Genomic DNA, 71261 nt, shown 5'->3' with positions numbered 1-71261 from the left:
ACCAGGTCCAGGCTGACTATCACCCGCTCACCAGTGCCCACACATGGCGCTGAAAACGTCAGTGTGGGGACTTCCCTCGCGGTCCTCCAGGGGAGAATGCTGGAGTGGTTTGCCATTCCCTCTGATGCTGATGCTGAAGCTCCAATACTTGGGCCACCCGATGTGAAGGGCTCACTCCTTGGAAAAGACCCTGATGCTGGGAAAGACTGAAGGCGGGAGGAGAAGGGGACGACAGAGGGTGAGATGGTTGGATGGCATCACTCACTCAATGGACGTGAGATTGAGCAAGCTCCGGGAGATGGTGAGGGACAGGGAAGCCTGGCCCTCTGCAGTTCATGGGGTCACATAGAGTCAGACACGACTGAGCGACTGAACGACAGCAGTTAAGTGGTCCAGTGGCTAAGACTCCATGCTCCCAACGCAGGGGGCGCAGGTCGATGCCTGATCAGGCAACCAAGATCCTGCGTGTCTCAGGGCTCGGCCAGAAGAAATAAATGTGGTGTTTTTTTTAAATAATTTTAGAAAAAGAAAATGTCAGGTTTGTTTTTCTCTCCCATTTGTATTTTCAGTTTGTTTGTTTTTTTTTATCTTACTTCCCCGTCACCCAGCCTCTGCCCTAGTGGTCAGAACAGACAGGATATTCAGCTACTGCTTCTTGCTTGACAAATAGGATAAAACAGCAAAGTGCCTACATGGTACCTGACGCATAATAGATGCTCAGTAAATCACAGCTCCCATCAGAAGGACACGCGAGGCGGAATAACGGGACGAACGCTGCTCCCAAGAACAGAGCCGGGAGGATGCCTCCAGCTTAAGCCCAAGGCCACTGCTGCAAGTTACAGGGCTGCGTGCTTCTGTGGGGAGCTGAGGCTCCTCACCTCCAGATCGGCAAGCTGCATCTGTGAGCCGTTTTCCAGCAGACAGCAATCTGGAAACCCCTAGTGGTCCTCCATGGGAGGACTCTTCCCAGCTGTGTGTGGGGAACGGGAGCAGAGAGCAGAGTCTCGTTTATTCCTAGATTTTGGTGAAACGGAGCAGGACTCCACTGTCCTTGCCCCACCCCCAGCCCCCTCAGGTCCTCTGCCTGTCTTTTGTGGAAGAATTTAGTCAGTAAGCTTAATCAGAGAAAGGCAGAAGCAAAGGGAAACAGTCAAAGGAGACTAAATAATAACAATGTAGTCATTAGGCAAAGTCAAGGACTTTAGTTCTTTCTCAGGGAGAAGGCAATGGCACCCCACTCCAGTGCTCTTGCCTGGAAAATCCCATGGACGGAGGAGCCTGGTAGGCTGCAGTCCATGGGGTCGCTAAGAGTCGGACACGACTGAGCGACTTCACTTTCCGTTTTCACTTTCATGCATTGGAGAAGGACATGGCAACCCACTCCAGGGTTCTTGCCTGGAGAAGCCCAGGGATGGGGGAGCCTGGTGGGCTGCCGTCTATGGGGTCGCACAGAGTCGGACACGACTGAAGCGACTTAGCAGCGGCAGCAAGGCCTACAGACCATATTCTGAGCCACATCCTGTGAGCTGTCTTATCGACACTGAAACGCCAGGTGGAGAAGTTAACTGCACAATGACTGGGCTGTACCCAGGGAAGTTCCGCGAACTGGCCTCAGAGAAACGGGAACAGATGGACCTTGGAGCTGACTGTGTTGGGCTGTGCTCAGTCGCTCAGTCGTGTCCGACTCTGCCACCCCATGGACTGTAGCCAGTCTCTTCCGCCCATGGAATTCTTCAGGCACGAATACTACAGTGGGTTGCCGTGCCCTCCTCCAGGAATCTTCCTGACCCAGAGATCGAACCGGGGTCTCCTGCATGGCAGGCAGATTCTTTACCACTGAGCCACCGGGGAAGACCAGAACTGAATATTAACTGTGCGTCAAACAGACAAGGTCTGACACTGGTCAGGCCCCCAATGACCGATCTGAAGATGCCTGTCAGAGCTGACTGTGCTGCTTCTGCACGTAGCCCCCTCCTTCTGCCCGTAAAAGCTCTGACCCACTGCTTGCCAATGGGGGGAGAGTCAACCCTCAGACAGATGTCCACCCCCCCCACCCCCGCCAGCTGCTGGCATCTGAAATAAAGCCAACTTTCCTTCCCATCAACCCGGCCTGTTGATTGGCTTTTGAGTGACGAGCAGCCGGACCTCACCACACTCTTTTGGTAACACTAGTGCTACATTTAATACTGAAGGATACAGCCAAAGCTGGCTCCAGAGCCCAAGCATTTTCAGCTCTGGCAACCCCATCATCTATCTGAACCCTGGCCCTCTGCTGCCTTAAAGCCTCTGTTACCACTGAGTCCCCCTTAGAGCCATTTAGATCATTGTAAGCGTACACATTTCATGTTCCCCAGCTAGACAGTAAATTCTCTGAGGGCAGGGAGTTTGCCTTTCACAGCTGGGGTTTGGAATCAGGGCTCCATGAAATCTGGTGGGAAAGTTACGAGATCAGTTCAATTCAGTTCAGTCGTTCAGTCGTGTCCTACTCTTTGGGACCCCACGGACTGCAGCACGGCAGTCCATCACAAACTACTGGAGCTTACTCAAACTCATGTTCATAAAGTTGGTGATGCCATCCAACCATCTCATCCTCTATTGTCCCCTTCTCCTCCTGCCTTCAATCTTTCCCAGCATCAGGGTCTTTTCCAATGAGTCAGCTTTTCAAATCAGGTGGCCACAGTATTGGAGTTTCAGCTTCAGCATCAGTCCTTCCAGTCAATGTTCAGGACTGATTTCCTTTAGGGTGGACTGGTTGGACCTTGTCCAAGTTACAGAATGGAACTGTCCAAGCCCTAGCAGCACTGCTCCCCACTGCAGACCCTGGAGAGCTCTAAGAAATCCAGAGGCAAATTCACAGTTTTCTTCTCTGTAAGAAAACCCTGCCTCTTGTAGGGAGAGGTCTCTACCTGAGGCTCGGATCCTGTGAGTCACGCCCAAGAAGGAGAGCTTCTTCTCCTTTCACCAGGATGAGTTCAGACAGGCTCGGAGTGCAGGGGAAGGGCCGTGAGTCACTGAGGAGGAAGAAAGCGCCAGGGACAGTAGCGCTGAAACACACACACTGCCGTCTGTAAAATAAACAGCCAGTGGGGATGCGCCGCATGACGCGGGGAGCTCAGCTCCGTGCTCTGTGACTTCCTAGAGGTGTGGGGTGGAGAGGGAGGTGGGGAGGAGGCTGAAGAGGGAGGGGACGTATTATTCCTACGGCTGATTCATGTTGATGTCTGGCAGAGGCCAACACAGCATTGTAAAGCAATTACCCTCTGATTAAAAATAAATAAATTCTGCAAAAAAAGAAAGAGCCAGGCAATGGGGGAGGGTGGGGCCGGCTCCCTGCTGTGTCAGGGTCCGCAGCCTCTCTTCCTGCCCCTGGTCCTCGGATATCCACGGCCTTTCCTAGGCAGGTGAGGGTCTCACAGCCTTCACGCTGTCAACACTTGGGGCAGGATGATTCTTTGTTGGGGGGCGGGGAGGGCTTTCTGGTGTGTTGTAGAATATTTCACAGGATCCCTGGCCTCTGCCCTAAGATGTTGGCAGCATCCCTGTCTCACCGGGTGTGGCAACCGAAGATGTCTCTTTGTTGTTGTTTAGTTGCTAAACTGTGTCCGACTCTCCTGCAACCCCATGGACTGTAGCCTGCCAGGCTCGTCTGTGCATGGAGTTCTCTGGGCAAGAATCCTGGAGTGGGTTGTCGTTTTCTTCTCCAGGAGATCTTCCTGACACAGGGATCAAATCTGCTTCTCCTGCATTGGCAAGCAGATTCTTTACCATCTGAGCCACCAGGGAAGCTAAAAGATGTCCCCAGATGTTTCAAAATGTCCCCTGGGGGTAGGAAGGAAGGAGCCTGGTTGAGACCACTGGCCTTAGAGGACTTCCCTCCTCACCTTCCTTCCCTTCTACAGAAAGCAGGGCTGGGTCTCCATCTTCCTTACCCCTTCCCTCGTAGCTGCTTCTTCCTAGCAATTCCTAAAGGTTATCTCCTTATCACATTTAGGGGCTTATGGCTGCTTCTTTCAGATTCGTAGATGAGAAAGAGGAAGTGATGATCGTGGAGAATAATCAAATCCTCAGAGTGTGGGGAGGAGAGGAAGAACCCAGAAGGGACCCAGGAGTTCAGTTCCCATGGCAACCAAAGTCTTGATGGACCGAGCAGCACCATTCATAGAGACGCCATGCAAACCACAGATGCAGGCCACGCATGTCATTTACCTTTCCTCGTGGTTAGCCACATTGTTTAAAAAATTAAAATAAAGAGGAAAAATTAATTTCAAAAATGTATTTTACTTAACCCAATATGTCAGTAGTCACCTCAACATGTAATCAATATTTTAAAATTAGTAATGAGCTATATTCCATTCTTTTTTTCCACAGGAAGTCTTCTACATCTGAAGTGTATCTTTCTCTTATATTTCAATCTGGACCAACCACCTTTCAAGGGTTCAACAGCCACATTGGCTGGTGGCTTCCATACTAGCCATGGTAGGACCAGGTTTTCTCTCAGAGGTTGAGGTTCACCCCCGTCCTTCTCCCAGCACCAGAGAGCTTCCGAAGGCCGTGATCTTAGCAACACAGTGAGGCAATCTAACCTCCAAGGAGATATTTGTAATTTAGAGAACACGATACCCATTTCAAGGGGCCCCCTGCCCCATTCAACACAAGATCCACTCCTGGGCACAAAAACATAGCAGCCTGCAGGTTGTCCATTGGGTCCTTTTCCAAGACTTGGACCTGAAACGTTCCGTGCCACACGCCTCGTCAGGAAGAAAGTTATAAATCCTCAGGGCATACATTACCCTAACCCCACCCTACACACGGACTTTCTCCCAGCCATCAGCGAATTCCACCCAGCCTATGCACACCCTGCTTCTCCCTGGAATCTTACTGTGCTCACTGCTTGCCCCATGCAAGCTGCCCAGTGTAAGACCGCAGACCCGTGAGGCCCTCAGACCCTGCCTGTGTGTCATCATCGGTCCACCAGCCCTCCAGCCACATCTGCTCGCTGCTAGATAGAGATCGTGCTCAGCTGAGCGGAGAGCCTCTGTTCAGCTGATGAAGTCCCGAGCCTGATGGACACATTCCTGGTTAAGGTACCAGACGTAGGATGGGGGCCCTTGATGGAGACTTATAACCGCTGCCCAGGTGGCACTAGTGGTAAAGAGCCCACCTGCCAATGCAGGAGATGTAAGAGACGCGGGTTTGATCCCTGGGTCTGGAAGATCCCCTAGAGGAGGGCATGGCAACCCTCTCCAGTATTCTTGGCTGGAGAAACCCATGGACAGATTAGCCTGGTGGTCTACAGTCCACCTGGGAGAGAAGGGAGGTCTCTGAGAGGTCTCCGTGTCAGAAGCTAAGGAAGGAATGATCCATTAACTGCCCAATTTTCTAGCGTCCTGACCCTTCATCCACAGAGGCTTGGGTGGACAGCTGGATTTATGACTCCTGAAGTCAGTCACTGTATCCAGCCTGTGCTAAGTCTGTGATCCAGACAACCCCACCACGTGTCTGATCATTCAAGCCCAGCCCCAACCCTAAAGACCCTAATCCCGTCCCCTTCCGTTGGGGCCATGGTTCAAGTTCCACTCCCTTCCCCACGTTTAGGAGTTCTCCTCAGTTCTGGCTCTCATCGATTTCCTTTCCTGAGATTTGAGTTCAATCATATCTTTCAAATTATTTTATTAGGTTTTCTTTTCCTTGCATTTCTGTGTTTGAGATAGAAAGGGGTTCCAGTTTCCTCTCTTAAAGTAACCACAATAGACCCAAAATGGACTCATGCTAAGCCCCATATCAAGAAAGCAAACTTAACTAAATTTCTCTGCTCCCCCAGAAAAGGAAGCCCCAGGTCAACCCAACACTGCTTACCTACTCAGCACAAGTTACCTGACCGGTATGCAAGACTTCCCTTTTCTCCTTGGAAGGAAAACAACCCGCTTTACCCAGTCGGCAAGTGCCCAGTTTTGTTTTGTTTTTTAATTTTTTAACCATAAAGCACAGGAATTTTTATTCAATGTGTTGTAATTAACTATGCGCTCAGTCGCTCAGTCATGGCCAACTCATTGCAACCCCAGTTGGCAGATTGTAGCCTGCCAGTCTCCTCTGTCCAAAGGGTTTTCTAGGCAAGAATACTGGAACGGGTTGCCATTTCCTTCTCCAGTAATAACTATAATGAAATGCAATCTGCAAAAAATCAAACAAAAAGCAAATGCCCAGGTTAACTTCCTTGTTCCTACTCATGTTGGTCTGTAAAAATCTCTCGCATCTCACAGCTCTTCGGAGCTCTTCCCAGTCTGCTAGACTAGATGCTGTCACTGAATAAAAGTCCATCAGATCTCTAAATTATCTGTGGAAAGTTTTCTTCTAATATAGCGAAGTCTCCCATACTGACTTCAAGTGTTGTAGTTTTTGTTGTTGTTGTCCAATCACTAAGTCCTGTCTGGCTCTTTGTGATCCCGTGGACTGTAGCACGCCAAGCTCCTCTGTCCTCCACTCTCTCCTGGAGCTTGCTCAAACTCATATCCATTGAGTCGGTGATGCCATCCAACCATCTCATCCTCTGTCGTCCCCTTCTCCTTTTGCCTTCAATCTTTCCCAGCATCAGGGTCTTTTCCAGTGAGTCAGCTCTTCATATCAAGTGGCCAAAGGATTGGAGCTTCAGCTTCAGCATCAGCCCTTCCGGTGACTATTCAGGGTTGTCTTAGGCTTATGCAAACTGATCGTCCAAATTCCCTGCTGAAAACCCTTCACTGATGCTCCACTTCCCTCAGAATAGAGTCCAAAGACATAGCATGACTCGAAAGGCCCTTCGTGACCTGACCTAGGTTGATTTCCTGGGTTGCCTCTCAAGCAACCCCATCCTCACGCCCTTCATGCCAACATCCCTGCAATATCTGCTGTGCCCCCCAAATCAGCCATGGTCTCTTACACCTCCTCCCTTCAAGTATGCTACGTATCCGCCTGGAACATTCTTCCCACTCACCAAGACGTCATTCCCCACAGTAAGCAATCCCTCACATCGACTCTGCGAGTTTGAGTCAACCCTCCACTTCTGCGTTTCTGCTTGCTTAGTCTGCCCCAACCTCTTCTCACTGTATATTAGAATTATCTGTCCTCATGGGATTCTTTTAATTTTCTCAGGAAACACTTGCCCCATCCACCAGGTTAAGCTTCCAGCAATCACCGTGTTCTGTTAATACAAGACTCTGCCCAGAGACAGATTTGCCAGGAAAGTGACACCCCAAGGCTTCAGGGCCTCCTTACCTGCCAGGACCCTCCCAAGGCCCGAGGAAGGCCATAGCCATGTGCTCACATCATCAGATGTCTTTTTGTAAAGTTTTAGAAAGAAGGTATTTTTCGCCACAACTGGTTAAAACCACTGCCTCTTTCCACCTTGATTTCCCCCACATCCATTACGCTTCTGCAGCTTTAGAGTGGCTGCTGGCAATGTGAGACCCAGCTAAGGGGTGGTTGAGGTGGGAATACACTCTGCTTGGGTTTATTGCATATATTCTTATGATTTCTAAATAGCCTGGCATTTAGTTCAGTTATTGGTAGTCATTCCAGGACTTCCCAGGTGGCGCTAGTGATGAAGAACCCACCGGCCAATGCAGGAGACATAAGAGATGCTGGTTTGATCCCTGGGTGGGGAAGATCCCATGAAGGAAGGCATGGCAACAGTCTCTAGTATTCTCGCCTGGAGAATCCCACGGACAGAGAAGCCTGGCAGGCTACAGTCCATAGGAGCGCAAAGAGCTGGACATGACTGAGGCGACTTGGCACACATTGGCAGTCATCCCAGTGGAGAACAGCTTCCAGGATATCACCCATTGTGCCAGTTCTCCTGGCATTAGGCATGACGGTGTGGGGTCAGAACTCAGATGACTGCACTCATGTGGCCTACAGCACTCAGATGCACACGGGTCTGAAATGGACAGAGTATAGTCACAGAAACTACTTTCAATCACCAGGGTTAACTGATAAAAATGTCATACGATTTTTTTTCTTTTTTGTAATGCATTGGTATTTGTCACTGATAGAACTTTTTAATTTGTTGTGATTTATTTTCTCATCCATCCCAAAAAAATCATTTCTTCTGTGTAATCGTGCATTCTTTTTCTTTTTTTTTTTTTTGGCCACACTCAGCAGCTTGTAGGATCTTAGTTCCCCAACCAAGGATTGAATCTGTGCTCTTGGCAATGAAAGCTCCAAGTCCTGACCACCAGGGAATTCCCTAGTGTTCTTTTTCTTGATGAACTCCCCCAAAGATAAACTCTCCATGTCCCAGGAAACCTGAACTTCTCCATAGAGCTATTGTCCCTGCCACAGCTGACCCCTGTTCTCTCAGAATTTTGAAATTGGGATTTCTGCATTACTGGAACTGTAACAGGTAAACTCAAAAGCCATGAGGTGACCATGCCTCTCTCCGTGGATGGAGTCCTAGAGAAAGCCAGCAGGAGAGGAGCCGGAGGACAGGAGCACTGTCTGCTTCCCTGCCTGTTGCTTCCTCCGTTGTCCCTTCCAGTAGGGTCCATTTTAATTTCCTCCTGCTGCATGAAAGTTACCCCCAAAGTTAGCAGCTCAAAATAACAAGCATTCATTTTCTCACAATTTCTGCAAGTTGAATATTCCAGGGTAGCTGAGCCGCGTGGTTCTACTCAGGGTTTCCCATACGGCTGCAGTCAAGGGGTCAGCCAGAGTCCTTGTGCACCCCTGGTGGGAAGGGAAATCAGTACAGCCGTTACAGAAAGCAGCATGGCGCTTCCTCAAAAAATCAAAACTAGAAATCCATTCTCATCCAGCAATCCTACTTCTGGGTATATATCCGAAGGAAATAATGTCAGAAATATTTGCAGTCCCATGTTTATTGCATCATTATTCACAGTCACCAAGAAATGGAAACTATGTAAGTGTCAACAAATGAACAGATAAAGAAAAGGTTCTATACATGGATATGTGTGTATGTAGACGTATACACACGTGCACGCAGAATGCCATTCAGCCTTAAAAATAAGGAAATCCTGCCATTTGCAATAACCCATATGAACCTGAAGGATACTGTCCTGAATGAGATAAGCCAGACACAGAAAGACAAACACTGTGTGGTCTCTCTTACATGCGGAATCTAAAAAACCAGACTCAGAGCCGCAGAGAGTAGAATGCTGGTTACCAAGGGCTAGAGGAAGCAGAACATGGGAGATGTCGGTCAAGGCACACAAAGTTTCAGTTATGAAAGACGAATCAGTTCTGCAGATCTGATACACAACCCCGCACGGCTGGTGCCTGGGCGCGCAGTCTTGTCTGGCTCTGGGTGACCCTGCGGACGGTAGCCTGCCGGGCTCCCCTGTCCATGGATTTCCCAAGCGAGAATACTGGAGTGAGCTGCCATTTCCTTCTCCAGGGGATCTTCCGACCCAGCGTCAAACCCACATCTCCTACATCGTTGGGACTTCTCCGGTGGTCTGGTGGTTAAGACTTGGCCCTTTCATTGCTGTGGACTTGGGTTCAATCCCTGGTCAGGGAGCTAGATCCCACAAGTTGCCTGAGAAACAAAACAAATCATCAAGTTATAATCTCAAATGCAACCAATTTTTAATTGTCAGTTATACCTCCATGAAGCTGGAGGGGAAAGATGCCATCAAGAGCGGCAATCACCTCCAAGGCTGGAGTAGCTGCTTTCACCTGGTTGTTAACAGGAGGCCTTGGTCCCCTGCCAAGCAGACATTGAGTGTCCTCACAGCTTGGCAGCCAGACTCAGAGCCAGTGATCCAAGAGATGGAGCAAGAAGGAAGCCACAAGACCGCTTATGATTGCTACAGTTTGAACTGCGTCCATCCCCAGATTCACACATTGAAGTCCTACCCCTCAGTACCTCGGAATGTGACCTTATCTCGAGATAAGGTCTTTACAGAAGTACTCACATTAAATGAGGTCATCACATGCACACACTGCTACATTTGAGACAGATAACCGGGACTTCCCTGGGGGCCCAGGGGCTAAGACTCTGCACTCCCAATGCAGGGGGCCCGGGTTCGATCCCTGGTCAGGGAGCTGGATCCCACATGCTGCAACTAAAGCGCGAAGAGCCTGCAAGCCCAGCACAGCCAAATAAATCATCTTAAAGATAACAAAATGAAATAGATAACCAACAGGGCCTACTGTATAGCACAAGGAACTCTACTCGACATTCTGTAATAACCTAAATGGAAAAGAATTTGAAAAAAAAATAGATACATGTATATGTATACTTGATTCACTTTACCATACACCTGAAACTAACACATTGTTAATTGACTCTATTTCAATGTAAAATTTAAAAACGTTTAAATAAAATAAAATGAGGTAATGAAGCGGGGTGCTAATTCAATGCGATTCATGTCCTTATAAAAGGGGACAGCTTTTTTAAATGTATTTATTTTTAATTGGAGGATAAACACTTTACAACACTGCGTGGGTTTCTGCCACACAGCGGCATGAATCAGCCACAGGTATACATTTGCTCCCTCCCACTTCACCTCCCTCACACCTCCCACCCCGTCCCACCCCTCTGGGTTGTCACGGAGCATCAGATTTCAGCTCCCTCCGTCTCACAGCAGATTCTCACTGGCTATCTAATTTTACATTTGGTAATGTTCATGTGTTCACGCCAGTGTCTCAATTCGTCCCATGCTCTCCTTCCCCCGCTGTGTCCACAACTCTGTTCTTTATGTCGGCACCCCCTCTGCTGCCATGCAAATAGGTTCATCAGGAAACACTCAGAGGGAAAAAAAAAAAGAACAAAAGATTTGACACCAAGAAGTTTGGCTCAGATGGAAAAGAATCCGCCTGCAATGCAGGAGACCTGGGTTTGATCCCTGGGTTGGGAAGGTCCCCTGGAGAAGGAAATGGCAACCCACTCCAGTATTCTTGCCTGGAGAATCCCATGGACAGAGGAGCCTGGTGGGCTACAGTCCATGGGGTCACAGAGTCAGACACGACTGGGCGACTCTGCACAACCACACCCCATCCTCACCTTTCCTCTAAAAGGGCTTGGCGGAAAGCTTTCAGTAATCTTGGGATTCTTAAGGCATGAGCCACCCATCTCTTTATATGACCCTGTAATAAACATTTCCCTGTTTCGAAAAAAAAAAAAGTAGGGCGCTTTGGACCCAGACGCGCCTACAGGAACACTGCTGTGTGACGGTGAAGGCGGAGACGGGGAGAAGCCTGGGGAGAAGGGCGGCCAGCCAGCCCTGCCGGGCGGCCAGAGGGACAAAGCGGGAGCTCCTCTCACAGCCCCAGAAGGGGGCAGCGTGCCAGCACCTAGGGCTCAGGCTTCCCTGACTTCTCCAAAACCAGGAGACACGCCCTTCTGCTGTTTGAGTCACCCAGTTTCTGCTACCCCTTACAGCAGCCCCGAAACTAACGCAACGACCACGTCTCAGAAGTCACACGTCATCGCTGCGTCCACTTGCCATTTATCGGGAGTGAGTCACCCGAGGTCCAGCCCAGGCTCCAGGGGACGGGAATTAAGCCTCACCTCTTGAAAGGAGGACTCTCAGGATTTGTGTACCTGCTTCAAAACCACCACCAGTTCCGTGGAATACCTCTGGAATCTAACGACAGAGTCTCCTCTTTTGTTTAAGATGGCTCAGATTGGCTTCTCCAGGCCTGCCTTTAAATGTCTATTTTTATTAATTTTTATTGGAATATAGTTGATTTACAACATTGTTTCTGCTGCACCGCAAAGTGAGTGAGTTCTATATATGCGTGCATATATATATATATATATGTATATATACACGCGTGTATGCGTGCCAAGTCACTTCAGTTGTGTCCAACTGTTTTCGACCCCATGGACTGTACCCCACCAGGCTCCTCTGGATTCTCCAGGAAAGAATACTGGAGTGGGCTGCCATGCCCTCCTCCAGGATATATATATATATCTCCACCCTTTTTTAAATTCCCTTTCCATATAGATCATTACGGAGTACAGGGTAGAGTTCTCTGTGCTATACAGAAGATCCTTATTAGCTGTCTATTTTATATATAGCAGTGTGCACATTCATGTTTTTATTAAGAAGTTATTTATCTGTCACTCTTCTCTAATAAGCTCTTAAGGTTAAATTTTGTAACTCTGCCTCCCAGAAATATAATCTAGGACTGAGAATATTGGTTCCAAAAATGGATTAATTGTGTAGAAATAACAGCATATCTCACTTGTGTAGCACTTAAGGCTTCACATGGCACTTTCCCTGAAACCTGGAGAGCGAGCAAGTGACAGGAAGACTGTGAAGTTTCTAAAAGCATGAAAAGTTATGATTTTCTCTATGAAATACATATTCAGTAGATAACTAACTGATACCTGGCTTTTTACCCTTACATAAGTATGCAAAACTTTCTACATAACTTCATACGTTCATGTATTCCCCACATGTATATGGTCTACTCTGTATCTGATGCTGGACTAAGTCTTGGAGGTAATGTGATAAGGAGGAAAGTCCCTGTCCTCATGGAATATATGGTCTTGCATTAAAACCTTTGTCACGCTGTGTCCCAACCCCCCCAACTGGCTCCGCCTGCAACCGTCCACCTCTTCAGCTTGGGCCTCACTGAGCATCCCCGTTTTCTGGGTTCTGGAGGGAATATTGAGGCCAAGAGCCCCTGTCTTCAAGAAGTGGCTGTTCTAGAGGGGGCCAGATGGTCAGAGAAACACACTTGTCTGAAGTTTAATTTTAATGTTCTGTGAATACTTTTTCCCCTTGAACGCTGCAGGGGATCTGGGCCAAAGACTGTGAGTGGGTGAAAAGGAATAGAGAAATGAAAAACTAAAAATGACAAACAAGGGAAGCAATGATAAATTCTCACTTCAGAAATAACCGAGAAGGGATTGCAGGGCGGGGTTGATGTAGGTGTATGCAAATGATATGTAAATATGACATCCGTGCCAGCTCAAATTGTTACAGTCCTTTTATTTTGCATACTTGAGTGTTGGTCCCTGGAAATGTTCTCCTGGGACTTATGGGGCAAAATTATTGACTGTTAAGCTCACCCTCCATGGCTATTTAATCAGGTGATTGACTTGAAACATTTCTTCCCCATCTGGCCCTTAGCATCTCTTTTTACACGACTGAGTTAGATGTGTAATCTTCAAGGTTTCTTCTGTGTTTATATATGGTCTCCAAATAGAGAGTCATCATTTTCCTTGCCCTCAGTATTTCCAAGGAAACTACCCTAGGGTTTTAACTTCTTGAAAGGCTACATCATGGTGACTAGGCAGGAGCAAAGAAAGAGACGATAGCAAAAGAAAGCTGTGGGAAAGAATCAGCCATAAAAGGAAGTATAAGAGAAGATATAAGCATAGAGAAGAACCTGACAAAAGGTTGTAGAAAATTCCCCACACTCCTGAGGATCCACAGAAATTCTGTGGGTCATCTGTTCCCTCCCAGCAGGACCATTGGCCATGATGCAGGATTGGCCATGATGCAGGTACATGTCGGGCTTCTCAGGTGGTTTTGTGCCAATGGAGGTGATGCGGGAGACGAGGGTTTGATCCCTGGGTCGGGAAGATCCCCTGGAGAAGAGAATGACATCCTACTCCAGTATTCTTGCCTGGAGAATCTCAGGGACAGAGGAGCCTGGCAGGCTGCAGTCCATGCGGTCACAAGAGCCGAACACGACTGAGCAACCTCACTTTTACAGCATATCCTGCGTCAGTGTTTATAATGAAATATATAAAATACAGAACATGCAGACACCTTGACCCTTGCCCTTCAAAGTGCCCAGAGTTTGGCTGAAGAGGCAACACATTTAGTCATTTTCAAAATGAGCTTAAGATAGTTTATACACCAAGGGCTAAGTGCATGTCCATGGCAAAAATGCTGTAGGATTTCAGAAGAAAGGAACATGGCTTTCAGTTCCTGTGGTCTAGAGGAGGGGGATTTTTCAGCTTATTTTTTATACAAACGTTAAAGATTACTTTCCATTTGTAGGTATTATAAAATATTGGCTATATTCCCCATGGAGGGGGAGAATGTTAAACTGGACATTTAAATATAGGAAAGATACATCTTAGGTGGAGAAGAAAGAAGGCTACCCTAAGCTTAAGGAACAAGAAGACAGGAAGCAGAGCAGAGCATCACATGCAACAGCTGAATGGATGGAGGACCAGAGCATCCACGCTGAGAACTACAGGGGACGGAGCTGAAAGGGTCAGCCAGAAGAACAGGCAGCTACAACCGTGTTTCTGAAAACCGTCATCCTCAGCGTCTTCAGTCCTTGGGGCTGTAATCAAGCCACATTAACACTGGCGACTATTTGTGACTGGGGGAGAAAGTGTTTTGTACTCATCAGCTCTCAAAGGCTCACTCCAGCTGCTTCCCACACGCAGCACCATCCCAGGAATGAAGCACGTTAGCAACCAGTGAGCATTATTTGTAGGAAGGTTGGCGACCCGCTGGCTAGAAGAGAAGGGGTGAGGGGAGAGGGGTGGTGGGAGTGAGAAAGGGAGCTGGAGGTAGGGGGCTGGGGTTTCAGACTGTGAGAAAGGGGAGAGGAGGAGGTGTGCCCGAGAGGCGATCTTTAGGAAGCAGAGATAGGTTCAGACAAAGCTCCTTGCCACATGCTGTGTGCAGCCCTGGGTCGTTTCAGCACCCTGGTGACTGGACAGCGCTCCCTCTAGGCCCCTCAGAAGCTGTAGGCGTATCTGGTTCCAGTTCTACCTCAGATTCACCTTTTTCTTCTTCATTCCAATCGTAATTTACCAGTCACAGCTGTTCACCAATCTTCGGCCAGCTACCTTCATGGATTTCTGACACCTCCTTGGAGATACCAGCTTTTACTACCCCAAGGAAAGTCTAGTCCACTATGATGGAATCAGATGGGTTGGTTACCCTTCTTGTCTTTGTTTCCATTCAGACCAAACTATATTTTGAAATTAGTGAATCTGAATTGCAATCTCTAGTCCATTCAGTTCTCACTAGTCGCATACTTTATGCCAGGCACCAAACCAGTCTGCACACTTTATGTGCTGTATTTCATTTGGTTCTTTGACACTCCTTGCGAGCAAGAATTTTCAACCTTACTTTACAGATGAGGAACCTGGAAGTCAAAGACACAATGTAATTTTTCCAAGGCTACACAATTAATACATATCAGAGCCAGGATTTAAGCCTGAGTTAAGTTATTTCCAAGGTCAGATTAGTGTGGACCACAGGATTCTAGGTGAAACAAAGGTAACAAATTTATCATAATACTTATATTTTCATTTTAATTTGCACATGTTATATTTGCACATTAGGAGTGCAATGTGGCCATCCATGGTTAGGACTCTGTGCTTACACTGAGGAAGGCATGGGCTTGATCCCTAGTTGGGGAACTAAGATCCCACAAGCTGCATGGCATGGCCAATTTAAAAAAAAAAAAAATTGCCTGTGTTAATTTGGTGAGCTCCCAGAGCCCTGTTATATTCAGTTCTTACCAGGTACTCATGCCTGCTTCCTTCAGATATCAGCAAGGACTTATCTACGACAAAGAAACCACATGCAGTTTCTTGTAAATGGTAGATATTTAACTGCCAGATGTCAAATGAATTAAAAAATAAATTCCTACACACATGCATGAACAAGTTAAAAATAGGCATTTATAAAAATGGATTTGAATATGTAGAAAAGAGAGAAAATACTCAAAGTGGGAGAAGGGAAAGCTTTCGTTTTTCCTTCATAGAGAAAACAGTTCAAATATAGACACAAAATCCATCCAGGTCACACACCCTCCATTAATACAGTGGATTAAGCAGTCATTCCTGGCTCTCCTGCCAATCTGTGCCCAGTGTCACAAGCCCAGTAACGATTCCTACTCCTTCGCCTTTGCCTGCCTCAAAGTACAGAGGTTTAGTAAGCCAGATACCCTCTTTCCCTCACTTTTGTGGTTAGAGGTGACCTTGCAATCTACTTCCAGCCAATGAGCTTTCAGGATAAATTAGCTAGCTGGCTTCTGGGGAAGATATTTCTTCACTGAATAAAAAAAAAGTCTACCACCAGTTTATTACTAAACAAAGAACAAATAGCCTCATCACTTAGAGTACCTTGCTTGAGTTTTTCTGTCATTTATGACTGGGCAAGTGTAATACAGTTGACCCTTGAACAACGTGGGTATGAGTTCTGTAGATCCACTTACATTCAGATGTTTTTTAATAAGTAAGTACTACACTAATACAAGACCTGTGGTTGTTTGAATCCACAGATGCAGAACCACAGATACAGAAACCTGTGAAGTTATAGTCAAATTTTCAGCTGTGCAGACAGCAGGCACCCCAGACCCCTGCGTTGCTCAAAAGTAGACTGTTCACTCATTGAATAATTCCATTTAATTCAGTAGATTGCTTTTAAGCCCCTCCTAAGAACTAAGCCCTCTTCCCTTCAGTCTCTCCCTCTAAATTAGCCGTCCTCTGACATGAGCTTACTCTTCTTTGTGTCTTTACTTCTGGGAGACAGTTGGTCATTCCTGTCCTCTGCTTTACATTCTGCAGGTCTGTAAAAGGGCCTCCCAGCTGGTGCTAGTGGTAAAGAACATGCCTGCCAATGCAGGAGACAGGAGAGAGGTGGGTTTAATCCCCTGGAGGAGGGCACGGCAGCCCACTGCAGTGGTCCTGCTGAGAGAATTCCACCGACAGAGGAGCCTGGTGGGCTACTGTCCATGCCTCTGAGCACAAGGTCTGTAAGAAAACATCTGCTTGATTGATTCCATTTCAAAACAGGGAGAAAGACAATTAGAGTTTATCCACGTTTTGCAAACATCGCCTCATTGAGTCTTCCCCATCACCCTTTGAGATAAGTACTTTATCTACCTGTTTTGCAAAGGTAGCTGACTCAAGGTTATACAATTTGTAAAAGTGATGAATCTAGGTTGTCTTCACCTATTTAATAATTGCAGAAATCCTGCTCTTTCCACCTCGTTCTCTCCCACCTACTCTCTCAGTTGCATATAAATTGGTTCCTTCGGGCTCGGGCAGTCTGGACGATCCACACAACCCACACACGCGCCCGCATTTCTCTGCGTGTGCCGTATTATTCACAGGCAACACTTGGTTACCAGCATCTGCGGGGAGAGGGCAATTACACAGACTTTCCAACATAACTCGTGTTTGTCTCAGGGACCCACAGGGTAATCTGTTTTTATAGCAGGCTTTCCCCCCATCATGTTTTCCTCAAGCTAACACTGAGATAAATTTGAACTTTCTAAATGCCCAGCAACGGCAGGATAAAAGCGGCCGAGCTGAGAAAGGCAAAGCCCCGGTAGGCCCGGAAACGACAGAAGCGTGAGAGGTGGTGCCCACGCGGGAAGCTGGTCACACAGCCGTGCCCTCCGGGTGGTGTCAGCCTGCCAGGGCCCCGCGAGAAACACCGCGGATTCAGGCACTGGGACAACAGAAACGTATTTCCTTGCGGTTTTGGAGGCGGGATGCCTACAACCCAGGTGCCCTCCGTGGGTTTCCAGTGACGCCTCTCTCCTCTGGGCTTGTAGAGACTCATCCTCTTGACACGTCCTCACGTGACCTCTGCTGTGTCTGCAGACACACAGGGAGAGAAAGACGGAGATTTGCTGCCTCTTCCTCTTCCTGCAAAACACTATTCCTGGGACTTCCCTGGCGGTCCAGTGGTTAGGACTCTGCACTCCCACTGCAGAGGGAACAGGTTCGATCCCTGGTCAGGGAACTAAGATCCAGCATATGGCACAGAGTGGCCAAAAAATAACAAATAAATAAGAAACACCATTCCAATCAGATTAGGGCTCTATCCTTATGAATTCTTTTAACCTGGATCCTTGACTATCTCCCTAATCACACTGTCTCCTTATAGAAGATTAAGCCTTCAATATGTGATTCTGGTGGGGGAGGGACACAACACAGACCCTGAACTTGGAAATTAACACAAGTCAACAGAATATGGAGAAGATAATGAAGGAAATGAGGGCGAAGCAGAGGAAGAAACAAGCATAGCTGTGTTTACTGAGCATCTGCTGTGTGCCCTAGGGTGCTTTCATAAGTAATGCTGTTTAATTCTCAGGACAAGCATGGAAGTCAGATACCATCACCCCTCCATTTCATTTTGTTTTAATGCTTATTATTATAGTAAATTACACATGACAGTGAAAAGAGGAGAGTGAAAAACTTGGCTTGAAACTCAACATTCAGAAAACTAAGATCATGATATCTGGCCCCATCACTTCATGGCAAATAGATGAGGAAACAATGGAAATAGTGGCAGACTTCATTTTCTTGGGCTCCAAATTCACTGCAGATGGTGACTGCAGCCATGAGATTAAAAGACACTTACTCTTGGAAGGAAAGTTATGACCAACCCAGACAGCATATTAAAAAGCAGAGACATTAGTTGTCAACAAAGATCTGTCTAGTCAAGACTGTGGTTTTTCCAATGGTCATGTATGGATATGAGAGTTGGACTATAAAGAAAGCTGAGCACTGAAGAGTTGATGCTTTTGAACCATGGTGTTGGAGAAGACTCTTGAGAGTCCCTTGGACTGCAAGGAGATCCAACCAGTTCATCCTAAAGGAAATCAGTCCTGGGTGTTCATTGGAAGGACTGATGCTGAAGCTGAAACTCCAGTACTTTGGCCACCTGATGTGAAGAGCTGACTCGTTTGAAAAGACCCTGATGCTGGAAAGATCTAAGGTGGGAGGAGAAGGGGATGACAGAGGATGAGATGGTTAGATGGCATCACCGACTCAATGGACATGAGTTTGAGTAAACTCCGGGAGTTGGTGATGGACAGGGAAGCCTGACGTGCTGCAGTCCATGGGGTCGCAAAGAGTTGGACACAACTGAGCAACTGAACTGAATTGAACACATAACATAAAATTTACCATTTTAATAATTTTTAGTTATACAATTCAGTGGCATTAAGTACACTCAAATCTTGTACAAGCATCACCACTACCCATTTCTGAACTTTTTCATCATCCCAAGCAGAGACTCTGTATTTACGAAATAATAACTCCCATCCCCCTCTTTTCCAAGCCCATGTTAACTTTCTAAATCTATAAATTTGCTTATTCTAAGTACCTCACATAAGTGGGATTACATAATATTTGCCTTTTTGTATCTGGCTTATTTCATTTAACATAAAGCTGTCAAGCTTCATTGACACTGGGACTTTCTTGAAGGTCCAGGGGTTAAGACTTCACCTTCCAATGCAGGGGTTGCAGGTTCGATCCCTGGTCGGGGAGCTAAAATCCCACGTGCCTCGGGGCCAAAAAACCCAAAACATAAAACAGAAATGATACTGTAACGAGTTCAGTAAAGACTTTCAAATACTGAGAAAAAAAAGACTCATTCACATTGCTGCACGTATCAGACTTTCACCCTTTTTCTGGCTGAATAATATTCTATTCTATGTATGTTCTATGTTTTGCTCATCTGTTCATCTGTTGGTGGACATCTGAGTGGTTTCCGCCTTTGACGTATTCTGAATAAGACTGCTAAGAACACCTGTGTACAAACACCTGTTGGAGCCTCTGTGTTAGATGAATTATGTCCCCCTCGAAAGTTACAGTTTGAAAAATTAGCCTCCAGAATTTTAGAATATTACTGTATTTTGAGATAGGATTTTTAAGGGGGCTATTAAGGCAGAATAGGTCATGTGGATGGGCCTGATCCGATATGACTCCTGTCCTTGTAAGGAGAGATTAGGATACAGACACCCAGAGGAGAGAACGTGAGGACCCAGAGAGAAAGCAGTCGTCTGCAAGGCAAGGGGAGCCTCAGGAGAAACCAGCTCTAACAGCTCCTTTATCGCGGATCCCACCCTCTAGAGCCTGGGCTTTTTCTGTTTGCTTGTTAAAACTGGCTGCACTGTCTTGGCTGTTGCTCACTGGCCTGCTCTGGCTGCAGCGAGCAGGGACTACTTCCGAGGTGCAGTGGGGGCTTCTCACCGCAGCGGCCTCCCTTGTGGCGGAGCGTGGGCCGGCTCTAGAGCGTGGGCTCAGTAGTTGTGACACAGGGGCTCAGCTGCCCCAGGGCAGGTGGGGTCTTCCCAGACCAGGCATCAAACCCGAGTCCTCTGCATTGGAAGGAGGATTCTTAACCCCTGGACCACCAGGGATGTCCCCAGAATCTGCTGTTTAAGCAACATAGTCTGTAGTAACTTGTTATGGCAACCCCAGCAAATAAACACACCCTACTTTCTTTTTTTTTTTAATTAATTTATTTATTTATTTTAATTGGAGGCTAATTACTTTACAATATTGTATTGGTTTTTGCCATACATTGACATGAATCAGCCGTGGGACACACCCTACTTTCAATTCTTTTAGGCATATAGCTAGATGTGGAATTACCACGTGATTAATTAATCATAAGATAATCCTAGATTTAACTTTTTGAGGAACCACCAGGCTGTTTCCCACAGCTCCTGCACCATTGTACATCCCCACCGGCAGGGCACCAACGTTCCACGTTCACCACATCCTTACCAACACTTTTGTGTTCCTGGGGTCTTTTTTAAACAGGGTGTGAAGGAGTCCTCTCCTTTTAAAGGGTCCAATAGGTTGACACTTCTTGGTTAGACTCAGGGCTTCAGATGCAAATCCCTGAGTCTGTCTGCATTTGTAATCTGTTATCGTTCTCTCTCTTTGGAAAGGGGAAGAGGTATCTGCCTGCTGTAGCTAGATCTGTGCCCATTTGAAGTTCGTTAGAGGCTCTGGAAAGATCTATTATTTCTTAAAGACCCTTCTGCTCCTTCCAAAGTAAGGGAGAACCATTTCATTTTAAGGTAATGAACCTAGAAAGACCCTCCCACACTTGCATAAGAATACATATCCTAAGATATTCATGGCTGACTATAATCATGAGACTCTACAAACAATGTATGTTCACCAATGCAAAATAGTTCAATCAGCTGTTGTACGCTACTACATTGAGATATTATACAGTAAAACCATAGCCAAAGTGAATGAACAATGCTGCTGTTCAGTCTTTAGGTCGTGTCTGACTCTTTGGGACCTCGTGGACTGCATTGCGCCAGGCTTCCATGTCCTTCACCATCTCCTGGAGTTTGTTCAAACTCACAACCATCAAGTAGGTGATGCTACCCAACCATCTCATCCTCTGTCGACCCCTTCTCCTCCTGCCCTCAACCTTTCCCAGCATCAGGGGCTCTCCCAGTGAGTCGGCTCTTTGCATCAGGTGGCCAAAGCATTGGGGCTTCAGCTTCAGCATCAGTCCTTCCAATTAACATTCAGGGTTGATTTCCTTTAGGATGAACTGGTTTGATCCCCTCCAGCATCACAATTTGAAAGCATCAATTCTTCAGTGTTCAGCCTTCTTTATGGTCCAACTCTCACATCCATACATCACTGGAAAAACTATAGCTTTGACTATATGGACCTTTGTTGGCAAAGTGGTATCTCTGCTTTTTAATACATTATCTGGTTTTTTCATAGTTTTCCTTCCAAGGAGCAAGCATCTTTTAATTTTATGGCTGCAGTAACTGTCCATAATGATTTTGGCGCCCAAGAAAATAAAATCTGTCACTGTTTCCACTTTTTCCCCATCTATTTGCCATGAAGTGATGGGACCAGATGCCATGATCTTAGTTTTTTGAATGTTGAGCTTTAAGCCAGCTTTAACTATAACTACATTATTATCCTGAAGAATTCCCTAAAAATACATTGTTGAGAACAAGATTGCAAATTGCAAAAGGATATGGACAGTGTGACCCCAGGCAGCCTGGGACTGGCCATAGTTCTGCCACGTGCTCACTGTATAACCTTGGGGGATGGATGTAACATCTGTACCTCAGTCTTCTTATCTGCCAAATAATAAAACAGTACCTAGTAATGGTACCGAGGAGCTAACCAGACTCAGTACATGTAAAACCTTTCAGATAACGGCTGGCACACAAAAATGCCCAGTAAGTATTAGCTACTGTTATTTTCTATGAATTCATAACTGTACTGAAATATAGATTTGCTAAGAAAAACTATCCAAAACTTGGAGATAATGGGAAAAGGTGAGTAGCATGTCTTTTTGGTGTCATTCTACGGCCTTGTTTAATAGGCCCACCCAACGATTTATTTAGGAAAATGAACCTGGTTAGACTCATTGCTTACTGTTGATTAAAGGTTTCAGACTTAGTGAAGTTACTTGTTAACTTACAGATTTTTCCCCCCATGGAAATGCAAATAACATTTATCTTATAGAAGAAATAGCCCCAAGGTTTACAGTTAATTTCCATATAGCTCAAGAGCCACTGGCTGTCTAACTCTACAGTCTTTCTCTAATTTTCTCTTTTAAGTTAATAAAACTTCTTTTATTAATTTTGTCAAGTTCTTTGCCTAAAGATATTCATTCTCTCCAATGCTTTTTGGAACCAGCATTAACATCTTACTGTTTTCCTCATTGGTGAGTTGGGTAAACACTTTGATGTGTGCTTCTTTTTGTTTGGATTGATGGCTCATGAAGGCATTACGCAAAATGAGATAAGTCAGAGAAAGAAACAAATGCCATGCAACCTTACTTATGTAGTCATCACTAAAATAGTCAAATTCATAAAAACAGAGAGTATGATAAATTAATACCCATTTACCGATCATCCAAGTTCATCCAACAAGTTATAGAGTCTCACCATCACCACTCCTCCCCCTCAATTTTTTTTACCTTTTTAAATATAATTTACTTTATATTTATAATGTACCTTAATATAATTTTTAAAGTTACAAGAATAATACAGAAACTCTAGGCAATGCAGGAGACATGAGAGAAGCAGTTTTGATCCCTGGGTTGGGAAGATCTCCTGGTGAAGGGCACGGGAACCCACTCCAGTGTTCTTGCCTGGAGAACCCCATGGACAGAGGAGCCTGGTGGGCTACAGTCCACGGGGTCACAAGAGTCGGACTCGACTGGGCACACACACACCATAGAGTTGCAGAGTCGGACACAACTAAAGCGACTAAGCGTGTGTACAAGCATGTGCCTTTTACAGGACCAACTGTTTCCATTTTGCCCCATTGATAACACATATATGTACATAATAAATACATAAAATATTCTTATCTGAATCTGTATACATTTTCTTGCAAACCATTTATCACTAAATGTTTTAGTGAGCAGTTCCTGAGACTAGGTCACTGTCTTCCTTAGCCTGGACAGAATCAAAACTGGGACGTTTTATAGTTACATAGCACTATTATTTAATAAACATTCACGTTCAATTCCTGTCAGTACTCTCCAAAATGTCCTTTATATTTATCCCCATACATCCATCCAGATAATTTTAAAGAAAATCACAATGTCCTGTCATTAACTGGTATCCATGGGATTTTCCAGGCAAGAATACTGGAGGGGGCTGCCATTACCTTCTCCACATTAACTGGTAATAAATGTTCAAATATGTTCCTTTTCTTACTGTTGCTGCCTAGACTTTGCTGGTGCCCTAGCTCCTGGTCTTCCCACTGGGCAATCCAGGCCTGACTCAGAGCAGAGTGGAACCATCGCGTCTCAGCTGAGAGCCGCTGGGTCACGTGCCCTGTACGTCTCTTCATCTCAGACACTCCTGATTCCCGGACCTCCAACACCCCCACTCCAGGAGCCTCAGCTGAGCTATCAGGGGACAGGCTCAGGGGAGCAGAGTCAGCTGACAAATAGAGAGCAGGCCTGCTCCCCGCCACCCGCAAACGCAGAGAAAAAGGGGATGATCCAAGTGCACTTTTGCTCCTGGGTAAAAATTCCCTTGGCTCCTCCTTATGCCCGTTGGCATTTCCTATGCTTAAAAAGTAGCTTCGGTTCTAAAAATCATACTTTTTTAACTGCTAATAATAATAAACCACCCATTCCGTTAACAAGGCCCCCAGCACCTGCTTAGATGAGTCCCTGGTGGCTGAAGCCAGGAGAGCTTCCCAGGGAGGGTCAGGCCCCGGGATGCCTGCCCCTGTGTCCCCAGCCCGCTCAGCGCTCCCCCGTGGCTGGGACACGGGGCCGGCGAGGAACGGGGCGCAGCCGGCCTGACCCCGCCCTAGATTCACTCCCCGTGGGGCTCAGCGCCCCAACTCGGCCTCCAGGGTTGCAGCCCAGGGCAGGTCCTCAGTGTCCAGCCAAGGGCCCTTTAGTAGAATAGCTGGCAATCCCCCAAGGGGGCAGGATAACGTCTCTTCACCCAGAATTCAGAGTCCAGGGAGGAGGCAGGACCGCTCTCACCTCTCCGACTGAGTCTCCCTGCGGCCGAGATGGAACCATAAGCGCCAGCCCCTCAAGGAGACCCTAATTTCTCTCTGCTTCAAGACCAAAGCAAGTGACCAGATTCTGCAGAGGATCATCCCTTCTGCCCTGAGACTGCCCCTCCCGGGGTCCCAGGAGAGGATGTGGGCCCGGCATGTTTCAGGGCCTCCCCGGAGCTCTGAGCCTCCACCGCACCTGGGGTCAGGAGAGGGCAGAGCCAGCCTGATAAACTGGCAGGACCGGAGGCGCCCTCAGCTTCAGTCCTGAGGGCCGCTCTCTGTTCACCTGAGCCGGGTGCCCTGCCACCAGCTCTGACTCCAGAAACAGCTCCAGAGAGAACCCCAAAGACACGGCTGGCGTGGCAGTGAGTCTCGGGGTCCCCCGCGTGCCGGGCGGGGAGGTTCCCGAGTTCCCACTGGAGGTGCGCCAGGTGGGAGCGCCGCCCGCTGAGGTGGGTGATGGTCCATCGGAAGTCCTACTGAGTCCCCCAGCAGAGCGGGTTCAGAGAGCTGAGGTCGCCTGTCCTCCTCTCCTTCCTCTCCCCCAAATCTGGACGCGCCCCACCCCCTGCTCTGCCAGCCTGTCAGCATTTCCTGAGCCCCCACTGCATTCAGGGGTCCCCGGAAAGCTCGTCCAGCTCCCCATGTTCATAATGTAACTTGGGGTGAGGTGGAAGTTAACGCACGTCGCGTGTCTGCCCTGCTTCCAGAAGTGTGCTGGGTGCGGTGACACCCGCTGCTTCCTCCCTCCAGGAACTGGGGAGACTGAGGCTCCAAAGGGTTGAGTCTCTCAAACACCAGGTCCCCCGCCTCTTCTCATGCACTTTCTGCCCAGTGAATGTTTGCCGAGGCAGTGAGCTCCCACTCCGGGCAGTCACCTGTTCCCATCTCCTCCACCCAGCTCCACCTTCCTGTTTTCAGGGTCCAGCCCCGTCCCCGCTTTCCGAAGCCCTCACGATCCCTCCAGGGCCTCCTTCTGCTGAGTGGGCACCACCCAACTGCACTCCAGGGTCACGAGGGTCAGTTTCTCTCTCAGCAGTATTTCAAGGTCCTAAATGACCAAGGCCTGGCTTCATGCTATTTTGAACAGTGGTTTAAATACTTTTGAACAAAGGGAATGGTTCAAATAGCTTTTGGTATCAGTCATTGTTCAAATATTTGCTATTCACTTGATACAAAACTTAGAACAGCCTCTGCTTTCAGAAGTTACAGTGTGATGGGGGAAAAAAAATAAAGTAGTGGGAGGGGAGAAGAACATGGAAACATTGACAAAGCCCTGTTAAACAGTCCTTAGAACACCTGTGAGTCAAACTCGCCTGCCAGATCCCAGCAGCACTCGGAAGGGAATTCAGCCAGGTGAGGGGAGGCTGGCTGGCAGGCCTGCGGGAGCACTTCCGGAGGCTCCTCGCTAGCTGAGAGCCTCGGGGTGCATCTCTGAGGCTGTCAGTCAAGGTCATCGTCATGGAGAACGACTGATAGATGTGCCTCTGAAGGAACCAAGCGTTCATGTGGGACTTGGCACGGGAGTAGCCAATTAGTAGGGACCCGGGGAAGGTGGTTAGGCGTGGGGAGCTGGGGGGGAGGACCAGAAACCTCCTTCACTGGAAAACCGGGTGGGGGTTCAGCCCAAGCGCAACGCTGGATGTGATGCTTTGTGGGGCGGGGGGCGGGGGGGAATCAGGCCGTCCTCCCAGGAGAGAAAAAGGAAAATGCTGATTTTCTTTGTGGATCAGAGGCTCGTGGACGTTTGGATCTTGACAAAAGTAAACCCTTAAAGTAAGAAAGTTAGAAAGGGAGGCGTGCCTATGAAAAACACATGGGGTGGAGAAACGGGAGTCCAGGGCAGGAAGCAGGCTGCAAAGGCTAAACTTCAAGGCTGAATCACGAGACAGGATTCCGCCACACCGCCAGGACCCTGACTGCCAGCGATGCATGCTGCGACCTTTGCAATAAACAGAAGGCTGCTCTGTGAAGGGCACGGGGTGTTCCAGTGAGTCCCTCACGTCCCAGAATCAGGAGACCAGCTGGGGGAGGAAGCAGAGGCCACAGGGCAAGAGACAAGATCCCTGGAACTGACAGCCCTTCCCATCTTCAGACCGGGCTGGTGTCCCTTTGGGGATAAGGGAAGACTTTCCGAAGAGCTCATGGGCCAAAAGGAACCAATTTCCAGAACCTCAATTCACGCTTTTAGGAAAACAGCGTCCCTGAACACACATCTGTAGTCGAGTGCTGGGCTGCTTTCTCATCTTCCTCTCCACAGTCGCCCTTCTCCCACTTTCAAAAGGAAATATCCCCCCAAAAAACAGGGAAATATCTCGACTGTTAGTAGAAGACTTTTCACCAGCACACAGAACAGCCAGGATATCACAGACAGAAAAATAATTTCATAAACAGGTGCTGAAAAAGTAAACGACTTTCATGACTTTTTTTTTAATGACTTTTTTTTAAACAAACTGATTTTATAAAATGAATGAATACATGCTAATGAATGAATATAAGCCTAGAAAAATATTTAACTCAGGTGGGACTCTTTCCACAAAATGGAGAGAGGATCTTTCATTATTAAGAGCTGACTGGCGCTCTGGGACCACCTAGAAGCTTGGGGTGGCGCGCGGGGTAAGAGGGAGGTTCAAGACAGAGGCAACACGTGGACACCTACGGCGGATTCATGTTGTACGGCAGCAGCCGGCACGGTACGGTACAGCACGTATCCTCCGGTTAAAAGAAAATTTTAAAAAACACAATAAAAAGCAAAATTAAGAATGATTTTTGACGACACGTCACTATGGGATTCTCGGCACTAAGGAGCTCGATGGATTCAGTGACGTCACCATAACAAAGCTCCTTCTGTTCCCATTTATTCATCTATGTTAACGAGGTTTCACAGAAGTTGCCGCTTCAGGTATAACATATCTACCCGGGATTACTGCCATGAGTGGACAAGGTACTTACATAGATCCTTGTGAGCTGGTCAGACTCTCCTAACGTTGTCTCCTGGAATCAGCCATGGAGAATCCTTTTCCCAGACGCGTCTGGGTGGGTTCTTCGTGTGCTGTGTGGGGCTCCGCTGGCAGCAAGGTCTGGACCCAGGCAGGGAGTCCTGCCCCTCAGTCAGACGGTCAGCACCAGGCCTGACTTCAGACATCCTTCACGCACAACCTTGATTTTGCTATCGAGGGATCAGAGGGCTAGAGGGAGGAGACGCCGAAGCTAAGAGAACCAACAGGCACCAGAGCCAGACCCAGAAGCAGGTCTCCGTCCGTCCTGTCCCCGGCTCTCCCTTCATCGCCTGTCCTGTCACAGCAGGCGGGACAAAGATGAGGCTGTCGCACGTTCTTCCGTCAAGTTCAATGCTTTTCCCTCCGTGTCCTCTGTACAAGCTGCTAGGCTTGGGTGAAGATGTTGGTGAGGCGTCCCTGGGCTTGATCTGCAGAACTTTAGCCCAAACTCTCAACAAAGAAGGATTTGAGGAACAGAAGAGAGAGGAAAATGTGGGGAAGAAAGGAAGGATTCAGCCTGTCCAGTCCTCCTATGGAGAAACGTCCTGGAGGACAGACAAGGAAGCCCCAAAACACCATGTACAGTCTGATTGGTCTCCGAGGTGACATTTAACTCAGTAGATTCTCAGAGGACAAAATGGTTATGGTATAGAGGAGGGGGCGCCCGGAGTGTGTTTAAGAACAAGATAGAATGTAGTCATACATGCCACAACATGGGTGAGCCCTGCAAAAACTAAGTGAGGCCCCAAAGACCGTCGATTGTGTGAATCCTATGACATGAACTATCTAGAGTAGGCAAATCCATAGAGCCAGAAAGTAGATTAATTGTTGCCAAGGGCTGGGGGAAGGGGAAAACAAGACGTGGCTGGTAATAGTTAACAGAGTTTCCTTTCTTTGGTGATGAAAGTGCTCTGCAATTAAACATTAGGGGTGGTTGTGCAATGCTATGAATAGACAAACCACCACTGGTTTCTACGCCTTTAAATAGTGAGCTTTATGATGCGTGAATTACATCTTCATTTTAAAAAGGTCAGAATGAGGGCTTCCCTGGGGGTCCAGAGGTTAAGAATCTGCCTGCCAACGCAGGGGACACCGGTTCAATCCCTGGTTCAGGAAGATCCCACGTGCCGCAGGGCAAGGAAGTCCATGCACCACAACCACTGAAGCCCACTGCCTAGAGCCCGAGCTGCCCCGAGAAGCCCCCGCACCACACATAGAGAGGAGCCCCCGACTCCCCACAGCCAGACAGAGCCCAGGCACAGCAACCAGGACCCAGCGCAGCCAAAACAAATACCAAATAACTTTCTAAAAAGGATAGAATGAAATCATTGCCAAATAGTCATGAGCATTATGTATGGATATACTCACAATAGAGTGGGGGAATGACCTCATGTTTATTGATAACCTACTGTGTCCCACACATTCAAAGGTTTTAGATTTGTATTTTCATTTCCACCAAAGAGCAACCCTGAGAAGTAGACTTCTTTTCCCTCCTTTAAAGATAAGAAAAACAAGGCTCATGAATATAGCTTCTCCAAAGAGATACCACCAGTTAGCGGCACAGTCAGAATTAAGACAGGTCTGTCTGGCTTCAGCGCCCATGTCCTATCCACTATGACGTGATACTTGCCATTATTTCTTTTTTTTTTTTTAATATTTGTTTATTTGTCTGGCTGTGCCAGGTCTTCGGTGAGGAGTATCTGATCTTTAGTTGCAGCATGCAAACACTTCGGGGAAGCCTGTGGGATCTAGTTCCCAGGCCAGGATCCAAAACTAGACCCCTGGCCTTGGAAGCATGAAGTCTTAGCCACTGGACAACCAGGAACGCCTCCCGATTTCTTCTTGTAGACGAAGACACACTCACTTGATGTTCACCCGCAATGCACCTTGCACACGCACGGGTGGACACGCTTGTAATACTGTCTGAGTGATGGTCAGTTGTCACCTCTGCAGATGACGCCTGGAGAACTAGCCCTTGCCGCTGGAAACTACACCCCCGTCACCCACTTCATCTTGCTGGGATTCTCCAATGACCCAGACCTCCAGAAGCTTCTCTTCGGAGGCTTCCTGCTCATCTACGCCATGACCGTGGTGGGCAACCTGGGGATGATGGCGCTCGTCCTCACGGACTCCCACCTCCACAGTCCCATGTACTTCTTTCTCAGCGTCCTCTCTTTCCTCGATGTCTGTTACTCCTCGGTGGTCACACCCAAGCTGCTGGTCGACCTCCTGGCCTCTGACAGGTCCATCTCCTTCAAGGGCTGCGTGGTCCAGATGACCTTCTTTGTGATGCACGCCACAGCTGAGAGCTTCCTGCTGGCTTCCATGGCCTACGACCGCTGCACGGCCATCTGCCGACCTCTCCACTACGGCTCTGTCATGACCAGGGGCACCTGTCTCCAGCTGGTGGCTGCTTCCTACGCTTTCGGTGGAGCTAATTCTGCTATTGAGACTGGGAATGTCTTTGCCCGGCCTTTCTGTGGGCCCAACCAGGTACCACACTACTTCTGTGATGTCATACCCCTTCTCCGCCTGGCCTGTGCAAACACAGCCGTGGCAGGAGTGATCCTCTATGTCTTCTCTGCCCTGGTTCTCCTTCTGCCTGTTTCCCTCATCCTCACCTCCTACGGCCTGGTCTTGCTGGCCATTGGGAGGATGCGCTCAGCAGCTGGGAAGGAGAAGGCCCTCTCCACGTGTGCCTCCCACTTCCTGGCCATTGCCATCTTCTACAGCACTGTGATTTTCACCTACGTCCAGCCTCATGGATCCACTGATGATTCCAGTGGCCAGGTAGTGTCTGTTTGTTACACCATCATAACCCCCATGCTCAACCCCTTCATCTATAGCCTCCGCAACAAGGAGGTGAAGGAGGCCCTGCAGAGGAAGCTCCAAGTCAATATCTTTCCCTGCTGAGCCCGGCAAGGCTGTTGGAATGAGGAAGGCATCAGTCAGTTCTGTCACTCAGTCGTGTCCGACTCTTTATGCCCCCATGGACTGCAGCACGCCAGGCCTCCCTGTCCATCACCAACTCCCAGAGTTTGCTCAAACTCATGTCCATCACATCAGTGATGCCATCCAACCATCTCATCCTCTGCCATCCCCTTCTCCTCCTGCCTTCAATCTTTCCCAGGGTCTTTTCTAAAGAGTCAGTTCTTCACATCACGAGGCCAAAGGATTGGAGTTTCAGCCTCAGCATGAGTCCTTCCAGTGAATATTCAGGACTGACCTCCTTTAGGATGGACTGGTTGGGTCTCCTTGCAGTCCAAGGGACTTGCAAGAGTCTTCTCCAACATCACAGTTCAAAAGCGTCAGTTCTTTGATGCTCAGCTTTCTTTGCAGTCCAACTCTCATATCCATACATGACTACCGGAAAAACCATGGCCTTGACTAGATGGACCTTTGTAGGCAAAGTAATGTCTCTGCTTTTTAATATACTGTCTGGGTTGGTCATAACTTTTCCTTCAAAGACCAAGAGTTCTTTAATTTCATGGCTGCGGTCACCATCTGCAGTGATTTTGGAGCCCAAAAAAATTGTCAGCCAGTTTCCATTGTTTATCCATCTATTTGGCATGAAGTGATGGGACTGGGAAGGCATAGCCTCTGCCAAATCACACTAAGAATTGATCTGACCAAGAGCAGCCTGGTTTTGGAGGAGGTGGTAGAAGTAAGGGAGAAACACAAATACCATACTTCATGCAGAGCACTGTAGCTTTAAAGTAACTCGCTATCCATTAACATATTGAATCTTTGCCACCATTTGTGAGGGAGCCATGTGGAGATGACCTCACTTTACAAATGAAGGGTGTGTGACTCAGTAAAAGTGAATGAACTCCCTGAAGCCGCACAGCTGGTGAGAGAGGGAGATTTCAGCATCAGGATGTCCGCTTCAAACCAGGTATTTCAGTTACACACGGTCACAAGTCAAGTCTCTTATTGGTGGCTCATGATGACTCCCAGGCAACCTCAGGCCAGGGGCAGCACGACCTTCTGGTTTCCCCAGATTTAGTGACGTGGGGGTGGGCGCCAGTGACTCAGTGCTTTCCTCCTGCTCCTAAAGGGAAGACGACCAGGTCAGAAGTGTCCTTACTTCTCACTGCTGCTGCATTTGATAAGCTGTCCCATGAAAGAAAACCTCAGGTTCAAGAGAGAACTTTCCTCACACCCCTGTGTCCTAGCCAGAACTATGTACATGTGTGAATGTGAGAGAGGAGATCTAAGCAGTTACAGCATTATATAAGATACTGTGCTTTAGGAGACTGACTCAAAAGAGTTATATTTGGCCTGAGCATCTTTAAATGCGCATGTAATATGGTAAGTATATGTGTTTTAGAGAATCACAGAAATGAAGACGCTGAACCTGACCTAATTTAAGGTTGAATGCTGGACTGGAAGGCATGCTCTTAAACTAATGCAAACTCTTAACCTGGAGAGAGTTGGCTTCGTTCTGAGATGTTTGGATCACGCAAAGGATTTTTTTCACATCTATCTTAAGGATGTTACTCTAAATTTAGAAAATCTTACTATATGAATAAGCTTATCACAGCATCATTTTTGAAAACAAGAAATTAGAAGGAATCTAAATGTTCAAATGCTCCAATACTTTGGCCACCTGATGCGAAGAGCCAATTCATTGGAAAAGACCCTGATGCTGGGAAAGATTGAGGGCAGGAGGAGAAGGGGATGACAGAGGATGAGATGGTTGGATTGCATCACTGAATCAATGGTCATGAGTTTGGGAAAATTCTGGGAGATAACAAAGGACAAGGAAGCCTAGTGTGTGGCAGTCCATGGGGTCCCAAGGAGTCAGACATGACTTAGAGACTCAACAAAAACAACCCCTTAAATTGATACAATGTGATATGTCAAATATGCTTCAGTTTGAAAAACAAAATTAGGATTCAAAGGTTCAAAGACGAATAACCAGACAGTATGATAAATTAATTCAGATTTACCTCTCATCCAGCTTCAACAATTAATTTATAGCATCTCTATCATCAGCACTCCTCCCACTCAGATTGTAACTTTCAATATATTTTATAATTATAATGTATTTTAACAATTTTCAAAGTTGTAAGAATAAAAGAGGAAACCTATGTACCCTTTAGACTCACCAACTGTTTATATTTTGCCCCATTACATATACATATATGTACATATATACATACATGTACATAATGCATACATAAAATATTAATGTGTGCATGTGTGTGCTCAGTCATGTCCAACTCTGCAACCCCAGGGACTGTAGCCTGCCAGGCTCCACTCTCCATGGAATTTTCCAGGCAAGAATACTGGAGTCAGTTGCCATTTCCTACTCCACATAAAATATTAATGTATATAATTCATTCAAAACCATTATCATTAAACACTTTAGTGAGAAGTTCCTAGGAATAGCCCACAGAGTTATCAAAACTGGGACAATTTGTGGTGACATAGTACTGTTATCTAATCCACAGTTCATATTTTGATTTGTTAATTCTGTCCAAAATGTCATTTATATTTTTCCCTATGCATACTGAGATAATTTTAAAGAAAATCCCTATGTCCTATCATTTCCTGCTACTTCATTTTATGAGATCATGTGTCCTCTTTTTCACACTAATGCCTAGACTTTGCTCCTGGTCTTCCCGCTGGGAAACCCAGGCCTGACTCAGACACAGTTGCACCACCACCTCTCAGCCAGGAGCTCACAAGGCCAGATGCCCTGTATGTCTCTTCAGCTCAGACACTCCTGATTCCAGAACCTCCCCCACCCCCACTCCAGGAGCCTCAGCTGAGCCATCAAGGGTCAGGCTCAGGGGAGCAGAGTCAGCTGACAAATAGAGAGCAGGCCTGCTCCCCGCCACCCACAAAGCGGAGTCAGAGAGAGCAAAGGGGAAAAGCCACACCTGGGAGATGATCCGGGTGGTTTCTGCTCCTGGTTAACCATTCCCCTGGCTCCTCCTTGTGCCCATTGGCATTTCCTGTGCTTAAATGCTAGCTTCACTTCTGAAAATACAGTTTTTTTAATTGCTAATGTAGATAAACCACCCATTCCGTTAACAAGGCCCCCATCGCCTTAGGTGAGTCCCGAAGGCTGAAGCCAGGAGAGCTTCCCAGGGAGGGTCAGGCCCCGGGATGCCTGCCCCTGTGTCCCCAGCCCGCTCAGCGCTCCCCCGTGGCTGGGACACGGGGCCGGCGAGGAACGGGGCACGGCCGGCCTGACCCCCCCCAGACTCGCTCCCCGTGGGGCTCAGCGCCACCGACTCGGCCTCCAGGGTTGCAGCCCAGGGCAGGTCCTCAGTGTCCAGCCAAGCTCCCCTGGGCCCTTTAGTAGAATAGCTGGGCAAACTGGCCTCCAGATTCCAGCAAGCTTCCAAGGGGCCGTCATCCAGACTTCAGAATTCAGGGAGGAGGCAGAATTGCTCCTGTCTTTCCTGCTGAGTCTTCCTGCTGCCAAGATGGAACCATAAGCTCCAACTCCTCAAGGAGACCCTAACCTTCCTCTGCCTCAAGACCAAAGCAAGTGACCAGATTCTGCAGGGGATCATCCCTTCTGCCCTGAGACTGCCCCTCCCGGGGTCCCAGGAGAGGATGTGGACCCGGGGGTGTTTCAGGGCCTCCCTGGAGCTCTGATCATCCCTTCTGCCCTGAGACTGCTCCTCCCGGGGTCCCAGGAGAGGATGCGGACCCGGCATGTTTCAGGGCCTCCCTGGAGCTTGGAGCCTCCACCGCACCTGGGGTCAGGAGAGGGCAGAGCCAGCCTGATAAACTGGCAGGACCGGAGGCGCCCTCAGCTTCAGTCCTGAGGGCCGCTCTCTGTTCACCTGAGCCGGGTGCCCTGCCACCAGCTCTGACTCCAGAAACAGCTCCAGAGAGAACCCCAAAGACACGGCTGGCGTGGCAGTGAGTCTCGGGGTCCCCCGCGTGCCGGGCGGGGAGGTTCCTGAGTTCCCGCTGGAGGTGCGCCAGGTGGGAGCGCCGCCCGCTGAGGTGGGTGATGGTCCATCGGAAGTCCTACTGAGTCCCCCAGCAGAGCGGGTTCAGAGAGCTGAGGTCGCCTGTTCCCTTCTCCTTCCTCTCCCCCAAATCTGGACGCGCCCCACCCCCTGCTCTGCCAGCCTGTCAGCATCTCCTGAGCCCCCACTGCATTCAGGGGTCCCCAGAAAGATCGTCCAGCTCCCACCCACTACACGTTCATAATCTAACTTAGATGAAAGTTAATGTGTCTGCCCCGTTTCCTGACGTGTGCCAAGTATACTGACACATGCTGTCTTCCTGTCCAAACAGAAACTGGGAAAACGGCCGCTCAGAGTCACTCTTTGCAATGCACTTTGCCCAGTAAATGTTTACCGAGGACGGTAATTTCCACTTCCAGGCCGTCGCACACCCTCATCTCCTCCATCAACCCTAGGTTCAACATTTCTCAACGTCCAGCCCCTGTCCCTCCTCTTTCTGAATGCCTTGCGGGTCACTTACAAGGATTCCTACTGCAGAGCGGTCCACAGGCAACCTCACTTCTGAGTCATGAGGGTCAGTTTGTCTCTCAACAGTATTTCAAGATCCTAAATGACCCAAGCCATGTTTCATGCTCTTTCGAACAGTAGTTGTTTAAATTCTATCGAACAACATCAACTGTTCAAATACTTCTGGGTAACAGTAATTGTTCAAATATTTGCTATTCACTTGATAAATACAAACCTTAGTAACTTCTACTCTCAGAAGTCACAATGTGATAGAGGGAAAAAAAAAACCAGTGAGGGGCTGGAGGAAGACTTGGAACATTGACCAAGCCCTGTTAATATATTCTAGGTACACCCGTGTGAGTCAAATTCAACCTCCAGATAACAGCACACATAAAGGGGATGATCAGGGCCAGGGGAGGCTGGCTCACAGGGCTGAGAGATGACGCCTCAAGCTCGAGGAGGAAATCTGGGGAACCTCAGAATGTGTCTGCAAGGCTGTTAGTCAAGGTCATCATGATTGAGAATTACCATGAATGAGCCTCTGAAGGAATCAAGTGTTCATCTCGGAGTTGGGATGGAAGCAGCATGTTAGGAGGGAACCTAGTCTGTCTGGGCTGAGGGATGATGATAAGAGGTGAGGAGCTGGCGAGGAGGACCAAGAAGTCTCATTTATTGGAAAGCAGCATCAGGGACCTCAGCCAAAACCTAATACTAAATGTGCCCATGTGCCTGTGTGTGAGGGTCCAGGGAATCCAGCTGTCATCCTAGGAGAGAAAAAGAAAACCGTTAATATTCATTGTGCACCAGAGACTCATGGACATCTTCATTTGGGCAAAATTAAGGCCTTCAACCCAGAAAGTTAGAAAAGGGAAAGAGAATATGAAAAATACCCGGTATGTTTCCACTGGTAGAGAAACTGGGATACAGGGAAGGAAGCGTCAAGGTTGAGCCCCTGGACAGGATTCTGCCCCCAGGACCCTGATTCTCAGTGCTGCATATCATGACCTGTATGTGTAGACACGGGCACAGGAGAATGGGGAGGTGACCTCACATTTACTGTTTACTTTGTTCGATATTGAGAGAACTTCACAATTCATTTTTTTTTCATCAAGGCCACAGAGAAATCCTGAATAGATGTATCTTCTCTATTTCATAGGTGAGAAAAATCAGGCTCATGGATACAGCTTATCCAAGCAGACACGACCGATCGGTGCCATGGTCAGAATCAAGGCTCAGATCTGTCTGGCTTCACATCCCATCTCCTGTCCACTGTGGTATGATACTTCCTGCTCTTCCCTTTTATAATATTTATCTACTTGTCTGACTGTGCTCTGTCTTCGTTGCAGCCTGTGGGATCTAGTTCTCTGACCAGGATTTGAACCTGGGCCCCCTGCCTTGGAAACATGAAGTCTTAGCCACTGGACCACCAGGGAAGTCCCCCCCACTTTCTTCTTGGAGCAGATTATACCCACTTGGTATTCTTCCTCATTGTACCTTGCACAGGTGGACATGCTCAGTAATATGGTCTGAGTGATGGTCAGTTGTCACCTCTGCAGATGACGCCTGGAGAACTAGCCCTTGCCGCTGGAAACTACACCCCCGTCACCCACTTCATCTTGCTGGGATTCTCCAATGACCCAGACCTCCAGAAGCTTCTTTTCGGAGGCTTCCTGCTCATCTACGCCATGACCGTGGTGGGCAACCTGGGGATGATGGCGCTCGTCCTCACGGACTCCCACCTCCACAGTCCCATGTACTTCTTTCTCAGCATCCTCTCTTTCCTCGATGTCTGTTACTCCTCGGTGGTCACACCCAAGCTGCTGGTCGACCTCCTGGCCTCTGACAGGTCCATCTCCTTCAAGGGTTGCATGGTCCAGATGACCTTCTTTGTGATGCACGCCACAGCTGAGAGCTTCCTGCTGGCTTCCATGGCCTACGACCGCTGCACGGCCATCTGCCGACCTCTCCACTACGGCTACGTCATGACCAGGGGCACCTGTCTCCAGCTGGTGGCCGCTTCCTACACTTTCGGTGGAGCTAATTCTGCTCTTGAGACTGGGAATGTCTTTGCCCGGCCTTTCTGTGGGCCCAACCAGGTACCACACTACTTCTGTGATGTCATACCCCTTCTCCGCCTGGCCTGTGCAAACACAGCCGTGGCAGGAGTGATCCTCTATGTCTTCTCTGCCCTGGTTCTCCTTCTGCCTGTTTCCCTCATCCTCACCTCCTACGGCCTGGTCTTGCTGGCCATTGGGAGGATGCGCTCAGCAGCTGGGAAGGAGAAGGCCCTCTCCACGTGGGCCATTGCTATCTTCTACAACACCGTGATTTTCACCCATATCCAGCCTCAGGATCCACCGATGATACCAGCGGCCAGGTAGTGTCTGTCTGTTACACCATCATAACCCCCATGCTCAACCCCTTCATCTACAACCTCCGAAACAAAGAGGCCCTGCAGAGGAAGCTCCAGGTCAATATCTTTCCCTGCTGAGCCCGGCAAGGCTGTTGGAATATAGGAAGGCATGGCATCTGCCAAATCACACTAAGAATTGATCTGACCAAGAGCAGCCTGGTTTTGGAGGAGGTGGTAGAAGTAAGGGAGAAACACAAATACCATACTTCATGCAGAGCACTGTAGCTTTAAAGTAACTCGCTATCCATTAACATATTGAATCTTTGCCACCATTTGTGAGGGAGCCATGTGGAGATGACCTCACTTTACAAATGAAGGGTGTGTGACTCAGTAAAAGTGAATGAACTCCCTGAAGCCGCACAGCTGGTGAGAGAGGGAGATTTCAGCATCAGGATGTCCGCTTCAAACCAGGTATTTCAGTTACACACGGTCACAAGTCAAGTCTCTTATTGGTGGCTCATGATGACTCCCAGGCAACCTCAGGCCAGGGGCAGCACGACCTTCTGGTTTCCCCAGATTTAGTGACGTGGGGGTGGGCGCCAGTGACTCAGTGCTTTCCTCCTGCTCCTAAAGGGAAGACGACCAGGTCAGAAGTGTCCTTGCTTCCTACTGCTGCTGCATTTGATAAGCTGACCCATGAAAGAAAACCTCAGGCTCAAGAGGGAACTTTCCTCACTTTCCTCATACATCTGTTTTCCAGCCGGAAGTCTGTATGTGTCTCAGAATTCTCAAGGGTCTGCATGTGTAAGTGAGAGAGAGAGAGGGAGATCAATGCAATCACAGTATTAGATAAGATACTGTGCTTTAGGAGAGGGATTCAAATATATATATATATATTTGGCCTAAATATCTTTAAGTATGCATGTAATATGGTGAGAGTATGTGTTCCAGAGAACCACATAAATGAAGAAGCTGGCCCTGACTCAATTCAAGGCTGAACACCTGACTGGAAGATATGCCCTTAAACTAAGGCAAAGACTTCACCTGGACTGTGTGGGCCTGACTCTAGATTCAGGGATCATCAGAATGCTTTTTTCAGGTCTCTCTTAAGGATGTTATCCTAGATATAGAAAATCTTACTATGCGTGCATGCTAAGATGCTTCAGTTGTGTCTGACTCTTTGCGACCCCGTGGACCGTAGCCCACCAGGTTCCTCTGTCCATGGGATTCTCCAGGCAAGAATACTGGAGTGGGTCGCCATGCCTTCCTCCGGGGGATCTCCCCCACCCAGGGATTGAAGCAGCATCTCTTAAGTCTCCTGCCTTGGCAGGGGGATCTTTACCACTAGTGCCACCTGGGAAGCCCAAATCTTATTATACAAATAGATTTATCACAGCATCACTTTTCAAACCAAGAAATTAAAAGAAACCTAAGTGTTCAAATACTCCAGTACTTTGGCCACCTGATGTGAAGAGCTGACTCACTGGGAAAATACCCTGATACTGGGAAAGATTGAAAGCAGGAGGGGAAGGGTTCAACAGAGGATGAGATGGTTGGATGGCATCACCAACTCAAAGGACATGTGTTTGAGCAAACTCTGGGGAACAGTGAAGGATAGGGAAGCCTGGCGTGCTGCAGTCCACTGGGGCAAAAACACAGAGTCGGACTTATTTAGCAAAAACAGCAACAAATGTTCAAAGGAGGAAACCAATTAAGATATTCCCCCCACCCCCGATGGATTACCACGTAACCACTAAATGTTATGCTTGTGAAGATGGCATAATACATGGAAAACAGCAGGTCAGAACATCTACTGTGTAGTGGTAACTCTGCGATAAAAATGAGTGGAAAAAACCTGGGAGGAGCACACAAAAGTGTAAATGATGATTGTATCAGAGCGGTAGCACAGGGGGAAAATCTTTTTCTATCTTTCTCAAACATTTTACAAAACTTACTTAATGAGCATATTCAATTTTGACATTTTATTCTAAAAATGTCTTATTAAAAATTCCTTTCAGGCAAGCTACTTATAAAGAGTTCTTACTTTGTCTCCCTCCAGAAAATAAATATTTACTAAATTCCTCCTATGTTCTACATTCCTTTAACTAATAAACCACATTTTTAGTACATGTCAGCAACTAAGGTCAGGACCAGAACAGTAGGGTGAAAAGACTTGTTAAAAATTAACTTAATTCACTCGGCTGTAAAAATGCACAGGAGGCAATTAGGTACCCCACAGTGTGGCAGGCCCTGCCTAGATTAACAGTCAGAACGTGTATTAGTCAGAGAGTTTACGCTACAGTAACAAAGAAACACCACAAGGTAACCAACACCACAAAGGCTTTTCCCCGCACTAAACTGGAGACAGATCAGGGACTCTCCAGGGCAAGTTTTATCCACCCACCAGTACTGAGCCTCTTTCATTTGACATTGCCATCATCTCAACCTCAAAGTGCCCGCCAAGATCTTAATACTGAGGGAAACGATCAAGAAGGTCATGAAGAGTGCTTTCAATGACCTGACCTGAGGTTGGACCATATCAGCTCAACCACTTCTGGTTTTAAGATAACTGCAAAAGAGACTGGGACTCTTACAACCTTCTTAGTCCAGACACAGGAAAACTAAATGAGATTTTATAAACACCTAGCTTTGTCTCTCACTGGCCAGTTACACAGTTGATTACACCATCATCTATGCAGAGATCTAAAACTTCACCAGATTACATCTGATATAAACTGGCAGTAACTCATGCTCCTGTATAACTGAGGTGGACGTGGGCTGTGTGCCTAGCTGCTCAGTCGTGTCCAACTCTTTGCAACCCCATGGACTGTAGCCCACCAGGTTCCTCTGTCCATGGAGATTCTCCAGGGAAGAATACTGGAGTGGGGTGCCATGCCCTCCTCCAGGGGGATCTTCCCAACCCAGGGATTGAACCCAGGTTTCCAATGTTGCAGGAGGATTTGTTATCTCTGAGCCACCAGGGCAGCCCAAGAATACTGGAGTGGGTTGCCGTTTCCTCCTCCAGGGGATCTTCCCCACCCAGGGATCGAACGTGCGTTTCCTGCACTGGCAGGCAGATTCTCTACCGGTGAGCCACCTGGGAAGCACCTGTTGCTTAGACAAGGCTTAAATGTGACAATATATATGCAAAAGTTAAATTTAACTAAAAACAAAATATTCTCAGTGGGGCAGATTTCCTTAAAATTACGTAATAAATACATACTAAAGGCCAAGAATACAACTGAATCGCAATGAAGGCTTTAATGACTACTCTTTCATTCTGAGGCTCTTAAACATGATGAAGCCCAAGCCTTAGTTAGTAGCCCTGTGGATTCTGCACTGAGGCACACATGACCGCGTGTAAAATAGACAGCCGGTGGGAAGCCACTCTCTCTGTGTAGCAGAGAGAGCCCAGCTCAAGCTCCGTGATGACCTCGAGGGGAGGGATGCTGGGGGCGCCCAGGAAGGACGGGTATGTGTACCCCAAGAGCCATACTTCACTGTTCAACAGAAAATCATACAGCACTGTAAAGCAATCATACTCCAAGTTAACAAAAAAAAGAAAATACATCAGAAAAAATAAATGGAGACAGGGTGATAAAGGAAAATATATCAATAAAACCACATTAAGGCACAATGCAGCACTACTTACTAAGAGGGACTTCATCAAAGTTCAAACCCTGTAATGTATCACCCAGGATTGTGTCCATACAAACACCTGCATTTCTCAAGAGAGAATAAGAAACCACAAAAAAAAAAAAAAAAGAAAAGCATTTTGAAAACATGAAAGTCAGAAAACAGAAAATACAAGTTAAATGGGCATGTAATATGACTCTAGGGTACAATTTTAAAATAATAGACAATCAGTTGCTATCCACTTCAACAATACAGATGTTGAACAAATATTTATACTTTCAGCCTGAGGAGTGGCAAGGTGGTGTCCCATCTCATTCACCGTCGTATGCTCGATGTCTAGTACACTGCCTGGCACATTATAGACACTGACAAATATTTTCGATCAATGAGTGGGCGGGCCTCTACATGCTCGTTTTCCTTGGACCAGTGGCACTGTCATCACCGGAGAGCTTTTGAGAAACAGAGAATCTGTGACCCCACCCCAGAACTACCAGATCTGATCTGCGATGGTTCTCTGTAAACAGGACTGACCACGTTGGGGAACAATTTGGCATCAAATTAAAAAGTTGTCCCAGTCTTCCTGACCTGCATGGGAGACTCCAAGATGGCGGAGTAGAAGGACGTGTGCTCAGCTTCTCCTGCAAGAACTCCAAAATTACAGCTCGCTGCTGAACAACCGTCCACAGGAGAAGGTTGGATCCCACCAAAAAAAGATACGCCACATCCAAGGGTCAAGGAGAAGCCCCAGCAAGATGGTAGGAGGGGCAAATGTGCATTTAGAATCAAACCCCATCCCACCAGAGATGCTCGGAAGGCTCAAACATATCTTCTGTGCACCAGGACCCAGAGACCCCGCAGAGACCAAGCCAGAACTGTGTTTGAGCATCTCCTGCAGAGGTCCGGGTCAGCAGTGGCCTGCCGCAGGGGCAGGGGCTCTGGGTGCAGCAGACCTGGGTGTGCCATGAGCCCTCGTGGAGGAGGTCACCATTAACCCCACCACAGAGCCGCCAGAAGCCAGAGGACTGGGAAACAGGCTCCTGGAGGCACAAACAGAACCTTGTGCACCAGGACGCAGGAGAAAGGGGCAGTGAGCCCACAAGAGACTGACCCAGACTTGTCTGTGAGCGTCCTGGAGTCTCCCTCAGAGGCATGGGTCGGCGGTGGCCGGCTGCAGGGCTGGGGGCACTGAGTTTAGCAGTGTGTGCATGGGGCCTTTTGAAGGAGGTCGCCAGTATCTTCTTTACCTACACCATAGTTTAGCCTCAGGCCAAATAACAGGGAGGGAACACAGCCCTGCCCATCAACAAAAAACTGGATTAAAGATTTACTGAGCATGGCCCCACCCATCAGAACAAGACCCAGTTTCCCCCTCAGTCTGTCTCTCCCATCAGGAAGCTTCCAAAAGCCTCCTATCCTTCTCCATCAGAGGGCAGACAGACGGAAAACCACAGTCACAGAAAACTAACCAATCTAATCACATGGACCACAGCCTTGTCTAACTCAATGAACCCATGACCCATGCCATGTAGAGCCACCCAAGACAGATGGGTCATGGTGGAGAGGTCTGACAGAATGTGGTCCACTGAAGAAGGGAATGGCAAACCACTTCAGTATTCCTGCCTTGAGAACCCCGTAAACAGTATGAAAAGGCAAGAAGATAGGACACTCAAAGATGAACTTTCCAAGTCGGTAGGTGCCCAGTATGCTACTGGAGATCAGTGGACAAATAACTCCAGAAAGAATGAAGGGATGGAGCCAAAGCAAAAACAACACCCGGTTGTGGATGTGACGGGTGGTGGAAGCAAAGTCTGATGCTGTAAAGAGCAATATTGCATAGGAACCTGGAATGTTAGGTACATGAATCAAGGCAAATTGGAAGTGGTCAACAGGAGATGGCAACAGTGAATGTTGACATTTTTGGAATCAGCAAACTAAAATGGACTGGAATGGCTGAATTTAACTCAAATAACCATTAGCAAGAATCCCTTAGAAGAAACGGAGTAGCCATCATGGTCAACAAGAGTCCGAAATGCAGTACTTGAATGCAGTCTCAAAAACGACAGAATGATCTCTGTTCGTTTCCAAGGCAAACCATTCAATATCACGGTAATCCAAGTCTATGCCCCAACCAGTAATGTTGAAGAAGTTGAAGTTGAATGGTTCTATGAAGACCTACAAGACCTTCTGGAACTAACACTGAAAAAAGATGTCCTTTTCATTATAGGGGACTGGAATGCAAAAGTAAGAAGTCAAGAAACACCTGGAGTAAGACGCAAATTTGACCTTGGAGTACAGGGCAAAGGCTAATAGAGTTTTGCCAAGAGAATGCACGGTCATAGCAAACACCCTCTTCCAACAACACAAGAGATGACTCTACACATGGACATCACCAGATGGTCAATACTGAGACCAGATTGATTATATTCTTTGCAGTCAAAGATGGAGAAGTTCTAACAGTCAGCAGAAACAAGACCGGGGGCTGACTGTGGCTCAGATCATGAACTCCTTGTTGCCAAATTCAGACTTAAATTGAAGAAAGTAGGGAAAACCACTAGACCAGATATGACCTAAATCAAATCCCTTACAATTATACAGAGGAAGTGAGAAATAGATTCAAGGGATTAGATCTAATAGACAGAGTGCCTGATGAACTTTGGACAGAGGTTCATGACATTGTCCAGGAGGCAGGGATCATGACCATCCCCAAGAAAAAGAAATGCAAGAAAAAGCAAAACGGTTGTCTGAGGAGGCCTTACAAATACCTGTGAAAAGAAGAGAAGCGAAAGGCAAAGTAGAAAAGGAAAGATATTCCCATTTGAAAGCAGAGTTCCAAAGAATAGCCAGGAGAGATAAGAAAGCCTTCCTCAGTGATCAGTGCAAGAAAGAGAGGAAAACAATAGAATGGGAAAGACTAGAGATCTCTTCAAGAAAATTAAAGATACCAAGGGGACATTTCATGCATAGATGGGTACAATAAAGGACAGAAATGGTATGGACCTAACAGAAGCAGAAGATGTTAAGAGGTAGAAAGAATACACAGAAGAACTATGCAGAAAAGATCTTCATGACCCAGATAATCACAATGGTGTGATCACTCACCTAGAGCCAGACATCCTGGAATGTGAAGTCAAGTGGGCCTTAGGAAGCATCACTACAAACAAAGCTAGTAGAGGTGATGGAATTCCAATTGAGCCATTTCAAATCCTGAAAGATGATGCTGTGAAAGTGCTGCACTCAATATGCCAGCAAATTTGGAAAACTCAGCAGTGGCCACAGGACTGGAAAAGGTCAGTTTTCATTCCAATCCCTAAGAAAGGCAATGCCAAAGAATGCTCAAACTACCGCACAGTTGCACTCATCCCACACGCTAGTAAAGTAAGGCTCAGAATTCTCCAAGCCAGGCTTCAACAGTACATGAACTGTGAACTTCCAGATGTTCAAGCTGGATTTAGAAGAGACAGAGGAACTAGAGATCACATTGTCAACTTTTGTTGAATCATCAAAAAAGCAAGAGAGTTCCAGAAAAACATCTATTTCTGCTTTACTGACTAAGCCAAATCCTTTGACTGTGTGGATCACAACAAACTGTGGAAAATTCTGAAAGAGATAGGAATACCAGACCACCTGACCTGCCTCTTGAGAAACCTGTTGAAGGTCAGGAAGCAACAGTTAGAACTGGAGATGGAACAACAGACTGGTTCCAAATAGGGAAAGGAGTACGTCAAGGCTGTAATTGTCACCCTGCTTATTTAACTTATATGCAGAGCACATCATGAGAAACGCTGGGCTGGAAGAAGCACAAGCTGGAATCAAGATTGCCGGGAGAAATATCAATAACCTCAGATATGCAGATGACACCACCCTTATGGCAGAAAGTGAAGAACTAAAGAGCCTCTTGATGAAAGTGAAAGAGGAGAGTGAAAAAGGTGGCTTAAAGCTCAACATTCAGAAAACTTAGATCATGGCATCCAGTCCCATCACCTCATGGGAAATAGACAGGGAAACAGTGGAAACAGTGGCTGACTTTATTTTTCTTGGCTCCAGAATCACTGCAGATGATGACAGCAGCCATGAAATTAAAAGATGCTTACTCCTTGGAAGAAAAGTTATGACCAACCTAGACAGTATATTAAAAAGCAGAGACATTACTTTGCCAACAAAGATCCATCTAGTCAAGGCTATGGTTTTTCCATAGTAGTCATACATGGATGTGAGAGTTGGGCTATAAAGAAAGCTGAGGGCCAAATAATTGACGCTTTTGAGCTGTGGTGTTGGAGAAGACTCTTGAGTCCCTTGGACTGCACAGAGATCCAACCAATCAATCCTAAAGGAAATCAGTCCTGAGTATTCATTGGAAGGACTGATGCTGAAGCTGAAACTCCAGTACTATGGTCACCTGATGCAAAGAACTGACTCATTTGAAAAGACCCTGATGCTGGGAAAGACTGAAGGCAGGAGGAGAAGGGGACAACAGAGGATGAGATGGTTGGATGGCATCATCGAGCCAATGGTCATGGGTTTGTGTAAACTCCGGGCGTTGGTGATGGACAGGGAGGCCTGGCTGTCCATGTGCTGCGGTCCATGGGGTCGCAGAGCCAGAGACAACTGAGCGACTGAACTGAACTAAGAAGTTGAACATGTACATACACTATGATTCAGCAACTCTATGCGTAGGCATACAATCAGGAGAAATTCTTGTACATTTTCATTATAAAACGTAGACCAGAAATGCTTAAAGCAGCACTGCTTCTCATAGCAAAAAATGTGAGAGCAACACAAACATCTGTCGTCTGTAGGAACGATGAATAAAACAGAGCTTATTCATAACAGAATCTAAACGGTAGCAAAAATACATGAACTACAGGTGTGCACGTGAAGATAAACATGTCTCTAAAACATAAGGTTGAAGGAAATAAGGAAGTGACAGAAGACTGCTCACATTACTATTCCATCGCTGTAAAGTTTAAAAACAGATAAGTATCTAGCAGTTCCACTCCCAGGTACACAGCTAAAAAAAACAAAACACTGTTTTGAAGATACCTGCGTTCATCATTCACGGCAGTATTGTTTACAGTTGCCAAGGTACGGAAGCAACCTGAGTGCCCATCAGCAGATGAATGGATAAAGAAGGAGGTGGCGTGTGTGTGTGTGTGTTTATATATATATATGTTGTTCTTTTGTTTAGTCGGTAAGTCATATTTCAACCTTTTTGTGACGCCATGGACTGTGGCCCGCCAGGCTCCTCTGTCCTTGGGATTTCCCAGGCAAGAATATTGGATTGGGTTGACATTTCCCTCTCCAGGGGGTCTTCCCAATCCAGGGATCGAAGCCTCATGTCCTGCCTTGGCGGGAGGATTGTTTATCACTGAGCCTATGTATAGGGCTTCCCTGGTGGCACCAGGGCTATGGCCTCACATATAATGCTTATATATATATATATGGCTTATTATAAGTATATATAGCCTATATAGGGAAAAAGAAGGAAATTTTGCCACTTGCAGCTACATGTATAGATTTGGAAAGTATTATGCTAAGTGATGGGAGTACAAGACCACCTGACCTGCCTCCTGAGAAACCTGTGTGCAGGTCAGGAAATAACAGTTAGAACTGGACATGGAACAACAGGCTGGTTCCAAATAGGAAAAGGAGTATGTCAAGGCTGTATATTGTCACCTGCTTATTTAACTTATATGCAGAGTACATCATGAGAAATGCTGGGCTGGATGAAGCACAAGCTGGATTCAAGATTGCCGGGAGAAATATCAATAACCTCAGCCATGCAGATGACACCACCCTTACGGCAGAAAGGAAGAAGAACTAAAGAGACTCTTGATGAAAGTGAAAGAGGAGAGTGAAAAGTTGTTTAAAACTCAACATTCAGAAAACTAAGATCATGGCATTTGGGCCCATCACTTCATGGGAAATAGATGGGGAAACAATGGAAACAGAGGCAGTCTTTATTTTTCTGGGCTCCAGAATCACTGCGGATGGTGATTGCAGCCATGAAATTAAAAGACGCTTACTCCTTGGAAGGAAAGTTATGACCAACCTAGACAGCATATTAAAAAGCAGAGACATTACTCTGCCAACAAAGGTCCATCTAGTCAAGGCTATGGTTGTTCCAGTGGTCATGTATGGATGTGAGAGTTGGACTGTGAAGACGACTGAGCGCCGAAGAATTGATGCTTTTGAACTGTGGTGTTGGGGAAGACTCTTGAGCGTCCCTTGGACTGCAAGGAGATCCAACCAGTCCATCCTAAAGGAGATCAGTCCTGGGTGTTCATTGGAAGGACTGATGTTGAAGCTGAAACTCCAATACTTTGGCCACCTCATGTGAAGAGTTGACTCACTGAAAAGACCCTGATGCTGGGAGGGATTGGGGGCAGGAGGAGAAGGGGACGACAGAGGATGAGATGGTTGGATGGCATCACCAAGTCAACGGACATAAGTTTGAGTAACCTCCGGGAGTTGGTGATGAACGGGGAGGCCTGATGTGCTGCAGTCCATGGGGTCGCAAAGAGTAGGACCCGACTGAGCGACTGGACTGAACTGATGCTAAGTGAAGTAAGTCAGACAGAGGAAGATAAATACTGTATGATATCACTTTTATGTGGAATCTAAAAAATACAACAAACTAGTGATTATAACAAAAAAGTAGCACACTCACAGATACAGACAGAGAACAAGCTAGTGGTTACCACTGGGACAGGGCAGCCAGGGTTACCACGGGTGGGAGAGTGGATGGTACAAAGATTTGAGTGTAAAATACTCAGGGATGCATTGAACAACATAAGGAACACAGCCAATGTTCTGTAATGACTGTTAAACCATTATAATATTTAGAACTGTATTCACTGATGATAAACCTATTTAAAATAAAGCAAGGAGCCATTACACAAAATTTGGGATAATGCTTACCTCTTGTTGGGGTGAAAAAGCGGGTGAAACTAGAGAGAGGAACACAGAAATATTCTTAGGTCACGACACTCGTGGAATACCAGCATCTGTGTCACCTGGGAGCTAGTTAGAAGCACAGAGTCTCAGGCTGTTCCCCCAATCTACTGAATCAGAATTTGTCAGATGATTCACAAGCACATTAAAGACACTTGTAAGTTTCTATTTTAAGAAAGAGTGCGTAAATACGTGTCTGTTTTAGCAATATTCTTTAAATGGTATAGATTTGCAGGGGTGGATGTTGAGGCAGGGTTGGGGGGTACTGCTAAACTGTGACTGCTCAGAGTCAACAAAGAGTGTTTTTGCCATCTAGCAGATGAGGAACTCAACAGTGACTTGCACAATAATATGTATGGTATGACACCAGACACCTTGGGACTGATCATAGTTCTGCCTCTTTCTAGCTGAGTGGTCTTAGGAATTTGTGCCTCAGATTTTTCATGGGTAAAATGAGAATAGCAATAGAACCTAATATTGGTATTGAGGAGCTAAATAGACCTAATACATGTATTAATGAAACACTTAAGACACTGCTTGGCACGTGTAAATGCTCAATAATTACTACCTGCTATTATCACCTATGGATTCATAACTGCACTAAAACAGAGCAACGCAGATTTGCTCAGAAAAATTATCCAAAACTTGGAAATACTGAAAAAGGGTGAGTAGCGTGTCTTTTCAGCGTCATTCCGAGGCTTTCTCTAAATCCTTGGGTGATCAAGGATTTATTTAGGAAAATGAAACTGGTTTGACTGTTCACTGTTGATCAAAGTTACAGACTTAGTGAAGTTATGTATTACTTATATATTTTTGTCCAGTAGAAATGCAAACAATATCTGTCTTATAGAAAATATAAAACCCCAAAGTTCTCATTTTACTGCCATATAGCACAAGAACCACTTGGATATCTAACCCAACAACCTTCTCTACATTCTAAACTTTCTTTCATTAAGTTGATGACGTTTATTTTGTTAATTTTATTAAGTTTACTGCCTATAGTTATCTTTCAAATGCTCCTTGAATTAGCCTTAATAGCTACTGTTTTCTTCCTCGATAAATTGTATAACCTCTTTGATGTGTTTCTGTTACATTTGTAGAGGTCACAGTTTTCAGTTTTTGAAAACTGGGTTTTCATAGACTAAAGGATACAAGCTAAGTCAATGATAATGGTTGTCTCTAAAGAAAGAGAGTCTTGGAACTAGGGTAGATCACATGCGGATTTCAATGAACTTTAATGTATTATTTCTCTGATTAACAACAAAAAAAGAGATCTGTGATGTATGGCAGAAGCCAACACAACATTATAAAGCAATTATTCTACAGTTAAAAGTAAAATTAAAAAAAAAAAAATCTGAAGGGGCTTCCTTGGTGGCTCAGTGGTAAGGAATCCGCCTGCCAATGCAGGAGACACGGGTTTGATCCCAGGTCCAGGAGGTTCCCATGGGCCGTGGAGCAATTAAGCCTGCCTGCCTCAACGACTGAGCCCATTCGCCAGAACCTGGGGACCAAACATGCTGAAGTCCTTGTGCCTATAGCCTGCGTGCCCCAAAAGAGAGCCCCGTGTGCTGCAGGGAAGACCAGCTCCTGCTCGCTGTGGCTAGGGAAAGGCCCAGCAGCAATGAAGAGCCAACACCGCCAACAGGAAAGAAAGAAAGAAAATTACAAAATAAATAAAATTTTTGTGAAAAGATCTGAAACATATATAGCAAAAACATCTACAGTTACTAAGCCAAAATAGTGGACATAGGGTATCATATTAGTCTCTGGGTGTTTTTTCTTAAGTCTCCCCAAAGGTGAAGCAGTAAAGTGCCTAAGCAACTTTCAGGGCAAGAAAGTACTACGCACTCATTAATCCCAAATTGTTGATGCCACACCATTTAAGAGGATGGAGGCTTCATCTAAAGATTGTACACTGGGGGCCCAAGAAACAAGGGTTAAAGCTTTGAGTCCAAAACTAATGAGCTGCGTGACCTTGGGTAGGAGACTTCTTTTCTCTGAATATCAGTTTTGTTGTCTGTAACATAACTACTGAAAAAATTATTTTCTTTACTTCACTCTACTTACAAATTTTAAACTGTAAACGGAGTGAAAAGAATTGCAAGAAAGTTTTCATTTTTCTGTGGTACTTCAGAGCTCTTTAAAATTAGTATTAATACGCACTCCCATGTTTACGGAAGCATCACTCAGAATAGCCATATATGGAAACAACCTGAATTCACCAGCGGATGAATGGATACAGAGCATGTGGTGTATATATATTCAACGGGATGTTCTTCAGCCGTGAGAGAGGCCATCCCGCCATTTGCAGCAACATGAATGGACCCTGAGAGCAGGAAGCTGAGGGAGAGAAGTCAGACAGAGACACACAAACACTGCGTGACACCACTTACATGAAGAATCTAGAAAACACCTGAACTCATAAAGACAGAGTACAACGGTGGTTGCCAGGCACGGGGAGATGTGACACAGGTCTGATGCTGTTAAGGGTACAGACTTGCCCCAAATAGTAAATCCTAGAGATCTAGTGCGAAAACAGTGAACACAGACAATATTTTCTATAGTCATCAAACTTTCTAAGGGACTGTGTGTGCTTCTGTTAATTACTCAGTCGTGTCCAGTTCTTTGCGACACTGTGGATTATAGCTCACCAGGCTCCCCTGTCCACGGGATTCTCCAGGCAAGAATACTGGAGTGGGTTGCTACGCCCTTCCCCAAGGGATCTTCCCAACCCAGGGATAGAACCCAGGTCTCCGGCCTCGGCAGGCAAATTCTTTACCGTCTGAGCCACCAGGGAAGCCTTAGAGACTAGATCTTCATTAATCCAACCACTAAAAAGAAATAATAATTATGTGACAATAGAGGTGCTAATTACCATTACAATGGCAACGATACATAAAAGTATCAAATTAGCATGCTATACACCTTAAATTGGCACAAAAAATGTGATATGTCAAGTGGATTTCAATTTGAAAAATTAAACTAGGATTCAAAGGTTCAAACATATACAAAGCAGATAGTGTGATATATTAATTCAGATTTACTTCTTATTCAATTTGAACAGTTAACAATTTTAGCATTTCTCCCATCAGCACTCCTCCCACTCAGACTTTAACTTTTAATATAACTTATTTTATAATTGTAATGTATTTTAACATAACTTTTTAAGCTGCAAAAATAATACAGGATTCCCTCCTAGCTCAGTCGGTAATGAATCTGCCTGCAATACAGGAGACGCAGGTTCAATTCCTGGGCAGGGAAGATCCCCTGGAGAAGGAAATGGCAACCCACTCCAGTATTTTCGCCTGGGAAATCCCACGGACAGAGGAGCCTGGTGGTGGACAAGAGTCAGACACGACTTAGAGACTAAACCACACGACACATACCCTTTAGACTCACCAATTCTCTGTTTTTGCCCCATTTATATACATATATGTGCATAATGAATACATAAAATATTAATGCATGCATGTGTGTGCTCAGTTGTGTCCAACTCTGCAATCCTCTGGACTGTAGCCTGCCAGGCTCCTCTGTCATGGGATTTTCCATGTATTTTCCAGTATTCTTACTGGAGTTGGTTGCCATTTCCTACTCCACATAAAATATTAACATATATAACATTCAAAACCATTATCACTAGACACTTTATCGAGCAGTTCCTAGGAAAACCCCACAGAGTTATCAAAACTGGGACCCTTGTAGTGATATAGTTTTGTCATCTAATTCACAGTTCATATTTAGATTGCCAATTCTCTCCAGAATATATTCTTTATTTTTCCCTATGCATCCACCCAGATAATCTTAAAGAAAATTCCAAAATCCCTGTGTGTATCTTTTCCTGGACTTTATTTTAATGACAATTTGTTGCTGTTCAATCGCTCAGTTGTGTCTGACTCCTTGTGACCCCATGGACAGCAGCACTCCAGCCTTCCCTGTCCATCACCATCTCCCGGAGCTTGCTCAAACTCATCTCCATTGAGTCAGTGATGCCATCCAACCATCTCCTCCTCTTTAATGACCACATGTGACTTTTATTTGATGCTGTTGCCTAGACTTTGCTGGTTCCCTAGCTCCCGGTCTTCCCACTGGGCAATCCAGGCCTGACTCAGAGCTCCGCTGCACCATTGCGTCTCAGCTGAGAGCCGCTGGGTCACGTGCCCTGTACTCCTCTTCATCTCAGACACTCCTGATTCCAGAACCTCCCCCACCCCCACTCCAGGAGCCTCAGCTGAGCCATCAAGGGTCAGGCTCAGGGGAGCAGAGTCAGCTGACAAATAGAGAGCAGGCCTGCTCCCCGCCACCCACAAAGCGGAGTCAGAGAGAGGGAAAGAGGGGAAAAGCCACACCTGGGAGATGATCCGGGTGGTTTCTGCTCCTGGTTAACCATTCCCCTGGCTCCTCCTTGCGCCCATTGGCATTTCCTGTGCTTAAATGCTAGCTGCAGTTCTGAAAATACAGTTTTTTAATTTCTAATGTAGATAAACCACCCATTCTGGTAACAAGGCCCCCAGCGCCTGCTTAGATGAGTCCCTGGTGGCTGAAGCCAGGAGAGCCTCCCAGGGAGGGTCAGGCCCCGGGATGCCTGCCCCTGTGTCCCCAGCCCGCTCAGCGCTCCCCCGTGGCTGGGACACGGGGCCGGCGAGGAACGGGGCGCGGCCGGCCTGACCCCCCCCAGACTCGCTCCCCGTGGGGCTCAGCGCCACCGACTCGGCCTCCAGGGTTGCAGTCCAGGGCAGGTCCTCAGTGTCCAGCCAAGCTCCCCTGGGCCCTTTAGTAGAATAGCTGGGCAAACTGGCCTCCAGATTCCAGCAAGCTCCCAAGGGGCCGTCATCCAGACTTCAGAATTCAGGGAGGAGGCAGAATTGCTCCTGTCTTTCCTGCTGAGTCTTCCTGCTGCCAAGATGGAACCATAAGCTCCAACTCCTCAAGGAGACCCTAACCTTCCTCTGCCTCAAGACCAAAGCAAGTGACCAGATTCTGCAGGGGATCATCCCTTCTGCCCTGAGAAGGCCCCTCCCGGGGCCCCAGGAGAGGATGAGGACCCGGCATGTTTCAGGGCCTCCCTGGAGCTCTGAGCCTCCACCGCACCTGGGGTCAGGACAGGGCAGAGCCAGCCTGATAAACTGGCAGGACCGGAGGCGCCCTCAGCTTCAGTCCTGAGGGCCGCTCTCTGTTCACCTGAGCCGGGTGCCCTGCCACCAGCTCTGACTCCAGAAACAGCTCCAGAGAGAACCCCAAAGACACGGCTGGCGTGGCAGTGAGTCTCGGGGTCCCCCGCGTGCCGGGCGGGGAGGTTCCCGAGTTCCCGCTGGAGGTGCGCAGGTAGGAGCGCCGCCCGCTGAGGTGGGTGATGGTCCATCGGAAGTCCTACTGAGTCCCCCAGCAGAGCGGGTTCCGAGAGCTGAGGTCGCCTGTCCTCTCCTCCTTCCTCTCCCCCAAATCTGGACGCGCCCCACCCCCTGCTCTGCCAGCCTGTCAGCATCTCCTGAGCCCCCACTGCATTCAGGGCTCCCAGCCCCTACCTGTTCCTAATCTAACCTGGGGCATGAGCGCTTACATAACTTGCGGGTCTGTTGTGTCCAGGAGTGTGCTACGGGCATTGACCCCCATCCCCTCCCTAGCTCACAGAAACCGAGGGAAAAGGGCAAACCGCGGCTCAAAGACGTGGAGTTCCGCTGCACTTTTTGCCAGTAAAAATGCTCCGTTTATCGCGGCGGCTAATTCCCACCTCCAGGCTGTCGCACACCCTCCTCCCCGCGTCCAGCCGCCCCTTCGTCGTTGTTCAGGCCCCAGCCTCCTCCTCCCTTTCTGAAGCCTCACTGTTCCCTCCAACGGCTCCCACCGCCGAGGGGGCGTCACGCAATTTCACACCTGTGTCCCGGGAGGGAGTCTGCGTGTCAACAATATTTCAAGGTCCTAAACAACCAAAGCCATGCTTTATACTATTTTGACAATTGTTGTTTAAATACTTTTGAACAACTGCAATTGTTCGAATATTTTTGGCATAACAGAGGCTGTTCAAGTATTTGCTCTTTGCTTTGATACAAAACGTAAATCAGCCTCTGCTTGGGAAGTTCCAATGTGATAGAGAATCAAAGCAATGCAGTTGGGGGTGGGTGGGGAAGGAGGATTCAGGAAGGTTGACCAAGCCCTGTAAGCAATTCTAAATGCATCCCTGTGAGTCAGACGCAACCTCCAGATGAGAGCCGCACACGGAAGGGAATTCAGCCGGGTGAGGGGAGGCCCCGGCAGGGCTGAGGCAGGACATCCCGAGGCCCTTCACTAGCTGGGAGCTGCGGTCCATCTGCAAGGCTGTCAGGCAAGGTCATCAGTGAGGATGATCACAGATGGGCCTCTGAAGGACTCCCGAGTTCCTCTGGGAGTCGGGCGGGAGGAGTAGGTGAGGAGGGAACCTAGTCTGTCTGGAGCAGGGAAGATAGTAAGAGACAGGGAGCGGGAGAGGAGGACCAGAGACCTCACCTCCTGGGAAGCAGGATGAAGGGGCTCAGCCTAAACCCAGAGCTGAATGACTCCGTGTGTGAGTGTGTGAGAGTGAGAGTGTGTGTGTGCACATGTGTGTGTGTCTGAGTGTGTGAGTGTGTGTGAGTGTGAATGTGTATGTGAGTGGCTGTGTGTGTGTGCATGTGTGTGTATAAGTGTGTGCGTGTGTGTATGTGAGTGTGTGAATGTGTATGTGATATGTGTGTGTGAGTGTGTGTGTATGTGTGAGTGTGTGTGTGTAATCTGGCTGTCATCCTATGAGAGAAAAAGAAAAACCAACATTCATTGTGGACCAGAGACTCATGGACATTTTCATTTGGGCGACATTAAGCCCTAAACCAAGACAGTTACAAAAGGAAGAGTGAATATGAAAATTGCACGGGTGACCTAGGTGGGGAAACAGGAGTCCAGGGCAGGAAGCTGATTTTGCAGGTTACATTTCAAGGCTGAATCATATGAGAGGATTCTGCCACACCACCAGGACCTTGACTTTCACTGCTGCATATTGTGACCTGCATTTAGAGATACAGGCACAAGAGAAAGGGGAAGTGACCTCACATTTACTGATTGTTCACTGTGTTCCAGATATTCAGAGGTTTTTACAATTTGGTTTTTTCACCTAGGGCACAGAGCAACCCTGAATAGACATATGTTCTCCCTTGCATAGGTGAGAAAGATAAGGCTCATGGATACAGCTTTTCCAAGGAGACACAACCAGTGTCTCAACCGCTGATACAAACAGTGTCATGGTCAGAATGAAGACTCAGGTCTGTCTGGCTTCACAGCCCACATCCCATCCACTACGGTAAGATACTTCCTGTTTACTTTCTAAATATTTGTCTGACGGTGCCGGGTCTTCGTTGCCACATGTGGGATCCAGTTCCCTGACCAGGATTCGAACCCAGGCCCCCTGCACTGGGAGCACAGTGTCTTAGCCACTGGACCACCAACGAAGGCCCCCATTACTTCCTTTCAAAGAAGACTTATACCTGCTTGGTGTTCTCCTGTATTGTACCTTGCACGGGTGGACACGCCCAGTAATACTGTCTGAGTGATGGTCAGTTGTCACCTCTGCAGATGACGCCTGGAGAACTAGCCCTTGCCACTGGAAACTACACCCCCGTCACCCACTTCATCTTGCTGGGATTCTCCAATGACCCAGACCTCCAGAAGCTTCTCTTCGGAGGCTTCCTGCTCATCTACGCCATGACCTTGGTGGGCAACCTGGGGATGATGGCGCTCATCCTCACGGACTCCCACCTCCACAGTCCCATGTACTTCTTTCTCAGCATCCTCTCTTTCCTCGATGTCTGTTACTCCTCGGTGGTCACACCCAAGCTGCTGGTCGACCTCCTGGCTTCTGACAGGTCCATCTCCTTCAAGGGCTGCGTGGTCCAGATGACCTTCTTTGTGATGCACGCCACAGCTGAGAGCTTCCTGCTGGCTTCCATGGCCTACGACCGCTGCACGGCCATCTGCCGACCTCTCCACTACGGCTCTGTCATGACCAGGGGCACCTGTCTCCAGCTGGTGGCTGCTTCCTATGCTTTTGGTGGAGCTAATTCTGCTCTTGAATCGGGGAATGTCTTTGCTCGGCCTTTCTGTGGGCCCAACCAGGTACCACACTACTTCTGTGACATCCAACCCCTTCTCCGCCTGGCCTGTGCAAACACAGCCGTGGCAAGAGTGATCCTCTATGTCTTCTCTGCCCTGGTTCTCCTTCTGCCTGTTTCCCTCATCCTCACCTCCTACGGCCTGGTCTTGCTGGCCATTGGGAGGATGCGCTCAGCAGCTGGGAAGGAGAAGGCCCTCTCCACGTGTGCCTCCCACTTCCTGGCCATTGCCATCTTCTACAGCACCGTGATTTTCACCTACGTCCAGCCCCATGGATCCACCGATGATACCAGCGGCCAGGTAGTGTCTGTCTGCTACACCATCATAACCCCCATGCTCAACCCCTTCATCTATAGCCTCCGCAACAAGGAGGTGAAGGAGGCCCTGCAGAGGAAGCTCCTGCTAAACCCCTCGAGGCTGTTTGTTGGCAAGAGGAAGGCATAGCCTCTTCCAAATCAGACTGTGAACTGTCCTAGCCAGGAGCAGCCTGGTTTGGAAGGAGAGGGAAGAAGTGAGAAAGAAACAGCAGATATCATCCTTTGTGATGGTCTTATTTTACAGTGAAGGATACTTCACTCTGTAAAAACAAACTATTTAAAATCATACAGTTGGTGAGAGGGTGAGTATTCAAAATCAGAGCTTCCACAAAAACATCAGAGCTATTTCAGTTACCCCATAGCCACATGCCGTTTATCAGCAGCTCATCATGACTCCCAGGGAACATCACACCAGGGGCAACAGAATTATTCCAGCTTTCCCACTGACTCAGTGACATGGGGGGAGGCTCCAGGGGCTCAGTTCTTTCTTCCTGTTCCACAAAGAAGGATGGCCTGGATAGAAGGGTCCTTATTTCTCACTGCTGCTGTGTTTTGATGAGCTGTCCGGTTAAATAAAACCTCAGGATCAAAAGAGAACTTGCCCCAAACATCTGTTTTTCTAGACAGACATTTGTACATCTTATAATTCTCCAGAGTGTGTGTGTGTGTGTTTGTGTATGTGTGTGAGAGAGAGAGAGAAAGACATTTAGGCAGATACAGCTTTGTCTAAGATGCGGTGCTTCAGGAGACTGATCCCAAACAATTCTGTCTTAGGGATTCCCTGGCTGTCCAGCCGTTAGCAGTGGGTGCTTCCACCACGGGGGGCGTGCCTTCCATCCCTGGTGAATTAAGATCCTGCAAGCTGCTCAAGGCAACTCCTCCCGCAAAAAAATTGTCTATCTGGCCTGAATATTTTTAACTATACATGTAATGTGGTGAATATACGTGTTTTAGAGAAGCATACAAATAAAAAAGCTGAACTGGACCTAATTCAGGGTTGAATGCTGGACTAGAAGGCCTGCTCCTAAGTTAACACAAAGTCTTCATCTGCACTGAGTCAGATTCACCCTGATCATCGGAATCATTAAAAAGCCTTTTTTCAGATCCATCTTAGGGATGTTATTCTAAATTTGAAAAATCTTACTCTACAAATAGGTTTATCACAACATCATTTTTTTAAAGCAAAAAAATTAGCAGAAATGTAAATGTTTAAAGAAGGAATACTATTTAAAGAATCACTCCCTGCATGGATTATGATAGAACCCCTAAATGTTATGAAGACTACACAATCCAGGGAAAACAGCAGGTCAGAACATCTAGAGTGTGATAAAAATGAGTAACAAGAAACCTGGGAAAGTATATATATAACTGAATCACTTTACTGTGGACTGGATATTAATACAACATTGTAAATCAACTGTATGTCCATCAACTAGACTTTTAAAGAATTATTTTTTTTAAAAAGCCATATAGAATGCTTTAAATTGCCTGGCCTAAGGTTGGATCATATCACTTCAACCCACATGCCATTCGCCTGAAACCCAATCATATGGCTTCAACATAACTGTAATGGAGACTGGGAAATATAGCCTTCTTTTTAATCCAGACACAGAAAAACTAAATGATATTTAATAGATACATAGCTTTGCCTCTGTCCCTGGCCAGTTGGGCAGTTGATTACACCATCGTCTGTATGGAGTTCTAAAACATCATCAGATTAAAGGTGAAATATAGTGTTGGCTGACTCATAAGTCTACATAACTGAGGTGGGCCGTTCCGTTGGGTGGGAACGTTTAAGCGCCCTTTGCCTGTGCTAAGCTACTTCTGTTGAGTATTTTCTGAATCACAGACTAAGTTCATGCCCTACAAGCAGTAAAATTGCTAGTTGACAGCTGCCTGAGGTTAGAGGTCACAGTTCCCTTGAATTCTAAAACTAAATAATGGGGCTTCCCTGGTAGTCCAGTGGTTAAGACTCCGCCTTGCAATGCAAGGGGCACAGTTCGATTCCTGGTCTGGGAAGACCCCACATGTGCGTGCATGCTAAGTCTCCTCAGCTGTGTCCAACCCTTTGTGACCCTATGGCCTATAGCCCACCAGGCCACCCTGTCCATGGGATTTTCCAGGCAAGAATACTGGAGTGGATTAGCTTGCCCTCCTCCAGGGAGGATCCCGATCTAGGGATCAAACCTGCATCTCTTAAGTCTCTTGCATTGGCGGGTGGGTTCTTTACCACTAGCACCACCTGGGAAGCCCTTACATGCTATGGAGCACCCCAGCCCATGGGCCACAACTACTGAAGCCCACTCCCCTAGAGCCTGTGCTTCAGTAATAAGAGAAGCCAGCTCAATGAGAAGACCGAGCATTGCAAGGAAGAAAAGCCCCCGCTCAGAGCAACTAGAGAAAGCCCACGTGTAGTGACGAAGACCCACCACAGCCAAACAATAATAATAAAATAAATACATTTTTTAAAAAACTCATTTTCTCAAAAAAAATTGTTTTAATAAAACTAATAAGGCACAATCTGGTAGTATTTACTAAGAGGGACCTTATCTAAGTTTAAACCCTGTAATGTATCACCCAAGAGTGGGTACCTGCAAACACCTATATTCCTCAAGGGAGAATGAGAAATCATGAAAAGGAAAACGTTTCGCAAACACGAAAGTCAGAAAACAGAAACTACAAGATAAATATATATACGATATGTCTCTACTCAACTATACCAATGGTGAACATATATTTATACTTTCAATCTGAGGAGTGGGAAATTAGTGTCCTGTCCCATTCCCTGTTCTATCCTCAACATCTAGGACAATGCCTGATTGATTATAGGCACTCGTTAAAATATTCTCGGGCTTCCCTTGTGGCTCAACTGGTAAAGAATTCGCCTGCAATGCGGGAGACCTGGCTTCGATCTCTGGTCTGGGAAGATCCCCTGGAGAAGGGAAAGGCTACCCACTCCAGTATTCTGGCCTAGAGAATTCCATGGACCGTATAGTCCATGAGGTCACAAAGAGTCAGACATGACTGAGCGTCCTGCTGGCAAGCGGACAATCGCAACTCGGGGCCACATTTCTGAGGCCCCCTTGCATATAGATGCCACCGCGTGAGCAGGTCTCACCAAAGGCATGTGACTGGAGGAGACATGCCATCCCAAGGATGGATTTTTAAGAAGTGGGTGGGTGTTAGGACTTCTTGACTCTCTTTCCTCTGCTGACAGGTGGAACAGGGAACTTCTGAAGGGCATCGCAGAGACACTTGCAAGGAACCTGGATTCCTAAGTCAGTGGAGAAATGCTGCCTTGTAACTGGCAACAAAAAATAAACTCTCATTTTGTTAGGTCACTGAAATTTGGGGGTTGTTGATTAAAGCTATTAGAGTTTCCTTAACTAAAACACGCAACTTCTGGGTACTTGGGCGTTTTTCACAAGCTGATAGACTCCTCTCCTTACACCCAGGCTGCCTTTCTGGGTGCTTCCATCATCTCTGCATTGATTCCAGCTTCCTACACCCAGGAAGAGTACGGGTCAAAGTGAAACCTAAAGTAGGCTGGGTCAATGTCATTTTGACAGCGGCAAGTCTTTCCCTAGAAAGGATTATATCTTGTGAGTGAATGTTGTTGTCTTCCTCCTACAGCTGAAGAAAAGAGGAGCTAAATTGGGCAACTCATCCAACATCTCACAGCCTGTGAGAAGGCAGGCAGGGTCTGGCTGAACACCCGAAACCCTCCCTAGCAATGAGGGAGATAAAAATTAAAGTCCCAGATACACCTATATACCCTCCAAAGTAGCGAACATTAAAAAGCGGACAATCCCAATGTTAGGGACGGTTCTGTGTAAACTGGACTGACCACCGTTGAGAATCGTCGTTGCTGTTTGGTCCCTAAGTTGTGTGGATTCTTTGCGACCCCCCGCCAGGCTCCTCTGTCTTCCACGGTCTCCTTCAACCTGGTCAAACTCGCATCCATGGAGTCGGTGACTCCATCCCACCATCTCACCCTCTGCTGCTCCCTTCTCTCCGGCCCTCAGTCTTTCCTGCATCAGGGCCTTTTCCAGTGAGTCAGCTCTTCGCATCAGGAGGCCCAAGTATTGGAGCTTCAGCCTCAGCATCAGTCCTTCCGATGAAATTCAGGGTTGATTTCCTTTAGGATGGACTGGTCTGAGCTCCTTTCTGTCCAAGGAAAATCGACCAGTGTTTCCGTGTCCACGCAAGCAGGTCGCCGGCCCTGCGCGAGGGAGAACCGTGGCAGCCGGGCGCTGCCTGATCGCAGAGGAGACGGGCGCCCGGGCGCGGAGCTCCCGCTGGGGCAGACGCCTGACTCCGCCGCCGGAACGGGATCCAGCCAAGGATCTTCAGATCTTCAGGCTGACGCTCTCCCAACTGAGCTATTCTGAGCTTCTGCTTCTGAGAATAACTGGCAACAGATTAAGAAGTTGAACCTATACATACTCTAGGATCCAGCATGAGCAGAACTTCTATAAAACAGACATTCTCGCACATTTGCATTGTGAAACATGTAGCCGAAATGCTTATAGCCGTACTGCTTCTCACAGCAAAAAAGTGAAAGTAGCGCAAAGAGGTGTCAGCACTAGGAACGGATAAATAAAATGCAGCTTATTCCTAACAGAAACTAAACAGGAGCAAAAATAAATGAACTACAGGTTCGTTTACATCACAATAACATACCATTCATTACATATCATTCCGTATCAAAACGAATGTCTCTACAACATAAGGTTAAGTGAAATAGGAAAGTAACAGAAGAATGCATACAGTATTATTCCATTTTATAGCGTCTGAAAACAGGAAATGACCCAGCAATTACTCCTGGCTATATGTATCCAAAAGAAATAAAAACACTGATTTGAAAAGATAGACACACCCCAATGTTCACAGCAGCATTATTTACAATTCCCAAGACATGGAAGCAATCTAGGTACCCATCAACAGAGGAATGGATAAAAAAGATGTGTGTGTGTGTGTGTACAATGGAATAGTACTCGGTTGCTAAAAAAAAAAAAAAGAATGAATTTTTGCCATTTGCAGCAACGTGGATGGACTCAGAGGGGTTTATGCTAAGTGAAATAAGTCAGACAAGCACAAAATATTGCATGATATAAAAAAACACAGCAGGCTTCCCTGGTGGCTCAGTGGTAAAGACTCTGCCGGCCAGTGTCGGAGACACGGGTTCAATCCCTGGGCCAGGAAGATCCCAGCCGCCGCGCAGCAACTAAAACTGCGCACCACCGGAAGCCGCAACTACGGAGCCCCCCTGCCACAGACTCCCGGAGCCCACGAGCCCAGGGCCCACGCCTGGCAACAGGAGAAGCCGCCGCAATGAGAAGCCCGCCCACCGCAACCAGAGAGGAGCCCCCACTCGCCGCGGCTAGCGAGAGCGCCCGTGCGGCGAGGAGGACCCAGTGCAGCCAAAATACAACAACTAAAATTTAAAAACACGTTATTAATAAAAATACAGCAAATAGCAACATACCAGAAAAGTAGCAGACGCATAGAGCTGGCGCTAGTGGTAAAGAACCCGCCTGCTCATGCAGGAGAACTAAGAGACGCTGGTTCGATCCCTGGGTTGCGAAGATCCCCCAGAAGAGGAAATGGCAACCTACTCCAGTACTCTCGCCTGGAAAACCCCATGGACAGCGCAGCCTGGCGGCCTACAGGCCACGGAGGTCACGAAGAGTCGGACACAGCTAAAGTGACTGAGCAATCACAGCGGTGACCTGGGTTGGGGGGAGAGCCAGGAGCACTGCGGGGGTGGGAGAGAGCGGGGACAAGGACTGGGCGTGAGACGCGCTGGAGGACGCACTGCACAGAGTGAGGACCACAGCCATCCTTTGTAACAACTCTAAATGGAAATAACCCTCTAAAACTGTATTTAAAAATCATCAGACTTAAGAAAAAAATTTTTAAAAAGCAAAACTAAACAATTGTAATATTTTGAAACGTTTCCACGGATGGTAAAGCTATTTAAAATAAAACAAGAAGTGGTTACACAAAATTTGGGGTTTCTCTTGTTGCGGAGAACAGGGGGGTTGAAATTAGGGAGAGGCTCACAGGAGGGTTCTCAGAGCAGGAGGCACAGCCTGGGGGTCTGTGGACCACCACCATCTCCACCAGGAGGGAGCTGGTTAGAAACACAGACCCCCAGGATCCTCCCAAACCTACTGAATCAGCCTCTGCATTTTAGCATGATCCCCAGGTGACTCATAACCACATTAAAGGTGCTTGTAACATGTATTTAAGGTAGATAGTGCATGTGCGTGCCTGCTAAATCACTTCAGTCGTGTCTGACTCTTTGCCCCCTATGGACCTAGCCCGCCAGGCTTCTCTGTCCATGGGATTCTCCAGGCAAGAATACTGGAATCGGTTGCCATCCAAGGGATCTTCCTGACCCAGGGATCGAACGCACATCTCCTGCATCTCCTGCATTGACAGGCAGATTCTTTAACGCTGAGCCACCTGGGAAGCCCCAAATAAGGCATGCATAGGTGTTTAACAGTGTTCTTCAAATGGGGTTGATTTTATACACTTTGGCAAGTGTATTTTACAATTGAGAACATTTTTAAATGCACAGTTCAACTAGTTTTAAAATATTTTTCAGAATAAGCATAAAAACAAAGTTTTAAAATATTTTTCAGAATAAGCATAAAAACAAAAAACAATATTTTTCAGAATAAGCATATTTATATATATATATATAGGAAGACCATAAAGATGACAAAGAACTGAAACCAAACCCAGATAGTTATACTCAAAATCCAACGCTATCTCTACTTTTCTATGCCTTTGCCCCAAGGCATTAAATGAACAGAATCCCAGGAATTGATCCTTTTCCAATTCTTCCTACAACTGCATGGGCCAAAGTCCACAATAAAAATAGATAACTAATGGATGCTTTGGTGATTTGATCATTCTTACTTAGATACTATGGGGTGGGCTAGGAAAGTTATTTACCTATTCAGGTAATCCCTGTCTCTCTTGAAAATATTTTCCTGAAAAATGTTTCAGAAAGTGGAATCCTAGAAATTTGAACATTGTACTTAAAATGTTTTATGTTTGGAAGGAAAGGAAAGAGAGAAGCAATACAATTCACAATCCAAAACAAAAATTGTGAAGTCTCAAATATGATACAAACACTTAATTTGATTTTGCACCTGAATGAAACAGCAAATAATATGTACAATCTGATACCAGACAGTCTGGGATTGATCATAGTTCTCCCACTTTCTATCTGTATGATCTTAGAGATTTGTGCCTCAGTTTTTTTCAACTATAAAATGGGAATAAAAATAGTACCTAATACTAGTATTGAGGAACTAAAACACACTTAATACATGTAAAACCCTTAAGAGACTGCTTGGCACAGATACATGTTCAATAAACGGTAACTACTATCATCAATATTATTTAAGAATTCATAACTCTATTAAAATATAGAAATAAAGACTTGCTAAGAAAAACTGTCCAAAACTTGTAAATAATGGGAAAAAGTGAACAGCATGTCTTTTCAATGTCATTCTGAGACGTTGCCTAACAAGACCTCCCAAAGATTAATTTAGGAAAATAAATCTACTTTCATTCACTGTTTACTATTTATTAAAAGTTCCAGATTCAGTGAAGTTACTATAGATATTAACTTACAGATTTTTGCCCCACAGAAATGCAAGTAATACCTGTGTTGCAGAAAAAAATAACCCCAAAGTGCCTATGTCTTTATCATCCAGCTTCAACAACGAACAATTCACAGCCTCAGTACTATTACAACTTCTCCCACTCAGATTTGTTTTTACTCTTTCAATATAGTTTAATATTTTACATTTATAATGTATTTTAACATAATTTTTAAACTTGCAAGAATAATACAAGAACATTGTGCCCTTTAGAGTAACTAACTGTTTCTAAATTGCCGCACTCATTTATAAATATAAAACACTTTAAATATTCACATATAATGTATTCAAAACCATTTATCACTAAACACTTTAATGAGCAGTTCCCAAGAACAGACAGTAGAGTTATCAAAATTGGGACATTTTAGAGTGATACAGTACTGTTAGCCAATTCACAGTTCATGTTCAGATCTTGTCAATTATCTTCAAAATGTTGTTTACATTTTTCACCGTGCACCCATCCAGATTATTTTAAAGAAAATCTCCATGTCCTGATACTTTATTTTCATGACCATATATATTTTTTATTTCATGTTGATGCCTAGATTTTGCTCCCGGTCTTCCCACTGGGCAATCCAGGCCTGACTCAGAGCAGAGTGGAACCATTGCGTCTCAGCTGAGAGCCGCTGGGTCACGTGCCCTGTACTCCTCTTCATCTCAGACACTCCTGATTCCAGAACCTCCCCCACCCCCACTCCAGGAGCCTCAGCTGAGCCATCAAGGGTCAGGCTCAGGGGAGCAGAGTCAGCTGACAAATAGAGAGCAGGCCCGCTCCCCGCCACCCACAAAGCAGAGTCAGAGAGAGGAAAGGGGAAAAGCCACACCTGGGAGATGATCCGGGTGGTTTCTGCTCCAGGTTAACCATTCCCCTGGCTCCTCCTTGCGCCCATTGGCATTTCCTGTGCTTAAATGCTAGCTTCACTTCTGAAAATACAGTTTTTTTAATTTCTAATGTAGATAAACCACCCATTCCGTTAACAAGGACCCCAGCGCCTGCTTAGACAAGTCCCTGGTGGCTGAAGCCAGGAGAGCTTCCCAGGCAGGGTCAGGCCCCGGGACGCCTGCCCCTGTGTCCCCAGCCCACTCAGCGCTCCCCCGCGGCTGGGACACGGGGCCGGCGAGGACCGGGGCGCAGCCGGCCTGACCCCCCCCAGACTCGCTCCCCGTGGGGCTCAGCGCCACCGACTCGGCCTCCAGGGTTGCAGCCCAGGGCAGGTCCTCAGTATCCAGCCGAGCTCCCCTGGGCCCTTTAGTAGAATAGCTGGGCAAACTGGCCTCCAGATTCCAGCAAGCCCCCAAGGGGGCAGGATAACGTCTCTTCACCCAGAATTCAGAGTCCAGGGAGGAGGCAGGACCGCTCTCACCTCTCCAACTGAGTCTCCCTGCGGCCGAGATGGAACCATAAGCGCCAGCCCCTCAAGGAGACCCTAATTTCTCTCTGCTTCAAGACCAAAGCAAGTGACCAGATTCTGCAGGGGATCACCCCTTCTGCCCTGAGACTGCCCCTCCCGGGGTCCCAGGAGAGGATGTGGACCCGGGGGTGTTTCAGGGCCTCCCTGGAGCTCTGATCATCCCTTCTGCCCTGAGACTGCTCCTCCCGGGGTCCCAGGAGAGGATGAGGACCCGGCATGTTTCAGGGCCTCCCCGGAGCTCTGAGCCTCCACCGCACCTGGGGTCAGGACAGGGCAGAGCCAGCCTGATAAACTGGCAGGACCGGAGGCGCCCTCAGCTTCAGTCCTGAGGGCCGCTCTCTGTTCACCTGAGCCGGGTGCCCTGCCATCAGCTCTGACTCCAGAAACAGCTCCAGAGAGAACCCCAAAGACACGGCTGGCGTGGCAGTGAGTCTCGGGGTCCCCCGCGTGCCTGGCGGGGAGGTTCCCGAGTTCCCACTGGAGGTGCGCCAGGTGGGAGCGCCGCCCGCTGAGGTGGGTGATGGTCCATCGGAAGTCCTACTGAGTCCCCCAGCAGAGCGGGTTCAGAGAGCTGAGGTCGCCTGTCCTCTTCTCCTTCCTCTCCCCCAAATCTGGACGCGCCCCACCCCCTGCTCTGCCAGCCTGTCAGCATCTCCTGAGCCCCCACTGCATTCAGGGGTCCCCAGGCAATCTCCCAGCTCCCACCCACTACATGGTCATAATCGAACGGGGAGTGGCATGAAAGTTAACGCGTTACCCTGTTTCCAGAACTGTGCTAAGTATAGTGACACGTGCTGTCCTTCTGCCTCACGGAAACCGAGGAAACTGAAGCTCAAACTGTCTTTGCCATGCATTTTTTGCCCAGTAAACGTTTACAGAGGAGGTTAATTCCCACTTCCAGGCTGTTGCACACCCTCATCCCTTCCACAAGGCTCCACCTTCCTCATTTTTCCAGGTCCAGCCCGTCCCTTCTCTTTCTGAAGCCCTCGCTGTTCCCTACAAAGATTCCTTCCAGGCTCCTTCACTCCTGAGTCACAGGAGTCAGTTTCTTTCAACATTATTTCAAGATCCTAAATGGTCAAAGTCATGCTTCATGCTATTTTGAACAGTAATTGTTTAAATACTGCTGAACAACCTCAATTGTTCAAACATTCTTGCATAACTGTAACTGTTCAAATATTTGCTATTCTCTTGATACAAAACTTAAAACAGTGTCTGCTTTCAGAAGTTACAGTGTGATAGAGAAACAAAACAACCCAGCAGGGGGGAAAGAGACTTAGAAACCTTGACCAAGCCCTGTAAGCAATTCTAAATGCATCCCTGTGAGTCAGATGCAACCTCCAGATGAGAGCCGCACACGGAAGGGAATTCAGCCGGGTGAGGGGAGGCCCCGGCAGGGCTGAGGCAGGACATCTGGAGGCCCTTCACTAGGTGGGAGCCTCGGGTCCATCTGCAAGGCTGTCAGGCAAGGTCATCAGTGAGGATGATCACAGATGGGCCTCTGAAGGACTCCCGAGTTCCTCTGGGAGTCGGGCAGGAGGAGTAGGTGAGGAGGGAACCTAGTCTGTCTGGAGCAGGGAAGATGGAAAGAGACGGGGAGCGGGAGAGGAGGACCAGAGACCTCACCTCCTGGGAAGCAGGATGAAGGGGCTCAGCCTAAACCCAGAGCTGAATGACTCTGTGTGTGTGAGTGTGTGAGTGTGTAAGAGTGAGAGTGTGTGTGTGCGCATGTGTATGTGTGAGTGTGTGTGTGTAAGTGTGTGAGAATGTGTGTGTGTGCATGTGTGTGTATGACTGTGTGTGAGAGTGTGTGTGAGTGTGTGTGAGTGTGTGTGTGTATGAGTGTGTGTCTGAGAGTGTGTGTGAGTGTGTGTGAGAGTGTGTGAGTGTGTGTATGAGTTTGTGAGTGTGTGTATGTGAATGTATGAGTGTGTGAGTGTGTGTGTGAGAGTGTGAGTATGTGGGAGAGTGTGTGTGGGGGGGAGAGTGTGTGAGTGTGTGTGTAAGCATGTGAGTGTGTAGTGTGTGTGTGAGAGAGTGTGTGTGTAAGTGTGTGTGTGTGGTGTGTGTGCGAGTGTGTGAGAGTATGTGTATGAGTGTGTGTGTGTGACTGTGTGTGTGTGTGTGAGTGTGTGTGTGAGAGTGTGTGTGAGAGTGTGTGTGAGTGTGTGTATTAGAATGTATGAGTGTGTGAGTGTGTGTGTGACAGTGTGAGTGTGTGTGTGTCTGTGTGCATCAAGGGAATCTGGCTGTCGTCTTAGGAGAGAAAAAGAAAACCATTAACATTCACTGTGGACCAGAGACTCATGGACGTTTTCATTCGGGCAAAATGAAGTGCTTCACCCAAGAGGTAGCGGTAGCGAGGGAGAGTGGATGTGAGAATCACCGAGGGCCCCTGGTGAGGAAGCGGGAATACAGGGCCGGAAGCGCCGAGGTCGAGTCGTGTGACCGGACTCTGCCACCCCGCCGGGAGCCTGGCAGCGCTGCGTCCTGTGACCTGTGTGTGTGGATGCAGGCACGAGAGCGTGGGGAAGGGACCTCACCTTTCCTGATGATGTTCTGTGCTCCAGACACTCAGAGCTTTTCCATTCATTCACTTCATCTAGGCCACAGAGCAGTCCTGCGTAGATATTATTTCTATTTCACAGGTAAGAAAAACAAGACAAAGATACAGCTTATCCAAGGAGACACAACCAGTTAGAGGCGAGCTGAAATGAAGACTTAGGTCCGTCTGCCTCCACAGCCCATGTCCTGCCACTGGAGCGCGACCCTCCATGCGTCCGGCAGAAGACTGACACTCGCCCGCAGTTCTTCCTCCTTGTACCTTGCACAGGCGGACGCACTCGGCAAAAATATCTGTTAAAAAACAAAAGAAAAACGGCCAAATGTAAAGTGGACGTATTACTTCAGTAGTCTAGGGATAGAAGACTTGGCTTTTCCCCCCAAAGGTAGTTATAATTCCCCTCATGAAACCAAACAGAAAATAAAGATTAATTATTTGTAGAGTTAGTAATTACATTGAGGGGAGGAAGGAGGAATAGCAATACTATTATTACCAACACAAATTTGGTTCTGCTATATAATTTACATGCATGATCCAACTGAATCCTTATGAAAACCTCATGAAATAGGTTAGAATACATCACCTGTTCTACAGTTAGGGAAGCTGAGTCTCAGAATGGTTAAGTGAGTTGCTCAAACTTATGGAAGTAGTAAGTGTCTGAGTGATGATCAGTTGTCACCTCTGCAGATGACGCCTGGAGAACTAGCCCTTGCCGCTGGAAACTACACCCCCGTCACCCACTTCATCTTGCTGGGATTCTCCAATGACCCAGATCTCCAGAAGCTTCTTTTCGGAGGCTTCCTGCTCATCTACGCCATGACCGTGGTGGGCAACCTGGGGATGATGGCGCTCGTCCTCACGGACTCCCACCTCCACAGTCCCATGTACTTCTTTCTCAGCATCCTCTCTTTCCTCGATGTCTGTTACTCCTCGGTGGTCACACCCAAGCTGCTGGTCAACCTCCTGGCCTCTGACAGGTCCATCTCCTTCAAGGGCTGCATGGTCCAGATGACCTTCTTTGTGATGCACGCCACAGCTGAGAGCTTCCTGCTGGCTTCCATGGCCTACGACCGCTGCACGGCCATCTGCCGACCTCTCCACTATGGCTCTGTCATGACCAGGGGCACCTGTCTCCAGCTGGTGGCTGCTTCCTATGCTTTCGGTGGAGCTAATTCTGCTATTGAGACTGGGAATGTCTTTGCCCGGCCTTTCTGTGGGCCCAACCAGGTACCACACTACTTCTGTGATGTCATACCCCTTCTCCGCCTGGCCTGTGCAAACACAGCCGTGGCAGGAGTGATCCTCTATGTCTTCTCTGCCCTGGTTCTCCTTCTGCCTGTTTCCCTCATCCTCACCTCCTACAGCCTGGTCTTGCTGGCCATTGGGAGGATGCACTCAGCAGCTGGGAAGGAGAAGACCCTCTCCACGTGTGCCTCGCACTTCCTGGCCATTGCCATCTTCTACAGCACTGTGATTTTCACCTACGTCCAGCCCCATGGATCCACCGATGATACCAGCGGCCAGGTAGTGTCTGTCTGTTACACCATCATAACCCCCATGCTCAACCCCTTCATCTACAGCCTCCGCAACAAGGAGGTGAAGGAGGCCCTGCAGAGGAAGCTCCTGCTAAACCCCGCGAGGCTGTTTGTTGGCAAGAGGAAGGCATAGCCTCTTCCAAATCAGACTGTGAACTGTCCTAGCCAGGAGCAGCCTGGTTTGGAAGGAGGGGGAGGAGGAAAGAAAGAAACAGCAAATACCATACTTTATACAGAGGGTTGCTAAAGCAACTTTGCATCTATTATCACATTCAGTCACTTTGCCTTGCACAGTGAAGCAGCCACCCTAAGGATGATCTCATTCTACAATCGAAGGATATTTCACTCAGTAAACATAAGTTAATAACCTAAAGCAATTCGTGACAGAGCAAGTATTATATTTAGAATTATGAAGAATTATATTTAGCCTGGACATATTTGAATATTCATGTAGGGACTTCTCTGGTGGTCCAGTGGCTAAGAGTCTGTGCTCCCAGTGCGGGGGGCCTGGGTTTGACCCCTGGTCAGGGAACTAGATCCCACATGCCAACTAAGACGTTGTTGTTTAGTCGCTCAGTCGTGCCCGACTCTGCGACCCCGTGGACTGCAGCACGCCAGGCTTCCCTGTCCTTCACATCTGTCCGAGTTTGCTGAAACTCACGTCCATGGAATTGGTGATGCCATCCAACCACCTCATCCTCTAAGACCTAGCACAGTCAAATAAATAAAAATGAATATTTAAAATAAACCAATACATATACATGCTATATGGTGAGTATGTGCGTTTCAGAGAATCACACAAATGAGGAGCATGAACTTGAGGTAATTCAAGGTTGGACGCTGGACTGGAAGGCTCCGAAACTAAGGCAAAGGTTGTTAACGCTGCCTCTTGGCGGTTTTCTGTGGGCTGTTTCCTGGGGCTTAGCTGCTGGGCGCGGGGCTCTCTCTGATTGCGGTGCAGAGGCTTCTCATTGCGGCGGCTTCCCTTGTTGCGGAGCAGACGCTTCAGCGGCCGCAGCTCACAGGCTCCAGAGCGGCCTCAATAGTTAGGCTCACCGGCCCAGCTGTTTCCTGGCTTGTGAAATCCTCCCAGACCAGGAATGGAACCTGAGTCCTCTCCATTAGCAGGCCGACTCCTGTCCACTGTACCACCCGGGAAGTCCGAGACAAAGTCTGACCTCGGACTGTGCGGGCCTCACTCTGAGATTTTTGGATCATCAAAAGACTTTTTGAAGTCTTCAAAGACTTTTGAAGGATGTGATTCTTAATATAGACAATCTTACTATACAAAGAGGCTTATGTTTTCACAGCATCATGTTTGAAAACAAAAACTTGGGAGAAACCTAAATATTCAAAGAAGGAAAAAACTGAACCCCTAAATGTTATGTTTATGGAGACGACATAATAACATGGAAAACAGGAGGTCAGAACAGTCTGATTGCAACAGTGTGATAAAAAGGACTAGGAAAGCCCCGGAGGAACACAGAACATGTAAATGATGGTAAATGATGGTCTTCCTGGAGTAGTAGCACTCTGGGAAGAGCTTTTTCTATTTTCCTCAAACATTTTACAAAACTTTTTTAATGAGAATGTTCAATTTTGATATTTTATTCTAAAAATGAATAATTTAAAAATCCTTTCCAGTAAACTAATCATGAAAATATTTTACTTTTTTGTGTCTCCTTCCAGAAAGTGAATGTTTACTAAATTCTTCCTGTGCGTCACATTCCTTTAACTAATAAACCAAGTTTAAAAAATAAATAAATAAACCAAGTTTTTAGTACACACCTACCATTAAGGTCAGGACTAGAACATTATGGTGAAGAGACTTGATAAAAATTAATCTAACTCAGCTGTAAAAATATGTATGAGGTCATCAGCGTGGTAGGACCTACCCAGGTTAATACCCAGAACACGTGTTAGGTAGCTTTATGCTACAGGGACAAACCCCACAATGTCTCTCAGTTAACACCACCAAGGCTTTTACCCATGCTAAACTGGAGACACACCAGGTGACCAGACTTTATCCATCCATCAGCATCTGGACCCCTTTC

The 71261-nt window shown here is 47.2% G+C and overlaps 3 protein-coding genes, 1 long non-coding RNA gene, 1 other non-coding gene and 1 pseudogene across 6 annotated transcripts; 5 read left to right on the top strand and 1 right to left on the bottom strand.

The window, feature by feature from the left end:
* Positions 1 to 17608: 17608 nt before the first annotated feature.
* TRNAG-CCC lies at positions 17609 to 17681 on the top strand. The gene has a single exon. It is a non-coding gene; the product is annotated as a tRNA-Gly (tRNA).
* Positions 17682 to 24369: 6688 nt separating this feature from the next.
* On the top strand, positions 24370 to 56774 carry LOC122701060 (olfactory receptor 5B21-like). 2 transcript variants are annotated; one of them, XM_043914071.1, is made up of 3 exons: positions 24370 to 24651; positions 54752 to 54889; positions 55162 to 56774. In XM_043914071.1, the coding sequence occupies exon 3, from the start codon at positions 55162 to 55164 to the stop codon at positions 56140 to 56142; it is 981 nt and encodes a 326-aa protein (XP_043770006.1). In that variant the 5' UTR covers positions 24370 to 24651; positions 54752 to 54889; the 3' UTR covers positions 56143 to 56774. The 2 variants fall into 2 exon arrangements, with proteins under 2 accessions (XP_043770006.1, XP_043770005.1); XM_043914070.1 differs by lacking the exon at positions 24370 to 24651 and adding an exon at positions 33982 to 34170.
* LOC122701086 (olfactory receptor 1020-like) lies at positions 25176 to 30266 on the top strand. The gene has a single exon (XM_043914072.1). It carries the CDS (start codon positions 29152 to 29154, stop codon positions 30109 to 30111), a length of 960 nt encoding a protein of 319 aa, XP_043770007.1. The 5' UTR covers positions 25176 to 29151; the 3' UTR covers positions 30112 to 30266.
* Positions 30667 to 34743, bottom strand: LOC122701118. Its single transcript, XR_006342971.1, has 3 exons — positions 34657 to 34743; positions 33087 to 33186; positions 30667 to 31249 (listed from the first exon to the last, which is right to left on the bottom strand). It is a non-coding gene; the product is annotated as an uncharacterized LOC122701118 (long non-coding RNA).
* On the top strand, positions 36134 to 38259 carry LOC122701102 (annotated as a pseudogene).
* Positions 56775 to 68359: 11585 nt separating the features above from the next.
* LOC122703286 (olfactory receptor 1020-like) lies at positions 68360 to 69340 on the top strand. The gene has a single exon (XM_043917467.1). It carries the CDS (start codon positions 68360 to 68362, stop codon positions 69338 to 69340), a length of 981 nt encoding a protein of 326 aa, XP_043773402.1.
* Positions 69341 to 71261: the final 1921 nt, after the last annotated feature.

The sequence above is a fragment of the Cervus elaphus genome, chromosome 1, assembly GCF_910594005.1.
Source record: "Cervus elaphus chromosome 1, mCerEla1.1, whole genome shotgun sequence".
NCBI lineage: Eukaryota > Metazoa > Chordata > Mammalia > Artiodactyla > Cervidae > Cervus > Cervus elaphus.
The sequence above is the reverse complement of the archived record's forward strand: the minus strand, read 5'-3'. Positions and strand labels throughout refer to the sequence as shown.

What these genes read in the sequence shown, in the direction of transcription:
- LOC122701086 (XM_043914072.1), top strand. Translation starts at nt 29,152, where the DNA reads ATGACGCCTGGAGAACTAGCCCTTGCCGCTGGAAACTACACCCCCGTC.
- LOC122701060 (XM_043914071.1), top strand. Translation starts at nt 55,162, where the DNA reads ATGACGCCTGGAGAACTAGCCCTTGCCACTGGAAACTACACCCCCGTC.
- LOC122703286 (XM_043917467.1), top strand. Translation starts at nt 68,360, where the DNA reads ATGACGCCTGGAGAACTAGCCCTTGCCGCTGGAAACTACACCCCCGTC.